Genomic DNA, 54,268 nt, shown 5'->3' with positions numbered 1-54,268 from the left:
TCGAAAGAAAAATAAATAAATAAATAAATAAGTCATGGCAATGAAAAGTACAGCACAGAGGATATAGTCAATAATATTGTAATAACTGTGCGGTGACAGATGATAACTACACTTACTATGGTGAGCATTTTGTAATGTATATAATTGTTGAATTACTATGTTATACTACCTAATAACTTGTATCTGAAACTAATATAACATTGCATAGTAACTATACTTCAATTTAAACAATTTTAAATGTTAAATCAAGACTATATAACATTTGTAATAAATATATGTGCTTATGAAGTCATAAAATATATTAAGCAAAAATTGACAGAATTGGAGAAATAGACAGTACTGTCATAATATTGGGAGTATACCCACATTCAATAATGGATAGACAACCAGACTGAAGAAAATAAGGAAATAGAGAACTTGAAAAGCACTATAAACCAGTCAGACCTGACATAAGCAGAAGACCACACAATAACAGCACAATACACACTTTTCTCAGCTGCTCATGGAGTTCTCCTGCACAGATCATATGTTAGGCCGCAAAACCAGTCTCACTAAACTTTAAAATATTGAAATCGTTCAGAACATCTTTTCCAATCACAATGGAATGAAACTTGAAATGTATAACAGAAGGAAAATTGGAAAACTCATAAATATGTGGAAATCAAAAACAGACTCTTAAACAACTGGTTAAAAAAGAAATCACAAGGGAAATTAGAAAATAACTTGAGATGAATGAAAATGAAAACCCAACATAACAAAACTTAAGAGATGCAGTGAAAACAGTGCTCAGAGAGAAAATTGTAGCTGTGATTGTCCCCATTAAAAGAGAAAAAGGATCTCAAATCAATACCCTACCTGGATACTTTAAAGAATTATAAAAGGAAAAGCAAACTAAATCCGAAGCCAGGAAAAGGAAGTAAATAATAACAATTAGAGTTAGGATAAGTGATATAGATAGAGTGGAAAAACAATAGAGAAAATCAATGAAACCAAAAGCTGTTTCTTTGAAAAGTATCAACAAAACTGGCAAACCTTTGGCTGGGATAACAGAGAAAAAAAGAAAGCAGACACAAATAAAGTCAGAAATGAAACTGGGCACATTACTACTGACCTTAAAGAAATAAAAAGAATTATAAGAGAATACTATGAGCAATTGTATGCCAACAAACTAGATAACCTGGAAGAAAGAACAAATTCCTTAAAACATACAAATTACTCAAACTGACTCAAGAAGAAACAGAAGACTGCAACAACCTATAAAAAGTAAAGAGATGGAATCAGTCATCAAAACCTACCAATAAATAAAACAACTGACCCATATGACTTCACTAGGTGAATTCTACCAAACATTTAAATAATTTTAAAAAGAGTTAACACCAGTCCTTCTCAAACTCTTCCAAAAAGCTGAAGGGGTGGGGAACAATTCCTGTCTCATTCCATGAGGCCAGCCTTACTTTGATAGCAAAGCCAGACAAAGATATCACAAGAAAAGAACATTACAGACTGATGTCCCTTGTGAATATACAGGCAAAAATCCTCCACATAATATTAGTAAATTAACTCCAACAGCATTTTAAAGGATTATTAACCATGATTGAGAGTTATCCCTGTAATGCAAAGTGGTTCTGAAGGGCCCCCACCAGTAAGATGGCGAACTTCCGGCTTCTCTTTGGGGGGGGAGTCCTCGGTTCCCGCTGGCGCCACCTGAAGCCCAATCACCTCTCGCCCCCCTCCCAATCCCAGCACCTAGCCAACAGCCACCAGCCCCGTAGAAGTAACACCACAATCACCCCATGCCCCTTCCTATATAACCCAGCACCTTTCCCTAATAAAGCGGAATTCTCCGGTGAATTGCTGCTGTGTGTCGCTCCTTTCCTTTCATTGGTGCCGAAACCCGGGAGACGGGACACCCCAACTGGGCCCCATCTTCCCCTGACACCAGCAGCAGCTTGCCCTCGTCCTCTTTTTCCGGCGCTGGCTCCTCACACTTACCACTCCTCTCTGGCCTTTAGGTAAGTTTTCCCCCCGGAGTGGGCCACTCTTCCCCGAGCTATCGCAGTGCCATTGACCACAATCGTCCGGCAAGGCCCTGACACTCGGGGACGAGGAGGGAACTCTCCCCGCCTCAGGCCTTCACGGCTGCGGCGGACGCTCAGGCCCCGCCCTCCAACAGCCATAAACCCCGCCTCAGGCCTTCACAGCTGCTGCAGACCCTCAGGCCCCCCCCCAACAGCCATAAACGAGGTGACTCCTTTGTGGATGAGACCGCTCCCTTCCCCCCCCTCCTCCTTCTGTTCCGTCCGCCGAAAATTCCTAGTACTAGGTTCCTCGTGACTCCGGCACTCTGCCTTCTTGGAGAAGTCTGGGTGACGACCCACGCTTCCTAAGAAATTCCGACTTGTGTATGAGTTTCCACAGACCACCAAGGATCATCGGGGATGCCCTTTGTCTCCTTGCAGCCTGCTCCCAGTCCGAGGATCTCCGTTTGTCTTCCCCTGTTTGTCTCCTTCTCTGTCCTTTAGCCATGGGAGCCTCCTCATCCCTCCCTGAAAGTTCACCTCTTGAATGCCTGCTTAAGCATCTGGCCACCCTCTCCCTGACACCTGATATAAAACCAAAACTTCTCCGTAAATATTGCTCCCAAGATTGGCCGACATACCCCCTGGATGATAACAACCAAGAGTTCCGCAGGGGGAACTCTTGATCCTAACATCACTCCCGATCTCTTTAACTACTGCCAGCACCTGAAAAAATGGAAGGAGATTCCCTAAATCGAAGCTTTTTGCCTCCTAGCTCAAAATCCCAGCCTCTGCACCACCTTCTCCCCATCCCAAGTTCTCCTAGCCTGCAAGCCATCCCCCTCCCCTCCCCACACTCCCAGTCCCTCTTCAATTACCTTTGACCCAGCTGACGAGCCTCTGCCATACAGGCTTCCCCCTTCGGCCCCTCCCCCTCCTACAACCCCTCCACCCTCCACCCCTGCCACTGCCTCCACCCCCGCAGAAGCCTCCCATCCTCTCCCTTCCCCCTCCTCTCCTCCCTCCACCACCATCTCCCCCACCTCACCCCCTCCACCTCCGTCCCCCTCCCCTCCTCCCCTCCCGCAGATCGAGCCTGAGCCTTTCAGCCCCCTTCTAACTAAGTTCCAGGAGCCTCCTCCATCATTGCCCCCTCAGACTCGGTCCCGATGGCCTCCCAAAATTATCACATCTTTGCCCCCATCACCTGTTTCCCCCCCACAGACTGAGCCAGAACCCTTCAGTCCCCCTCAGACTCAGTCCCGAGGGCCTCACAAAATTATCGCCCCCCTCCGGGAGGTAGCAGAATCCGAAGGCATCATGCGCATTCACGTCCCTTTCTCCTTAGGAGATTTAGCCCAACTAGAGAAACGCCTAGGTTCCTTTTCCACTGATCCCACGACATACATCAGGGAGTTTCAATGGACCCTCCAGTCTTACAGCCTCACGCATCATGACATTTTCATGCTCCTGGCAAATACTCTCCTCCCTGAAGAGTGTAGACGAGTTTGGGACTTCGCCCAAATGCACGCTACCAAAACCCACAGGACTGACCCCACCTATCCCCCTGGCCCCACTGCTGTCCCCGAACAAGACCCACACTGGGATTATAACACCGCTGTGGATCTCCGCTCTGGAGATATTTTTGCCTCCTGCTTAATAGCAGGTCTGAAAAAGGCAGCTCGTAAAGTAGTCAATTTTCAAAAGCTCCAAGACATAATTCAAAAGAGAGATGAAACCCCCTCCGAGTTCTTAGACAGACTCACTCAAGCCCTATTACAGTATACCAGCCTGGACCCAGAAACACCTGAAGGAAGACAGGACCTTATGACATACTTCCTAGCTCAAAGCTACCCCGACATTAAAGCTAAACTCAAAAAGTTGGAACAGGGCCCACAGACTGAGATCCTAACAGTGGCCTTTAAAGTCTTCCATAGCCGGGAGGAGGAGAAAGAACACCGTAAACAAAAGGCTGATCAGGCCAATTTCCAAATGTTGGCCCAGGTGATAAAACCACAACCTGGGCACCCCTATACAAACAAGCCCCCCCAAGGAGCTTGTTTCAAGTGTGGAAAAGAGGGACATTGGTCAAGGGCGTGCTCCTCCCCCAGATCTCCTACCACCCCATGCCCCAGATGCCACAAAATGGGCCACTGGGGGTCTGATTGCCCAACCACCCGAAGGGGAGGCTGGACGAACAACCCCCATCCTAAGCCCGCCGTAGTGGGGCTGGCAGAAGAATATTGACGGGGCCCGGGGGCTTCTCGCCCGACCATTTCCATCACCAAACAGGAGCCCAGGGTTACTTTAACAGTAGATGGTCACCCCATCTCCTTCCTCCTAGATACAGGAGCCACCTTCTCAGTCTTGCGAGAATACCGGGGCCCTACCATGCCTGCTATTACTCCTATAGTCGGGGTAGGAGGTAAACAGATTTTCCCATTTAACCCCCCCCCCTTTTAATGCACAATCCTAGACAATCCCATACCTTTCTCCCACTCCTTCCTGGTTATGCCCCAGTGTCCCATCCCTTTACTAGGACGGGACATCCTTTCCCTCCTCCACGTTTCCATAACTATATCCACTCCCACAGCCCCCAGTACTCCCTTTCTGATGGCCCTCATAGCCGACGACCCCCCCTACCCAATGAAAGCTCCGGTTCCGCCCTCATACACCCTGTAAACCCCAAAGTTTGGACATTACAAGCCCCTCCGTGGCCCTATGTCCCCCTGCCTCTATCAAATTACGTGACCCCTCTCAGTATATCTGTCAGGCCCAATACCCCCTAACCACTTCAGCCCTCATAGGCCTCCAACCCATCATCCAAGATCTCTTAAACAAAAATTACCTCAGACCCACTCACTCCCCATTTAATACCCCCATATTAGCTGTTAAAAAAACCAACGGATCTTTCCGCCTCATCCAAGACCTTCGCCTCATCAACATGGCCGTTGTCCCTATCCATCCCTTAGTTCCAAATCCATACACCCTTTTATCGCAGATCCCTGCCTCGGCATCCCACTTCTCAGTCCTAGATCTCAAGGATGCATTTTTTTCTATCCCTCTGGACCCCTCTTCCCAAGATTTTTTCACCTTCACCTGGACGGACCCATGCATGAGACACTCTGAACAACTCACTTGGACAGTTTTGCCACAAGGCTTCCGAGATAGTCCCCATATTTTTGGACAGGTCCTAGCTCAGGACCTCAAACAGTTTCATCATGATCACTCCGAGTCCACCTTATTACAATACATGGACGATCTTCTACTCTGCAGTCCCTCATGGGAACAGTCTCAACTTGACACTTCCTCCCTACTTAACCTTCTAGCTTCCAGAAGTTACTGGGTATCCCCCGTCAAAGCTCAAATCTCTTCCCCTCCTGTCACTTACCTCAGATTCCTTCTGTCTCAACAAAGAAAGTCCATTACCTTAGACAGAAAACGGCTCCTCTCTGACCTGCCCATTCCCAAAACCAAGACAGAAATCCTTTCCTTTCTAGGCCTGGCTGGGTATTTTAGAGCGTGGATCCCTAACCTCTCCCTGTTAGCAAGACCCCTATATGACCTCAGCAAGGGCCCCCCTGAAGAACCATTATCCTCCTCACCCTGACACGCCTTCATTAAGCTCCGTCAAGCCCTTGTGGAAGCCCCAGCTCTCCATCTCCCTGATTTGTCAAAGCCCTTCTCATTATACATTCATGAGAGGTCCAGTCAAGCTCTAGGAGTCCTAGGCCAATATTATGGCCCATCCTTTGCCCCAGTAGCTTATCTCTCCAAGCAATTAGACCCCACAGTTCAGGGATGGGCCCCCTGCCTACAGGCATTAGCCGCTGGACAGCTCTTGCAGAAGGAAGCTCATAAACTGACATTCAGGGCGCCCCTTACCATTCTGTCCCCACATCACCTAAAAGATCTCTTTACCTACAAAAGTTTACAGACTCACCCTCCCTCCAGACTCCTGACCTTACTGTCCTCTTTCCTCCAAAATCCTGTTCGTCCCCTTTGCCATCCATACCCGAATCATGACTTTTTCCTCCTTTACTGCTCTCTCGCTTTTTTTCCTCATTCCTATTGTCTTCCCCGCCACCGCAGCCTCCTTTGTATAGCGATTCAAAGTCAGACAGACTTACACACAGCATCAAACAAGTTACTGCCCTCATTGCCACACCAGACTGCCCTCTGAAAAGCTGCTCTGAGCCTTTGTACCTCCACTTTCCTCCCTCCACCGAAGTGTTCACTAGCAGCTCCCCTTATTCTCCCCACCTCTGCTTCCTCTATGACCAAAGACAAGCCTATTGCAGGCGATGGCCAGACACCTACAGGAGATGTCCCTACTGGTCTTGCGCCATTCGCTACATGGGTGACTTCCAGTACCCACAGTATTATTCCTCCAACCGTTTCATGAAATATCCCAACGGCTCATTCTCCTTATCAATCCCAGATCCCTGGGACTCTCGATGGGCTGCCGGAGTCACAGCCTCAGTTTACTACAGGGGGTCCTCGACCCCCCCACGATACCCTTCATATCTCTTGAGAGTATGTTCCCTCTCATTCCCAGATCTCTCAAGTTGCATCAGATAGCAGACATTCCGAAAAAGTCATTATCCAAACTCTTGACGGCGCCTCTTCATCTTCTTCTCCCCGCCCCTCTTCCCATTTCTCCTACTCTTCATTACAGCTCATTCAGGACACCACCATCTTTCTCAACCACACCCTTAACACAGCCGATTGTTTCTTGTGCGCATCACTACAGCGCCCACTGCTGGCCGCCTTGCCCCTTAATATTTCCAACTACTCCTTCCATGCAGAAAGACAACCCCTCTGCCCCCTGGCAGACATACCCCTATGGGAACCAGAATACGCAGATAATCTCACCATCCACCACTGTGTAGGCCCGACTCCACCCCCCTCCAGCGCACTTCACTGCCTCCCAACTCCAGCACACCCTGCATTCTCATCACCCTAATCCCACAGCTTACACTTTACAGCATGGCGGAATTCCTTGAGCTCCAACCTCCCTTGCCCTCGCGCACAAAAAGGGCTGCTTTCCTTCCCATCATGGTAGGTATCTCTTTGACCACCTCAGCCATTGAGGCAGGATTTTCGGGAGAAGCCTTGGGTCACTCTCTATAGGCAGTTAGAGATCTCAACGCCAAACTTGAGGGAGCCCTGACATCCACTGCCGATTCCCTAGCCTCTCTCCAAAGACAGGTCACTTCGCTAGCTAAGGTCACCCTTCAAAACCGGCGGGCCCTAGATCTGCTTACCACCGAGAAGGGCGGCACCTGCGTCTTCCTCTGGGAAGAGTGCTGCTATTACATCAACGAATCCGGCATTGTAGAAACTGACATTACCAAACTCACCGACCTTGCCTCCAGCCTCCACTCTGCTTCCAATTCCAACCCATTCTCTTCAATACTAACAAACCCCCTCCTCACCTGGCTCTGGCCCATTGCAGGCCCCATAATAGTCATTCTTCTCGCCTGTCTCTTCTTACCCTGTATACTAAAGTTCATCAAATCCCAAGTCGGAAAAATCTCTAATCAACCTTTCAACCAGCTTTTACTCAGGAACTACCAGCTTCTGGCCACAGATGATCCCTCACCCTCACGTGACCTCCTCACCACATGCTGAGATGGACCCCTCTCTCCGCTGGAAACTGTTCCTGGAAACAATGGCCGCAGACGCCTGGCTCCTGACACCCATATCCTCTTGGCACCATTGGAATCAACAGGTCCTCAACTTATGGTTACAGGGAACCTTCATTGATTTCCAACCTGAAGAAGTCCACATCTACTCATCCTTACTGTGGGGAGTCCTATCAACCCTTTCCTCCCAATCCTCAAGCCCTCACTCCCTTCTCCGCCCCTGTTCAGCAGGAAGCAGCCAGAGAGAAAGCAACGTCCACAAACCCATAGAGGAGAAAGGGGGGAATGAAGGGCCCCCACCAGTAAGATGGCAAACTTCCGGCTTCGGGGAGGGGGTCCTCGGTTCCCGCCAGCACCACCTGAAGCCCAATCACCTCTCGCCCCCCTCCCAATCCCAGCACCGAGCCAACAGCCACCAGCCCCGTAGAAGTAACACCACAATCACCCCATGCCCCTTCCTATATAACCCAGCACCTTTCCCTAATAAAGCAGAATTCTCCGGTGAATTGCTGCTGTGTGTCGCTCCTTTCCTTTCAGGTTCAATCTAAGAAAAATAAATCAGTGTAATATATCATATTAATATAATAAAAGAAAAAACTACATGATCATCCCAACTGATGCAAAAAAGGCATTAAACAGCATCAATTACTCCTCATGATAAAAACATTCAACAAACTAGGAAGAGAAGGAAACTACCTCAATGTAATAATAGTCACATATTAAAAACTCACTGCCAGCTTCATACTTAATGGTGAAAAACTAAAAGCTTTTTCTCTAAAATCAAGACTACAAGGATGTGTGCTTTCAACACTTCTATTCAATGTTCTATAGGAAGTTCTAGCCAGAGGAATTATGCAAGAAAAAGAAATAAAAGGCATCCAAATTGAAAAGGAGAATGTAAAATTATCTCTGTTTACACATGACATGATCTTATACGTACAAGACCCTAAAGATTCTACAAAATACTGTTGGAACTAATAAAAAATTGAGTAATGCTGAAGGATACAAAATCAGCACACAAAAATCAGTTGTATTTTTGTACACTAACAATGAACAATCCAAAAAGGAAACTAAGAGAACAATTCTATTTATACTAGCATCAAAAAGAATAAAATACTTAGGAGTAAACTTAGCCAAGGAAACCAAAGATTTGTATATGGCAAACTATGAAACCTTATGGAAAGAAATTAAAGAAGACACAGATAAAGGGAAAGACACCCTCTGTTCATGGATTGGCAGACGATATTGTTAAGACATCAGTGCTACCCAAAGTGATCTACAGAGTCAATGCAATCCCTACCAAAACCCCAATGATGTTTTTTGCAGAAATAGATAAATCTATTCAAAAATTTGTATGGAATCTCAAGGCATCCCAAATACTCAAAACAATCTTGAAAAGGAAGAATAAATTTAGAAGGCTCACATGTCCTGATTTTAAAACTTACTACAAAGGTACAGTAACCAAAACAACATAAAAACATGCTGGCATAAGGATGACATAACTGGCATACAGACAGACATATAGACCAATGGAAGGGTCAAATGATGCTTGACAAGGATGCCAACACCTTTCAATGGGAGAGGGAAATCTCTGTAGCCTAGGAGCTGGGAAAACTGGATGTCCAGATGCAACAGAACGACGTTAGATCTTACCTTATACCATATACAGCAGTTAACTCAAAATGGATCAAAAACTTAAACAGAAAAAGCACTGTAAAACTCTTAGGAGAATAAAAGGGGAGAAGCCTCATGACTTGGGTTTGGCAATTATTTTTTGGATATAACACTGAAAGCACAGGCAACAAAAGAAAAAAATAGAGTGGACTTCATCAGAATTAAAACCTTTGTTGTATCAAAGGACAATATCAAGAGAGTAAAAAGACAACCAACCCACAGAACAAGAGAAAATATTTGCAAATCATATATCTGATAGGGGATTAATATCCAGAATATATGTAGAACTCCTACAACTGAGCAACAATAACAAAAAAACAAACAACCCAATTAAAAAATAGGCAAAAGATTTGAATAGAAATTCCTCCAAAGAAGACACAATTGGCTGATTAACACATCACTAATTATTAATCATTAGGGAAATGAAAATCAAAGCCACAATGATATATCACTTCACAGCCATTAGGATAGGTATTATTAAAAATAAGACAAATGCCTGAAAATGAACTAAGATACGATATGAAAAAGAACTTCCAACATCAGCACTCTCTGGAAGACTCATGCAAGAAGATGATCATCAAAAAACCCCAACAAAGATCCACGCACTGCTACAGGTGTAGATGCACTCATCCCACCAGTTCCTGGACTTGCCATGGGAATGAAGAAGGAGATATCTAAGCTGGCCTGTGCATACAGTAAAACAACAAATTTGACTGGATCTACACTGTTGGAACTCAACCAAGAATTAGGAGAAGTGCAAGTTGCAGCATTCCATAATCTTACAACTACAGACTATTTACTGTTAAAAGAACATATGGGATGTGAACAGTCCCCAGGAATGGGTTGTTTTAAATTGTCTGATTTCTCTCAGACTGTTCAAGTTCAGTTGGACAATATCCACCATATCATAGATAAGTTTTCACAAATGCCTAAGGTGCCTAACTGGTTTTCTTGGTTTCACTGGAGATGGCTGGTAATTATAGGTATGCTTTGGTTATGTAACTGTATTCCTATTATGTTAATGTGTGTATGCAATTTAATTAGTACTTTAAAACCTATACATGCTGAAGTTACTCTACAAGAAGATATGTCAAAGAAATAATCAATCTTCCCATGTTTTCTTCTGCCTGCAACTTCTATAGCTTTTCTTCTTCCTTCCTAATTACAACCCTTAAATAGAATTCGTGCCTCTTATCGAATTTACCGTGTATCACAATTCTTCCAAGTGGTAAAGATACCTCAAGACAAATGCTGGGCATAGAAGCCACAGGACATAAATATGCAAAGAAGTAAAAAACTAACCCTTTTAAACAATGTGGCTTCTCTCTCACTTACCAACTTTACATTTCCCTGTATGTTCCTGGAAGATGACTGGTTAGCCAGAGACGGGTAAGATTCCTCAAGGGAGGAACAACCTAAGACAGGCACAGTCGCAGGGGGGCCATCAGGTGAGAATTTGGGGATCAACAGAGGTGAGGCTTAGAAACCCCCCCCTCCGTTCTGAGAAATCTGCTGCATCTGTGGATGTTTTATTGCCCTTGTCTAGCTCGGATTAACACATAGTTTACAGGCACACACCTGATCATCTACATTTGCTCTCTTACAGCACTAAACTATGTTTTCTACCTTAATCTTGCATCTACCTACCACTTCAGCATTTTATTAAAAATAATAATAATAAAGAGAGAAATGTGGTATCCACATATAAATCAAGTATAAAAATCAAATGAATATTCATATTTGAACTGTTTATAGTTCATAATGCATGATCAAAACCGAAAGTTTCTGTGAAGACTGCCCTTGTACTGTTCACCATGTAACTTATTCACTATGTAAGAATTTGTTCGTTATGCTTCAGAAGATTGGAGACTGACGAAAATTAGGCCTGGGGTGGATTAATGATTACACATTGAACATTGAGTCCCCTATACAGAATTTTATTGTTGTTAACAACCATTTGATCAATAAATAGGAGAGATGCCCTCACAAGAAACAAAAAAGTACACACTTCCAATTGTAAAATAAATAAGTAACCAGGATGTAATGTATAGCATAAGGAATATAGTCAAAATATTGTAACAACTTGGTATGGTGATAGCTGGTACCTAGAATTATCATGTATATAAATGTTGAATCACTGTGTTGTACACCTGAAACTAATGTAATACTGTGTGTCAACTACCCTTCAATAAAAAATAATTATAAAAAAAAATAAGACAAATGGAAAATAACAAATGTTGAGAAGGATATGGAAAAATCAGAACCCTTGTGCATTGTTGGTGGGAATGTAAAATGGTGCAGCCATTGGTGAGAAAAGTATAGCAGTTCCTCAAAAGAGTAAAAATAGAATCACCATGCCACGTGATCCAGCAATTCGCTTTAGGGTATATACCCAAAGGAATTGAAAACAGGGGCTGAGACATATATTTGCACTCTCATGTTCATAGCAGCATTATTTACAATAGTCAAGCAGTGGAAGCAACCCAAATGCCCACTGAAGGATGAATGGAGAAACAAAGTGTGGTATACATATACAATGGAATATTGCTCAGCCTCAAAAAGGAAAGGAACTTTGATATATGCTGCAGTATGGATGGACCTTGAGTACATTATGAAATAAGTGAAATTAGTGAGATAAGCTGGACATAAAAGGACAAATATTGTACAATTCCATTTTCTGAGGTATCTAGAATTGTCAAATTCATAGAGACAGACAGAAGCATAATGGTTACCAAGAAGTGGGGAGAAGGGGAGGCATGGATATCCACTGTTTAATGGACGCACAGTTGGTTGGGGAAAATGAACAAGTTCTAGAGATGGATCGTGATGCACAATAATGTGCATGACCTCAATGCCACTTAAATGTACACTTAAATAGTTAAAACAGTACATAAAAATAGTTAAAATGTATATTTTGTTGATTTTATTACATTAAAACAGAACTCCTTACAAATGGCCAACAGATATATGAAAATGCTGAATGAACATCACTAACCATCAGAGAAATGGAAATCAAAACCACAATGAGCTATCACCTCATACTTGTTAGAATGGCTATTATCAAAAAGACAAGTAATAAGTGTTGGTGAGGATACACAGAAAAGGGAACCCTCATGCACCGTTGATGGGAATGTAAATCAGTGCAGCCTCTATGGAAGAACTTTGGAGGTTTCTTAAAAAATTAAAAATTAGAACTACTGCATGATTGAACATGTTGACTTTTGGGCATTTATTCCCCCAAAAAACAAAAACACTAATTAAAAAAGGTAACACCTCTACACTCATTGCAGCATTATTTACAATAGCCAAGATATGGAAACAAGCTAAGTGTCTATCGACAGATGAATGAAGAAAGAAAATGTAGTGTGTGTGTGTGTGTGTGTGTGTGTGTGTATATGATGGAATATTATTCAGCCATAAAAAATGAAATATTGCCATTTGTGACAATGTGTATGGATCTTGAGGGCATTATGCTAAGTGAAATAAGTCAGAAAAAGACAAATACAGTATAATCTCACTTATATGTGGAATCTAAACAAAACAAAAAAATTAACTCACAAATACAGAGAGTGGGTTGATGGCTGCCAGGGTGGGGAGCAGAGGGCGGGTGAAATGGGTGAGAGGAGTCAAATGGTACAATAAATACGTTTGTCTATAAAACACATAAGCTATGGGGATATGATCTACAGCATGGTGACTCTAGTTAATAATACTGTATTGCATATTTGGAAGTTGCTAAGAGAGTAAAACTCAAATTACCACAAGAAAAAAGACTTGTTACTATGTACGGGGGTGGATGCTAACTAGATTTATTGTCATGATCATTTTCCAATATATACAAATATTGAATCATTGTGTTCAACCCCAGAAACTGATGTACTGTTGTTAGTTATACCTCAGTAAATAGAAAAATAACTCCTACAACTCAAGAACAAGACAACCCAATTAAAAAATGAGCAAAGGACTTGAATAGACTTTTCTCCAGAGGACCAGCACATTTAAAGATCCTCAACATTGAGATTGTGTAGAATTGGTGTTATCTCCTCTTGAACTGTTTGGTAGAATTCCAGTGAAACTTCCTTTTCAGAAGATTTTAAACATATTTAATTTCTTCAGTAGTCACAGAGCTCTGTAGATTATCTATTTCATTTTGGGTGAATTTTGGTAGTTTGTAAATTTGGGGGAATTGAACCATTTCATTAAGGTTTTTGAATTTATGTGTGTAGAGTTGTTTGTGTTGTTCCTTTAATATTCACTTCTAATATGAGATTTATGATAGCCCCTCTTTCATTCCTGATGTCAGTAATTGGTCATTTTGTGTCCTTTCCCTTTGGTGATCAGTCACACTAGAGGTACCATTCATTGATCTGTTCAAAGAACCAGTTTCCATTTTTATTGATTTTTCTCTATTGTTTTCCTGTTTTCAATTTCACTGATTTCTGCATTTATCTTTACTTCCTTCTTCTGCTTGCCTGGGGTCTATTTTGCTCTTCTTTTCTCGTTGCTGACAATGGTAGCTTAGACTTTTCTCTTCCCTCAATGTAAGCATTCAGTGCTATAAATTGCTCTTTCAGCACTCTTCTGCCATATCCCACACATTTTGATATGCTGTATCTTCATTTGCATTCAGTTCAATATATTTTTTTCATTTGAGACTTCATCTTTGACCCACTGATTATTTACTAACACAATCATTGTTTAATTTCTAATTGTTTGGATATTTTCCTATTATGTATCTGTTACTGATATCAAGACTAATTTCATCATGACTGAGGACATACTTTGTATAATTTCAATTCATATTTGTTAAGACTTTTATAATGATCAGTTACATGGTGTTCTTGGTGATCGTCATGTGCATTTGAAAACAATATATATTATATTTTGGTTGGTATGTGCTATAAATGTTACTTGGACCCAGTTGGCTAATGGATTGTTAATGGTTCAATTCTGTATCCTCGGTGATTTTCTGCTGACTAGTTCTAACAATTACAGAAAGAGGAATACTGAAGTCTCCAATATTGTATGGATTTGGGTATTTTCTCCTTTCAGTTCTGTGAATTTTTGTTTCTTGCATTTTGTAGCTCTGTTCTTACATATTAGGACTGTTAAGACTTCTTGGTGAATTGATTCATTTATCATTATGTAATGCCCTCTTTATTTATAGTTATTTTCTTTGTTGTAAAGTCTACCTTTTCTGATGGTGAAATAGTCATCTTAACTTTCTCACGATTCGTGTTTGCATGATATATCTTTTTTCCACTCTATTACCTTTAATCTAATTATATCATTATATTTGAAGTGAATTTATTATAGTCAGGGTGATTTTTAAATATTGGTTCTGAAAGTTCCTGTCTCTTAGTTGATATGTTTTGATGATTTTCATTTGATTTAATTATTGATATGTTTAGACAGGTCTATGACTTAATTTTTTAAAAATGTTTGTTTTTTATTCATCTGCTATCTTCTGTTAGGATATATGAATGTTTTTTAGGATTCCATTTTAATTCATGTATTATTATTATTATACCTCTTTATATAGTTTCTTTTTGGTTTCTCTGAGGATCACAATATACATACTTAATTTTTCACATTGACTTAGAATAAATATACACCACCTCAACGGAATGTCGAAACTTCACCACTTTACAGGTCCCTTACACTCTCACAATTTTGTTGTAGTAATTTTTTATATATCTACATACTTTTAAAAATCCCTTTGGATAATGTTACCTATTTTTTCCTCAACCATCAAATAAATTTTAAAGAACACGAGAGTAGTCTATTATATCTATTATAACCTTTTGTTCTTCCTTCACTCCTGATTTCCAAGTTTCCTTCTGTTGTCAATTCTTTCTTCTGCTTGAAAAGCTGCTTTTAGCATTTCTTTTAGAGCAGATCTGCTGGTAATAAATTCCGTTAGTTCTATTTTTCAGAGAATATCTTGATTTTACCTTCATTCCCAAAGATATTTTCCCTGGATGTAGAATTCTGGATAGCCAGTTTTGGGTTTTGTTTTTCTTTCAACATGCAAAAACTATTATTCTACTCCCTTCTGGGCTAATGGTTTCTAATGAAAAATCTGCTGTCATTTGAATTGTATCCCTTTAAGTAATGTATCTTTTTCTCTAGCTGTTTTCAAGATTTTTTTACTTTAGTTTTCAAATTATGATGGTTCTCAGCATAATTTTTTTTGGAATTATTCTATTTTGGGTTCATTAAGTTCCTTGATTCTGTAGGCTTATTATGTCTTTCACCAGATTTGGGGAGTTTTCAAACCATTTCTTCAAAAATTTTTCTGTACTATATGCTTTCTCTTCTACAGAAAGTTCAGTAACAAATGTTAGACCTTTCGGTTTGTTCCACATGTCCCTGGCTCTGTTCATTTTTTTTAAATCCTTTTTTTCTCTCTGTTCCAATTGTGTAATTTCTATTGTTCTACCTTTAAGTTTACTGACTCTTTTCCTGTCACCTCCATTCCACTACTAAGATCATCCAGTAAATTTTTAAATTGCAGTTACTGTATTTTTCAGTTTTATTTTCTATTTGGTCCTTCATTATATCTTCCATTTCTTTGCTGAAATGTCTATCTTTCCGTTTGTTTCAATAGCATTTGCCCTTACTTTTTAGGGCATTTTTAATAGTAGCTGTTTTACAGTCTTTGTCAGATAAGTCTGACATCTGTGTCATGTCAGTCTGGCCATCTATTGATCGTCCCTTCTCAGACAAACTGAGACGTTCTCGGCTCTTGGTATGCTGAGTAATACATGTTCACTGCTACAAGTTCATTTGATTGTATCCTGGACATTTTGAGTATTCTGTCACAGGGCTCTGGGTTCTATTTAAATCCTATGAGAGCGCTGATGTTTTTGTTTGAATAGGAATTGGCTTAGTTGGCTTCAGGCTGCAAGTTTCAACCAATCTTCGGTGGGTTGTGGTTTCAGTGTCAGCTCAGTTTTCAAGGTCTTTACAGTGCTGTTCAGGTCTGTCCCCCAGATACGCCGTCCAGTGGCTGCCGCGGCACCTGGCTGGTGTCCGCTTCATAGTTTACCGTGTTCTGCTTGGAGGCAGATCCACACGGGTTGTAAATACCTTTGCGAACTTCTGGTTCTTTCCAGTTCCTTGCAGTTCCTTTCTGTGGTTCTATGGCCAGAAAAGTGTGACTATATTTTCCCCATTTGGCCACATACTCCCTATAAGTCCCTGGACCCATGTCGGGAGACATAAAATGAGGACAGAGAGGGAGGGAAAAAGCTCCCCCTTCCTGGGAATCACAGCCCCTCTGATCGGAGACAAAGGTTCTCCTCTCTGGGAATTTAAGGCTCCGGAAGGCCTCCATCACCACTGCTACTGCTGCCGCACTATCACCAACACAAAATTGCCTAGGGAAAGAGGCAAGGAAGGCAGAGAGAGGAGAAACAGGAAAACGGGGTCTTCCCATATCTGCTCTGAATGTTACGAGGCTCCTTTCCCGCTCCCGTAGCCGGAACTAGCGGGCTTCTTCTGAAGCTCAGGCTGAGAGGCACGTTTCAGGCTATACTGAGTCTAAACTGGGGGCCACTTGAGGGAAAATGAGTGATGCACCACTGTTTAGTAGTACTTGGAATTAGGACCTTCTTCCCCAGTATGCCCATTATCATTTACTTCTCAGAGTCTCCGGCTGGACCCGCGTGTATCTGTCCAGGCTTTATACCTGCACTGATGGGAGAGACAGGGTGGGGTTTGTCCAGCCCATCTGACCTGGCACGCTTCATTCTGCTGGCTGTCCCTACTTAGTTCCTTTGGTCGGCCCTCACGGAGGCGTCCACGAAGTCTCCTGGCTGAATCAGCCCACGGCCGAGAGCTTCTCTGTTCCCATTACACCGTCTACACATATTAGTTGGCTTTGCGCTGTAATGAAGAGCCTTCCCTTCTCCTTAGTCAATCTGGATTTGTGGATTCCTATGTTATTCAATGGGTTGTGGTCTGTTACCATTTTTATTTTGGTGCCCCAATTGCCCCGGATTCCATCAGCAGGAGCCCCTTGCAGCTGGCTCCTATATCCTTTTGACACGTCACTGTTTTTTTTTGAACAATTTGTTACTTTCCAGTTGCCCTAGCCTGGAATCAGCCATTTCCTCAAAGATTGCTAATTTCTTTTGGTGTTTAGAAGCCAAGATCTGGGGGGCCTGGTGAGCTTGTTGCTAATGGAATGACAATGCTTCTAGGCCCTCTGGGTGGACAGAGCTAGGGAGAAAATACACCTGCGAGCATGTGCACATATGTAGTTCACTCCGACGGCTCGAATCCCTCAGGGTTCCTTTAGCCTTCCCCCTCTTCATATTCGTAATTCTTTTCTCCAAAAGTGAGAAAACCTGGCTCCCTCATCCTCAATATATTTGCTCGATCCCCTTGTATGTCACTGATTTTCCGACCACACCAGCTGTGTCCTTGGCTCCCAGCCATGTTGCCGTCTCCAAAGGAAGGGAAGGGAGAGCAAGGGAGGAGACGGGAGAGAAGGAGGGTCTCGGGCCCCTGGGAAGCCGGTGTCTGTGCTCCCTGCCCCCACTCCCCCGCCTCAGCGGGCCCCGACCGCTGCTTGTCCGGCCTCTCTGGGGCACACAGCCCTCAGCGGCGCCTGCCTCAGCCTATTCACTCCTTCTGGCTTCCAGGAGGGTTTCTTTCTTTTCCTTCTGTTTTATGATTTTTTAAATTACAAAAATAGTTCATGCTCATTTTTACAAATTCAAATAATGCAAAGCACGGAATGCAAGTCATGAAAGTCCGCAGCTATGCCACTTCCAAGAGGGAACCAGACTAAGATAGTTGTATGAATTTCCTTGCATTTTTCTCTAAGTTTGAGCATAAAAAATCTATCACAATCTTTTAAACAGACACATCAGAATGCATTAGAAGAATGTACCGTACTTTACCCTTTTACCTACAGTTGTTTTTAAGGGTAACTTTCATTTGCGCCAGATGCCCTCCACAGCCACTGTCCCCCTGGGGACCCTGTTCCGAGGCTTGTGACTGTGCTTGGCAAGGGGAGGTTGGCAGGGTTTGGAGGGGTAAGAAGAGTGAGTTCCAGGTGTTTATTCCCTTCCTCCTTCCCTGCAGGGCTGCACCTGGCTGGACACAACCCTCACAGCTCCTGCAGCGGGGCGCTCTGCACACAGCTGCTCTCATCCCTCCAGGTCTTATTGCCCCGCTCTCTCGGGCTCCAGCCCTGCCCTGTGCCTTGTGATTTCCCTACACCTTTCCACGCTTCAGTAAATAGTGCCTTTAGGAAGCTCAGATGATCTTATTTGTATGCGCCATCTGTTTGCACAGGGTGCAAGCATAGTACGGTCTCGTGGACAGCTTGGAAGGACTCACACCCCATCCCAAGTGATTCTACCCGCCGGGTCCCTAAAATGTGAATGCAATTCCACCCCGCCTCCACACTGTGAGACAATCGATGGCTTGTCATGGCTGAAGAACAGACAACAAGCCCTCAAACACAGTACCAGAGGCCGCTGGCTGGCCAGGTCCACACACTCCACATCCTCTACTCCAGCCACACCAGGGGCAGCAGGCCCCATACTCTCCCACCTTTGCTGACTCTGTATTTACTTTCTAAGTGACCAGCTCTTGAGAGGTAAGATTTCAGTAAAGCATGTGTAAGACTAATTGCCAGCACAGAGAGAATTCTATTTTCCAGCAGATTTCTTCTATTTTGACTCAGTCACATGGGTAGCCCTGGAGCTCTCTCTCCCTCTTACACACACACACACACACACATGCACGCATGCACGCATGCATGCACCACTGCTGTACTGAGGTTTCCAGGTGAGGGCAGAGGAGGGGAAGCTCAGTTCTGACCAGAAGGCCTGGGCCGGGCGGCGCCCTGGCCGTGACGCTGAGCTGGCTGCTTCCCTGCTGCCCTGAGCCCGCCTCTTCCTCTGCCCAGTGATCAGGAAGACCTTCCGGGCTGCGGTTCTAACTGACTGAGCCGCAGGCAGCCACGCACACCCAGAGCCTGCTACGTGGTGGACCCTAAGCGCTAACTCCCTCCCCAGCTCTTGGGTTCACCCAGGTTCCCTGTGTCTCTGGCCCAGGGGTCACCCCTCAGCTGATCAGGGTCTAACCACCATTGTACCTTGGCCACTGGTCTGCTGACCACTACTGACCACACCGCACACACAGCCACCTTAGAGCCAGCCCCCGGCCCTACTGCCTGGGACCGGAAGCCTGCCCTGCCAGCCTTCACCTGCCCTCCACACCCTACCGGGGTTACCCAGACTCTGGCCTGAGCCTTTTTTACTTTTTATCAAGTTGTAATTACATGCAGTGAACTGTATTGACTTTACATGTCTGGCCTAATGAGTTTGGGCAAAAGTATTCATCAATGTCACCAAGACCCACATCCATTATCCCAGAACATCCCTGGTGCCCTTTACTAGCCGATCCCAGAGGCGACCAGCTCTTCTGGCCTGTATGACCACAGATTAGTATTTCCAGATCCTGAGCATCCTTCTTGCAGATGGAGTCCCCCAGCGTACGCCCCATGCCTCTCTGCTGTCTCGCCTGGTGCCCCTGCAGTGACCAGAGCCCCATACAGGCTGGAAGGAGGGAGGTCCAGGAGCTGCCAGGGGACCCAAGCCACAGGTGCCCAGGCCGCGCTGAGATGGGGCAGCAAGGGACGTAGTGCCTGAACCACAAGAGGACAGGTGGGCAAGCTCTTCCTCCCTGAGCTGGTGCAGGCTTGACTCTCTCCACTCAGAATGCTGTCCGTTCTTGCCAGTGTGAGGCCGCCTGACCCTTTGGTGCATGATTAAGGGTTTCTCCCTCGGTCCCATCCCTTGTTCTGCCTGGATGTGTGAGTTTGTGTGCCTGCCTCAGGTCTCCTCTACAGGCTCAGTGCGCACAGACGTTTGTTAAATGTGTGGATAGGAGAGGCGTCTCCTGGAACTCGTCCACCTGGGACTCCGCACTGACCCCCACCCCCAGCTCTAGGCTCCCTGGCTTCCCCTCAGGGATGCTGCCACTCTGTGCCCTGAGGCCCCTTGGCCCTCTGGCATCCCTCCTGTTCTCCAACAGCAGCCAGAGGGGGCTCTGGAATGGATCAGTCTGGCCAATCTCTGGCCCAGACTCATCCAGCAACTGCTAGGGGCACTCAGAATGTCACGGGCCACCGGGCATCATCCTCTGGCCAGGGCCTCCCTCCCAGCCACCTGGCCGTCGTCCCCAGTCCTGAGAATCCCCAACCTCCAGGTCTCCCGGGGCCTGCCTCCCTCAGATGGGAAGGTGTCACTGAACAGTGAGGCTTCCCGGCCTCTGTCCACCTGCTCGGCTCTCTCAGGCTTCTGGCTCCTCCTGGAGAAGCGGCCTTCATCTGCCAGCTCTCCACCCCGAAGTCTGGACCAGCAGGCTCTGCAAACATTTGTGAAGAAATGAGTCATTCTGGTGCCTTGAAATAACGTTAAGGGCTTCTTTTTAGTTCTTCTGATTTTAAAAGTGAAACATTCTTTTCAAAACTTGGAAAACGCAAAATACAGAAACAGTAATACAAAACCAAAATAGAAATCCCACAACCCAGAGGTAATTACGATTTCAACTGTAGTGTGACACCTCCTAGACTTCCCTATGGGAGAGTAGAATACATACATTTCTTTGTGTATCTGTGCATTTTTGTATAATTGGACATGTGTTCATACACTTTGTTATTTTGCTTTTGTCATTCAGCATCATTTATCTTAAGTTTTCCTCGTAAGTTTTATATTTTTCTAATTATTTAAATTTCCTTTTGCTTTTTTTCTATTTAAACCTCTTAAAATTATTTAGGAAGAGCATTTTCAAATGCTGAGCAAGATTCTACGCCATGAATGCCTCCAGCTGCCGGAGATCTAGGTTGTGCTCCCTTTTTGGCTAGGGCTGCCCTGCCGGTAACTACATCATTCATTGCCCATTCCTCTCGGTACGCGCAGGGACCAGATAGATGTCCTGGTGTTTGCCTATTGTTCCAGCTCAATCATTAACCAAGTCCTCCCTCACTCTCAAAGGTGTTGCTTTAGGGCAATAGATTACATGGACCTCCTTAAGAGAGCACGGAGTCCCCTGGAGACGGTGAGGGGCGGGCAGGGTGGGGGAGGTGGGTGGAGGCAGCCCTGGGCTCTGTTGTGGGGACCTGGGTGGCTGACATGACATGACCCTTCATCCCTGATCGTCTCAAGCGGAGTTTGCGGGAAGGAGAGTGAGTTTTGGACAGCTGGGTCAGAAGCATCCGGGGACGTGATCCAGGAGGCAGCTGGGACTCAATCCTCGCCCACGAGAGGCGTGGGGGGCAGGCTGGCAGTCCCTGCTCTTGCTCTCCGTGGGTGTCTCAGCAGCTCGGGGGGAGTATGCAGCAACCCCAAGCATGTCACCGAGGCCTGTGATAGGACACCGCTGAGCTGGGGAGGAGGGGGAGAGTCACCTCTGAAAACTCATCACGATCTTGCCCCTAAACTTTCCCCCCACACAAGCCTCCGATGGTCAACGTGACATTCGGCATCATTGTAAACTGCACCTCGGTCCAGAACAACATGGGGCACATGTCGACCACCTTGGCCGGGGCACTAGCTTGCTGGGATTTGCTTTGCAACCGCAAACCTGTCTGGGCACCTCTGTGGCCTATCAGTGAGCCAGTGATGGGCCCACGACCCTTCAGAGGAAAGACCTGGCACTCAGACACAGGAGAGATGCTTTGAGGTCAGGTCTGCAGGATGCACCAAAAACTCTGGAGGTGGGCGAAAATAACCCCACCAATTTCACATTTAATTCAGTCCTCCCCACGGCCCCAGGTGGGGGCTACCATCATTCCCATTTGCATGTGAGAAAAGACTCAGAGAGATGACAGTCCCTTGCCAAAAGTCACAGAGGTTGGCAGAGGCCAAGATTGAACCAGGTCCGTGCTTTCTGCCCCTCTGCCTGGCACACAACCTGCTTCCAGAGGGAAGCTCCCTTACCTGTCTGCCGTCATCGTTGGTACAGATCAGCCCGGTGAATTACCTGCATACAGTAGAGGAGACAGACACACCCCAATACCAAATCAGGGGCAGGCCCTGGGCTGAGGTGCGGAGACGAAAAGAATGCGGCCCCTGACCTGGAGGGTTATGATCTAATGGCAGAACTACAAAGCAGCCTGTCTCTATTGCTCAGATGAGATAAACGAGGCCCAGGAGGGGAGTGACCTACCCAAGCCTATGATGTCATTTAGGGGTAAGAACAGAATGAGGTCCAGATCTGTCCACTGTTCCTTAAAAAGAAAAAAGTAAACCAGTGGTCAATATACATGTATGTTGCTCACCCTCTCAGGTAACCAAGAAAATGCCAACAAACCAAGGAGATGCCACTTCACACTCACTACACTGACACAATTTTAAAGTCTGATGGAACCAAGTGTTGGTGAGGATGTGGCACAGCAGATGCTCCACGCACTGCCATCACACAGCACAATCCCTCCATGTGGCCCTTGGGTGGGTGGACTCGGTGGCAGGGCCGCCTCCTGGCCGTGCACCTGTGCGGTCACCTGGGCCCACACCTGGCTTAATGCTCTGCCCTCATGAAGTTCCAAATAATTTATCTAGGGGCCCAAGTTTTGATTTGCATAGGATCCTGCAAATTCTGTAGCCAGGCCTGCCCAGTGGTTTTGGTTTCACTCCTTGGCACAGGCCCCAGGGTGAGCAATGCCTGTGGGTACCAGGAGCCCATCAAGAATGTTCATAGCAGTTGTTTCTGCAAAAAGCCAGATACCCACATGGCATGGATGAATCTGAGAAACCGAATGCTGAATGATGAAAACATGAAGAAGAATCCATACAGCAAAGTCCCATTTTCATAAAAAGACAAGCAAAACAAAATAGTGGTGTCTAGAGAAATACACCAGTGTGGTGAATCTATGAAGAAATCGTCCATAAAGGAGATGCGGACTGGTGGGGGGCTCCCAAAGGCGCATGCAGACAGCCCTGATGACACTGGCAAGACTCTGTTTTGAGGCCGGTTGGTGGGTCTGTAGTTCTTACACTTTAGATCTGATGTGCGGCATCGATTCTCAGTGGGTTTATGTCAAATATTTTGTATTACAAAATGAAAGAACCTGCCCAGGCCTGCTGCCCTGTCAGGGGTCAGGCACGGGGAGATGATGGCATGTGGCAGCCTGTGTTTGTCACCCTGACTGAGGCCTGAGGCTGAGGAGAGGCTGCCCTCAAAGGGGGACGTTCCCTGGCTAGGACCCAGCCTCCTGGATGCCAGCAGCAGCTCCTGAGAACCAGCTTCGTGAAGCGGGGCCTCAGTTCGGGGAGCACACGATGATGCAGATGTTAAATGTACCAAATCACATTTCTGTTTCCGCCAGTGAAATATGTACATGTGGTTCTGCCTCTAAAATCTACAGCTCTTACATTTGACCTGTTTCACCTTTAGCACCTTTGTATTTGGTCTTTCTGGGCAAAAAGGAGGCTTTCCAGAGGTTTTATTCTTTAAGCTGCATTCTAAACACCTTATTTTGTTTCACATCCAAAATCAAATCGTTTTTCCTCTTCTCTATTTCCCAAGTTTTGTCATGTTGTCATATTTACTTTTATAATTTAAAGACAGGAGGGGGAGAAAATGGGAGAGGAAAGTGGTCTCCCTTGCAACAGCGATGGCCGGTGGAGACCACGGTCTGAGGGCCCCCGCGGCCCCGTGGCGCGTCTGGAGCCGGCACCTGCCTGGGCCCCTCTGCCTGGGTAAAAGCCATCCCCAGGGCTGCTGAGGAGGCCGCGCCCACTCCTTGGCCCTGGTGTCCAGGTGCTGGGGACTCCGCCCGAGTCCACAGAAGCAAACCCAAAGAGGTGTGGTCTGTGCATCAGCTTAGCTGAGGCCCTGTCCTTGACCTTCAGAACCTCTCTCTGCCCCAGACCAGCCTGATGAGGGTGGGAGGGTCATGCAGGACCAGAAGGGGGCAGCTAGGAGTCCCAGGACCCTCTGTGGGGAACTCTGGGGGCAGGATAGTCATTGGCCCTCCCAGGCTGAAGCCCCCACGTGGTGAGTGTGAGACCCAGTCCCCACCACCCTGCTCCCATCCCGCCCCCAGGCAGCTCCTGTGCCCTCGGACACCCATGTCAGACTCGGCCTCTGGGTGCAGGTTTGCCCCCCTGCTGGCAGACAGCCTGACTCACGTCCCCAGCCCCCACCCCCACCTTGGCCTGGTCTAGCAGGTGAATGACTCTCAGCTACCCGAGGCCGCGCAGGCCACCCCCTCCCCCAGCTGCCCCAGAGAGGGAGTTCTCCGTGACAGAGGGGGGTGGGGGACGTGTGTGGAGTCGCCATCTGGCTGCAGAGAGATCCAGACACAGAGGCAATTCATTAGTGAACAATCGACAGCGTATACTTAAGTCGAGGTTCTGCTAGGCAGATTCTGTGGGAGCTTCAGAGGCGGCCAGGGGATGGGGAAGGGGGAAGACAGATGGGTGAGTGGGTGGGGCTGAGGGTGCCCACGGCCTGGTTGGGAGCCCAAGCCCCCCTTGCCGGTACAACGAAGTAGATAAAGCTGCTTCCCATGCAGTGTGGCAGAGGGGGCACTGAACGCTCACATGGGTGATTTGGGAAGGATGGGCAATTGGGACAGTAAAGCACCAATGTGGGCAAAGGGTGCCCCCAGGCGAAGACAGCAGGCAACGTCTCAGCGTCCAGGGTGGGATGGGACGGGGAGGGATGCAGGGCCCCAGCCAGCCTGAAAGCCCAAGCCCCGTCCCCTGTTCTGGGGAGTTCGGGCAGCGTTTGTGGCTGTGGCTCAGCTGTCTGCAAGGAGGCATCTGTGACGTTTTCCATTTTCCCTTGAAGTCTGATTGTGCCAGGAGCGCCAGACCTCCCTCTCCCGTCTGAGTGCTGTGCTGGGGCACTTCAGGCCCCTGTGAGCTTCCTAGTGTCAGGGGGCCCACCAGCCCCTGCACAGCTCACAGGGAGCACCCCTCCTGCTGCTGTTGTGGGCGGGCCCACCCCCAGGGGCGAGAACCAGGCAGGGCTGGCTGGCCACGAGGGGCCAGGGGCGGGCAGGGCTCCGTCCAGAATTCTTCTCCTTGCTTTGTAGATAGGTAGATGGTCCCCCAGCACCACAGCAGCTCCCAGACATACCCTGGACACCCAGTGGGATGGGGCTCAGAGGTGAGAGAGGCAGGACTCAGGGACAAGGTTTCAGGACTCGAGGTTTATTGACACTTGAGCACAGCAGCCCCTGGGAGACCGCCTTTCTGGCCCCCTCACCCTGGGACTGGCCCTCTGGACAGGGGCAACAGCCATCCAGTCTTGGATCGAGGCCTCCCCCCGAATAGAACAGCACTCCCAGGAGCCCCATTGAGGTGTGTACAGATAAACCCTTGGCAAGGCTGGCATGGCACGGGAATGGCAAAGCTTGGCAGATCTGGCAAAGCTGTGAAGCTTCAGTGACAAGCACAGCCTCCCGGGGCTGCTTATTTTGGGCGGTGGGCAGAATCAAACCAAAAACAGCTTTTTTGCATGGGCCTGCCTGGTTTCTACTTCGCCTGTGTGGGGCCAGGCCTGGGAATACTGCTGAGCAGTGAGAGGCCCACTCAGAACTCGCACCGCAGGGAAGGGGCCGGGCCTCCACCGTGAGCTGGCCAGGATGGCAGGGGAGGACGGGCTGTGGCCAAAGGCAGGGTTCGCCCAAGCTGACCCAGGACACCAAGAGTGCCGTGCTTCTCCCGTGGGAAGCTGCACCCTACTGCTCTCCCCTCTAAAACAATTTCCTGGTCCTGCTGAGGAAGGGCTGGGTCAGGGAGGCAAGTGCCCCTGGACTTCAGCAGGGTGGGCGCTTGACTAGGATGCCCTGGAGAGCCAGCTGAGCCCTGCCCCTCCCGGGTCTCCCGCCTGCCACCTGCAGAGGGAGCCCGGATGTGCCCGTTCCCGCCCCTGCTGGCTCAGGATCAGCCCTACCTGTACAAGCAGAGCTTGACTGCACCGGCTTTTGTATTCCATATAAGGAGCTGGCATCTGTAGCACGATTCTTTTCCAACCCACTTAATTTTAAGAATAGACATTAATAATACTTAATCACCCCTTCCCGCTAGCAGAGGGGGAGGGTTCCCTCAGAGCTGGAAGCATCTCACCAGGGTGCACCAGCTCGCCTTGTGCGGCTGCTGCACAGACTCAGCAGTAACCCTGTGTCCTATGAAGGGGAGACTGAGGCCCACGGAAGCACCATGACTTGCTCAGCTCACACAGCGAGACTCGGGACTGTGGCCCGACAGGGAAATGGGCCTGGACTCACAGAGGCTGAAGATGCCCAGTGGCATCTGAGCAGCTGGGTTCTTGGAGGCAGAGGCGTTGGGCCAAGCCCAGAGAGCTCTCCTGGTAGAGCCCCAGGCCGGAGCTCGAATCAGACCACCAAGGGGAGTGACCCAGCACTCCCCGGGGTGAAGCTCCATGCTCAGCAGCAACCATGGAATAAGATTAGCAAAGAAAAGCAAAGCAGACGCCTATACATCTCCACCTCCCTCCCCCACTAAGGCCATGCCAGCGGCAGCAGGGCTAGTGGTGAAGGGTGGGGCCGCACGCGCCTCTTGCCCAGCCCGGCGCTGAGAGGGGCTGAAGAGGGGGCTTCTGGTTAGGCCGGGTAATACAAGGTCATTCTTGGCTTCCACCAATGTTCTCTGAATTGCTGTGACCATGCTTAAAATGCTTTTTATCCTGAGCCTTTGAGCAAGGCATAGATTGCATCATCTTGGCTTCTTCATCTCAGTCGTGGGAGGGGGGTAACGCTGAGTGTGCAGGTGGTGTCCCCCCTCCCTGCTGGACAGCCCACACTCACTTCAGGGGGGCCAGCTCGCTCTCACCATCTGCCCTTCCCTGGGCTGAGGACAGAGGTGCCCACTGCCCGCCTCCTCTCCAGCAGGGCTGCCCTTAGTACAGCTGGGATCAGGGGGCTCCATGCTGCGGGTGGCCTCTGAACCCCTCCACAGGCCCTCCTGGTCTTGGGGACCTGGTGCTAGGCTTCCTCCCACGGTCCAACACCTGGCGACATTGTCCCTAAGCTCCAGCTAAACAAGCCATTGCCCTTCTCAGTGCTGCCCACCACTGCGGGCCTGGGTCCTCCCACCTGACCCCTGACCTCCAGACCCTTCACCCAGCCTTGCCACTTTCAACTCTGCACACATGTCCCATCTGTCCCACTAATGTGAGCAACTGAGTCCCTGAAGTCTCCTGACTTTTGAGCTTTGCCTCCCAGGTGTGCTAGAGAAAGTGGAGCTCTCAGAGGGGGCTGGGCTGTGGGCACAGCATGGCAGCAGAGGTCACCAGCCATGGTAGGAGAAACGAGGGACTTCAGGGGCTGCTGGGCAGACTCCCCAAGGCATCTCCACTGCCTCCAGTAGAGCCAGAGACCCACAGGCTGCCTCCAGACCTTCCAGAGCCTCTTAAGCAAGCTGCCCAATGAAACTGATTCGACGACCAACACACGAGACACCTGGAACATTCTAGTCAAACAGCAAGGGCCTGCTTGGTCCCTCAGCCTGCAGTCCAGCCGGAGATGCGGGTGGCAGGGCCAAGGTGTGCAGGGAGGCGAGCGGGGCCACAGCCGCCCCGCACACCCAGGTCACGCTGTTAAGGGGCTGCTCTGCTGTCAGCGGCGCATCACAAAAGGCAGAAGGGGCTCCCCCAGGAAGAATCTGAGCCGAAATCATGTCGCCGTAACAAAATCAACCCTCCTTCTATAAAAGCTTCTACATACCTACGAGACCCCCTTGCAGGCCTGCCGGCGCGGGCCTTCCCTAGAGCTGTTTAAGGCACTTGAATGGTTTGTCAACACCACCTGGAAAAGTTTTTTCTTTCCATCCTAATTTAGGAAAAAAATTCAGTAATACTGCAAAAGAAGTTTCCCCTAAAAAAAAAATCAATACTTAAGTTTTCTAAGGAATAAAATAAATGCTAAGCTCTGCTTAAGTTATATGACACAACATGTCACCTTGGCACTGACAAAACAAAGACAAAACCTGAAATACTGCTTCGGAGTTAGACTTTTCCCTGGAAAAAAATAGACCAAAAAGAGGACACATGCGCCATCTGAGCTTTCTCTCCCCTGGATGGTCAAGGGGCGAGAAGGGGCCGGGAGGCTGGGGGCCGCGTGTCGCCCGCAGGCAGGTGACCCCTGCAGACCTTCCCTGGCACGCCCTCTCCTGCCAGTGAGACCACTCTCCCGACTTTAGGCAGTAGGCTTGGCCAGCCAGGACCACCAGGCCCATGTGCAGGCCTGAAGCCTCCCAGCTGCGGCAGCCAGAGGGCGGGTGAGAAACTAGTCTTGGACGCCCGGACATCCCTGAAAATGTCCGTGGCTCCTGGGTCTGCCAAGGGTCCCACATGCAGTGTCCTGCTGCCCCGCATGTGCACCTGGTGTCTGGTCCGGCTGCAGCCAGTACCCGTGGCCTCCAGTCCCACCTCTGCCCATGGGACTGGGAGCAAGAGCCAGTCCACTTCCCAGTTGTCTTCTCTTTGGTGAGGTCTCTTCCCTAGGTTTCTTTCGGAGCCCGGCTGCCCGCCGGCCTGCCACAAGCAGGGCAGGACGCCTACTGCCCAGTGCAGGTCCATGACTACCAGCATGGGCCAATGCAAGCCACAAGAGGGACTCGGGGACCTGGGAAAGCACTGTGTGGGTCACCCCCACCTGCCGGCTGCCACCTGTCAGGTCCTAAGGCATCTGGAGGGCGTCACAGGGTGGGGGTAGGGGGCCTAGGCCTCTTAGCTTCTCTCTGGCGTGTTGGTCTCCAGCTCTGAGAGGCCAGAGGGCAGGTCCCCTGCCCCCTGGGCCCCGCCCTCCAGCAGGTCTCGGGGGTCCCTGAGGAAGACCACCACGACTGTGATATTGTCGCGGGAGCCCCGCTCCCGGGCTGCAGCCACCAGCTCCTCAGCAACATGGAGCCCACTGCCCTGCCTGACCAGACAGCTCCAGACAAGGCCGGCCACTTCCTGGTGGGGGACAACATCGAAGAAGCCATCACAAGCGAGCAGCAGGTAATCCTCGGAGCCCGTCAGCTCCCGGGAGGCCGAGTCCGCCTCCCCAGACACATAGGGCTTCTGGAAGACGTCCCCTGGGCACAAAAGAGAAGTGCCTCCGGTCAGCAGGCTGCCCGGCCCACTGCTCCGTCCCTCCTGCCAGGCCTGGGCCTCCCTGCAGCCTCCCCTCCCCTGATGCCCACGCTCACAGGGAAGGGCACATGGTGGGTAGACTGCTTCACGGATGCCAGGTGCTGTGAAGACAGCAAGAGAGGGCGGAGGGACAGGTTTATTTTGGCGTCCCTGGCGGCAGGACTGGAACCCACGGGCCAGGCTGCAGTTCCGCACGCGGCTTCCTCCCTTCTGTGCAGCCGGGGTGGGGGTGACTGAGGTTCGGGGAATCAGACATGGGCCGGGCTTGCTCCTCCTCCTCACACCCGCTTCTCTAATCTCCCTGCTGGGGAGAATGGCGCCAGGCCCCTCGCTCCTTTTGCCCAAATCTGTGGGTTCCCTTCGATCCCCAGATCCAGGCTATTTAGCAAGTCCTGTCGGCTTTACCTTTGAAGGGCACCCCAGCCCCACTTCCCTCTCCTCGCCTTACCCAGATCCCAGGGGCCTCTGCGGGCCCCTCCCTCTGATCTTGGCTGGCCTTGGGCAGACACATCGCCCCCTTACAGGGAATCACCTGGCATGTCCCCCCCACCCCCGGAACTGAGCCGGCCCTCAGTCTCCACTCGGAGGCCCACCCGAGGCCTCCCCATCCCGGTGTGTCCAGAGACACAGCGGCAGAAGCAGCTTGGAGGGGGGCTGTAGAGAAGGTGCCACATTTGGCAAGAAGGACAGAATGTTTCAGGAGGCCGGAGGGACAGATGTCCCATGGTCAGCAGGAAGGGACTGATATGAGTACTTGGACAGGATGCCAAGGAGACGGGATGGGGGTGGGGTGCTGTTTTTCTTATATTTAGAAGAGAAAATAACCATCAGCATGAGCTGGGGGGATGAGTCTCAGCAACAGAACATTTAAAATGTATCTCAGCACGTGCAGTAGCAGCCAAGGGTTTCCTAGTAGATTTTTCCAAGGGACTGTTTTAACTAAGAGATAATGACATGTAACTTACAGAGCAGTTAATTGTGCAAGATGGAAATTTCCAAGGCGTCTGCACCTGCACTCCCCGCACTCCCCGGAGCCCCTTTTCACGATCTGATTACACAACCCCACAGACCAGGCACTTTGTCAGTGCGTAGCACCACCATCTTGCACAGCGGAGTGAGCCCGTGGACCTGTCAGGAGGACTGGGACCTGGGCACCTTCCCCCACCGCACCTCACCTCCTTACCAATGGCTCTGGAGACGGCCAGGGTCCCATTGACCCTCCAGCAGTCCATGTGGGACACGAAGCCACCCAGCGCCTCGATGCGCTCTTTCTCGTCCTGTGGGAGACACAGAGCGGGGCCTGGGTGAAGCCAACAGGTGGGTACCCAGCAAGGCTGCCACACATCACGCCGCCCAAATGAAGTACTAGTAAGACAGTGAGAAATATGAGCAATCTACACATTCTGCAGCTGCAGGAATGGCTAAATAGGTCATGGTGCAAACCGAAGGGCCACTGTGGCCACTGACCCACAGCCGCACCCCTCAGCTGCCTCACCTGTCACAGGGGTTACAGTCCCTTCCCTTCAAGCTGCTGGGACAAGGCCAAGCGTGTGTTAGGTGTGGACGCTCGGTAGGGCTGAATCAGGCCTTGGACGAGCCCCGTGTCCTGGTCCCGATCCTCTCACCCCCACCCGGGGGGCTGTCCAGCTTCCCAAAGGAGCCCCAGGCCTCAGAGGACAGGGCAGAGGCCCACACCAGCCACGAGTCCTTAAAACCAGTTTGGTCCAGTAATTCTCCCAAAGGAGAGGTTCCTAGATGTGACCCAGCTGCCTGAGGGCAGCAACAATGTGTCCGTGGATGGAGTGAACCCCACGTGTCCCAGGGGGAGCACACCCTCGCGCCATGGAGAAGGGGGCCAACTCTCCCTAGTTACCCTATTTATCCTGTCAGGCCCATAGGACTAGCGGGGAGCCAGGTTTAAGCCTCCTGACCCCACAGGACACAGGCATGGTTCTGTCCTTCCTCGCAGCCCCTCTTGACCCCTGGGCACCAGGGCTTGGCCCCTGCTTTGGGGGGGTCTCCCCACTGGCCACTTCCTCATGGCCTCGCTCCTCTGTGCACTGCCAGGCCAGCTTCTCCAGGCTGGGCTGGCACCGAGGTCAGCACCGTGCCCAGGACAGCTCCCTTTCTGCCTTCCCCGCCGGGCTGCACCCCCCAACTTCTGATGGGCCTTGCTCCGTCTCCTGTCACAGCCTCCCTTCCCTGCATGCCCTTGGCTCTGTGAGCACGTAGCCCCCAGGGCTGTGTCCCCAGCCCTGCCCATCTTCAGAGGGCACCTACCAGCCCTGCGGACCCTGCTCTCATGGGGAACACCCCACTTCGCCCTCCCCCACCCCGGTAACCTGGCTAGTGGCATCGCCTTCCTCTTGGATGCCCATGGCCCTCTTGCATCCCCAAAGCCTGGACTCTTCCTTTTCTGTCCTTGATGCTGTAGGCGGGGCATCCCTACAGCAGGCCTGGTGACTGCAGTGGCCTCTTTAGTGACCCAGCCCTCAGCCTTCTCTCTGGTCTGATCATTCCCCAAGCTTCCAGTGACTCTTACAAAGTTCCCCAGCAGGTGTCCCTTTCCCAGTGGCTGGTCCTGGCTCAATGTGCCCTTTCCTCCCAGACTGCACCTCGGCCCGCTGGGGTCACACCTGCCTTTGGGATTCCACTGAGCCCCTCAGATTCAGCTCCCTCCTTAGCACATCCTGGCACCTTGCCCACGTCCTGCAGCTCTCACCTGCCAGCAGCCCAAGAGAAGCTGCCAGGCTCACTACCATAGCAAAGCATCCCATGTGGAGTAGGTGCCAACTGTTTGTTGGCTTGAATCCAGCAGCACAAGTGACACGGGGTCCCCACGTGTTTCCTGGAGCCGGTACTGGCAGCTGCCAGACCCCCACTGCCCTCACCAATTATAACCAGCGTCCTGCTCTCATGACCAATGTGGTGATGCCTGTTTTTGTGGGGAACCTTTGACCCAGTCTTTGATCACTTATGTGTGTGGGTAACAGGCTGAGGTCAGGTTCACAGGGCTCCTCCAGCTGGAAGCGGCTGGCAAGGGTTGGGGGGAGCTGGGATGTGGTCTCTGAAGCCATGTGGGGTACAGATAAACAACTGATGAGAAAACAGACACTCTGGCATGCTTCTCCGTGCAGCAGTCTCCCACACCCATGTGCACCAGGCCATGAAATCCTTACCTCCTGGGAACCCCGCTTCACAGACATGGACCCCAGGCTTGGAAGTAGTAGAGCCAGGACTGAGTATGGCTGGCTGGCTGTGCCCCCTGCCACGGTGTCATGCTGCGGGGCTCAGGCAGGGTTTGGAAAGCGCTGCCTGGGAAAGGGCCCTGCTGGGCTTCATAGGAGCACTAAACACTGAGCCTGTGTGCAGGTGGGCAGAAGCAGGCCTGGCACCCCAAGCAGAGGTTTGCATCTAGTCTCAACTGGGGCTGCACTTCACCTGACTGCACGTCTGGGGGACAAGGACCCACCAGGGAGCAGGCACCAAGTGTCCCCGTACCACGGTGGCAGTGGAGTGACAGAGGGTGCCTGCCATTTCCTGGCTGTGTGTGCTGGGCAAGTTCCCTAACCTCTCTGAGCCTCAGTTCTCCCATCTATACTATGGAGAGAGCAGATGTAGGAGATTAGCACAGTCTGGAAGCTGCAGAGAGCCCTGAGACTGCTGTCATTTCCGGCTGGTGTACTGACCATGGCCTGATACTCCCTGCAGTACTTTGCTAGTCCAGGAGTCACAAGAGAAAAGAAAGCTCCTTTCAGTTACATACACACTAACCAGGGATAAGACAAAAGCCAAAAAACAAAGACAAAGGGGGGTCGCTATTTGCAAATTAGCTGTGCAGACAAGGAGCTGACCTCCCTCATGTATAAAAGATGCTAGCAAATCAGTAAGAAATCCAGAAACAGCTTAGGAGAAAAATGGGCCAAGAACAGGAATGGCGCGTTCTCAGGAAAGGTACCGCCAGTGATCCGCAGCGTTTGTGATGATAGTCCTCTGTGAGACACACTGAGCCGCTGCCTCCTTGCCCCACAGGCTGGCATTCGCGGTTTGGTGGACCGTGGGGAAGGGCCCCTGCGGATGCGCAGCCCGAGCACAGCCTGGCCCTGCCTGACGGGGCAGTTCGGCCAGTCTGCCAAGACAGTGACCTTGCATTGCCCAGCAGCTATCCTGCCCCAGCCATCGGCTCCAGAGGTACACTTAACTCTAAACAATTCAGTGCTGACAAAGGTACTTATCCCCGTGTGGATATGAGTACCGGAAGACCGGAAAATCCTCATGTCCATTGACAAGAGATCAGGAACCACAGAAATGCATGCAGCCCTATGCTGGGGAAGGACTTTATGCGCTGACGTACCGGAAAATCCTCATGTCCATTGACAAGAGATCGGGAACCACAGAAATGCATGCAGCCCTATGCTGGGGAAGGTCTTTATGCGCTGACGTGGACTGCCCATGAGGCAGGGCAGGCTGAGTATTGGGCATTCCCTGGTGTGCAAACTCGCTGGACCCCCAGGAGACAGACAGACCGGATGCTTTTGTGAACTGTAGTCCAGGTAGGAGTGTCAAACTCGTGTCCAGGCGAGGCTCCCTAGGCTCAGACAGGGGGGTGATCTCAAGGTCCCAGCACAGTCTCTACCCAATGAAGCCCCAAGCCAGGATCCTTCCCACCCCAGCTCAGCGTCACCTCCTCCCTGAAGCCCTCCTCCTCCACAGCCCAGGTAGCTGGCCGCACCTTGCCTTGCTGCACTTAACTGAGCTCACCCTGAGGCTCTGGGCTCTGTGTGGCTGCCACAGGAAGGGCTCACTTGGGCTCTTGGCTGCTTAGTGGGCCCCTGGTCACTCGAGTCAGGAGGGGAGCCTTTCCGCTGGAGGAGCGTTAAGAGTTTCTGGGAAGACAACCCGGGGCCCCTTTCACTTCCTCACCCACTTGCCAACTGCTTCCCTGCGTGGACCAGCATGAGGGGGGCTAGGGTGCCCCAGGCACGGGCAGACGGAGCCCCTTACCTGTCGCTCGGGTTTGTGCGGCTCCATCAGCTTCACCACCTGTCCCTGCTGCACCAGGATGACCTGGGAGTCCCCGAGCCAGGCAACGTGCAGGGTCTGTCCTGTGATGAGCGCACAGACACCCGTAGTGCCACTCTGCAGCCGCTGCAGGGAGAGAGGCCCGTGAGGGTGAGGGAGGGCTAGGCGCCCACACGTCAGGAACACACCTGGGCAGCCGGAAGACTCTAGGAATGGTGCTCGGCCAGATACGAGGCCTGGACAGCTGAAGTGTGCCAGGGCACCACGAGGCTTCAAGGAGCACACTGCCTGAGAGGAGGGCGTCTCCTGTGTGCCCCCGATTACAGCCCTCAATCATCTGGACTATCAAGAAGCAGGCGAGCAGCTGTGGGGGGCAGGTAGGCAGGTGGGAGGGCCAACAAAGGACAGGAAGGAACTTCTGGGGGTGATGAATATGTTTTGTGGTAGTGGCCACACAGGTGTGGACCAATGTCCAAACTTATCAACCTGTACACTTTAAATACGTGCCACTTATTATGTGTCATCTATAGTTCAATAGAGCTATTTTAGAATAAAGATGAACTGTATTAAGCACCTGCTTCAGAGAATCCTCCTGTGCGCTGAGAAGCAGCCTGGAGCTTTGGGCCTTCCTCACCTCCTAGGGGTGACTGGCCAGGAGGCCGGGGTGTGTGGCTCCATCTCCCAGTTTCAGATGCTGTATAGTTTGTCGTTAAGATGCTAAGTCCAGCTCTGCTGATTTCCACTGAGGTCTGTGCTCAGAGTGTCTGATGACAGACACTCCCTCCCAGATCTTATGAGCCGAGTCAACCAGGGCAGGCCTTTTAAGCTCCCTAGGCCACAGTTTCCCAATGTCTAAAGTGGCCACAATCTTAGTAGCAACCCCACAAGGCAGCTGGGAGGACCTGCTGCAGGTCTGCAGGTGAGCTCCCGGTGGGGTAAGTTCACAGAGGAGGTGCTGGATACCCTTTTTCTTCTTCCCTATGCGGCAAGACCCCCAAGGAAAGAACATCCCCAGCGGATGCCGGCAGCCTGCCGAGACCCTGTCCGGGGAGCAAGGGGAGATGGGGCTGTGTACACACTGTGTGTTGTGCTTTCTGTGTTTATTATCTTTGATAAACTGGAGATATGGGCCTCATGGAGAGAACGCCACGCCCAGGGCTGGCTGATTCCCACAGGCAGCAGACGTGCCCCTGGGAGCGCACCTTCCGTGCACTGGCTCGTGTGCAGCCTGTGTCCTTGACCACCTCCTTCATCTCTCTCGCCAGGCTGTTTCCCCTGGCCTGGATGCCTGGCGCCCACCTCGAGCCCAGAGCCGGCTGAGGGTCTTCAGACCGTCCAGCCTACACTTGCTGTGGCTCCGCAGTGCTGCCTCGCCTGTTCTTCCTGAGGAGGCCATGGCAAAGGCGCAGGACTGTGCTGCCCTTCCTCCCCCTGCCTCCCGACGGACCTGGTGCTTCCCCGTGTGAGCTGCGCGGCGTGACATCTCCTCTTGGGAATTTTATGTGATAAACTCCTCTCTCAAGGCAGATGTCCCTGTGTTGGTCCCCCTACCATATCTCATCAAAATGAAATCCTGGGCACATCATAAAGCGGCTGCCCTTCCTGGTGAGGCTCGTCCACCCTCTGTGGTGGGGCAGGGCCAGGCATTCAGGAGCAGGGGCAAGCTCTTGGATGCTTCTGCTCAAATGAACCACAAGCCCCACTTTCCTGCAAGCAGAAGACGCATGGCTGCCAGCAGAGTTTCGTGAGGACTTTGTAACTCCACTGACCACTTTTATTTCCTTCCCTCTGCAGGGCATGGGCCTCTCTGAGGGTAATGGCTACCGGCTGCATGAGGCCCATCTGCCGGTTCTCACCTCTCGCTTGGCTTTCCAGAGGAACATCTCGTCGGCACGCCGGAAGGCTTCTCTGAGGGCTCTGGCGGGGTCTGTGAGCAGCTCTGGCTGGCGGGCGGCATTGACGTGCACATGCACAGCAGCATACCTGGCGGCATCTACCCCTCCGTGACCGTCAAAAACAGCAAAGTAGGCGCGGTCCACGGGGTCCTTGGGGGGTGCAGTGGGAATTACAGCCCTGCTGGCCTTGCGCCCGACCGGGGCTGTGGCCTGGCCAGAGGCTCTTGCCTCAGGGTTGCCCTGGTGCTGACTAGGACAGGGTCTGGAAGAATCAGCATGGCCAACACCGTCAGGCAGGTCACCCTGGCCTAAGCACTTATGAGCTAGGAGATCCTCCTAGGCTGTCCTGACTGGGGACACCGGCTTCACAAGCTACCCCGGGGCGGGGAGGTGGAGCACTGGGAGGGGAGCACTCACAGACAGGCCGAAGAGCTGATTGAAGGTGGGAAGGCACACGTGCCGATCCTCCATCTTGCGGCGCATGTTCCGGATGGCGTGGATGGAGACCAGCCATTGCCGCTGCAGAACCTGGGCGGCTGAGGGCACGTGCTCCCGCCACTGGCTGCACACTTCCCAGAGCTGGTGGAAGAAGCTGCAGGCCAGGCTGCTGGCATCCAGCACTGATGGGCACAACAAGGATTGTTAAGGACACACCAACACAGGCCAGCTGTGGTTCCGCTCACTCTCCCTGCCCCACTTCCTGTGGCCCCTGCTGCTCTCCAGACACCCCACACCACAGGCCTGCACAGACCCCACAGCCTGTCACCCGGGGCATTCCGAGCACAGCAGCCTCACAAATCCCCTGTGACAGCCTGTGTCATCACCACTGAGAAACATCCGCTGTGGCCATACGCACCGGAAGCCTGTCCAATGGTAGAGCGAGTCTGCTCAAATGGCCAGAAATGCAAAGATAATTTCAGGACAAAGCAGAGTTATGTATAATCGTGCATTCATTAGAAACAATCTAGATCCAATGACAGAGTAAATTCTGGTCTGTTCTCTTAATGAATTAAGCAGCTATTAAAAATGATTTTTGCAACTAACCTGCAACTGCCGAGGGCCTAGGCAGTTGCAAGCCTGGGCACCTATCCCAGAGAAGTTGAGACCATGTTCACATATAAACCTATGCCCAAATGTTCACAGCAGATTTATCTGTAATAGCTGAAAACTAGAATCAACTCAGATGCCCCTCAACACACAAATTAAACAAACTTTGGTACATCATGCCAAGCAGTACTAGTCAGCAGAAGGAAGGTGCTACTGATATACAAAGAAACTGGCTGAATTCTCTAGAGAGAGAACTACACTTGAGTGAAAAAGCCATTCCCCCAAATCAGAGACTATGATTCCATTTATATGCACTTAAAAAAAAAGCTGAAATACAGTTGTGTTTCAACATGTAACTTCCAGGTGTACAGCACAGTGACTTGATGACATCACTACATGGCCACCATGGTCAGGGCAGCTGCCCTCCATCAACATACAAAGACGTTACAGTAATACTGACTCTATTCCCTGTGTCTGCTTTCATCCCTGTGACCAATTTATTTTCTGATTGGGTGTCTGTACCTCTTTATCTCTGTCACTTATTTCACCCACCCCTCCTCCCCCATGTGTATGCATTCTTGAAGTAACAAAATTGTAGGAACAGAGATTAGCGGTTGCCAGGGATTAGGGATGTGTTACAGTGGCCACAGAGGTTAACAGGAGGGACCCTCGCAGATGAAACTGTTCTGTGTCTTGACTATGTCAACATCCCAGTTGTACTAATTTATTATAGGTTTGCAAGATGTCAGCATTGGGGGAAACTGGGCAAAGGATGCATGGGTCCCTCTGTTAGTTTTTACAACTGCATGTGAGGTTATGGTTATCTGAAAACAACGTTTAGTTAAAAAACTAAAGGGTAGACCTGAAACGAATATAATATTGTCTATCAACTATATGTCACTAAAAAAATAAATAAAAGTAAAGTGCAATTAAGAAGCAGAGCAACAGGGTCCAATGGAAGTGGACGGCACATGGAAGAGAGGAGTGGGTAGTGGGGAAAAGGGCTATTATATCGTAGCTAAATGTTAGTCAAGGAAGACAGAGAGGCTTAGAAGGGGCTACCAGCAGCCCTGGGCTTCTGGGATGGGCCGTCCAGGCCTGTGTCTAGCCAATCGTCCTGAGCAGTGGAGCACAGTGCTTCTAAATGTCCCTCCATCTTCCCCAACACAGTAACCTGAAATCCCCCACACGAATACTTTCTAGAAGGGAAAAGTATCTTCCATAGAGAAATAATTGCTATGGAAAAGGATTCCTTTTAAGACTATTTGGGATTTTTGAAGGCAACTTTGCTTTATATCAAATGAAGAGAATATGAAAAAAATTAAAAGAGTAAAGCAAAAATGGACTTTTATGAAGTTTGCAAGCATGTACAATGTTTCTGTCATGATATTAAGGAAAAACATGGCTTCCACCTTGAATGCTCTCTCCCCCTCTCTCCCTGTCTGTCTCCCTGAGGGAAGCCAGCTGTCATGACGAGAAGACAGCCGGTGCAGAGTCCCTGTGGTGAGGAACTGAGGCCTCCTGCCAGCAGCAGTGAGCACCCTCGCAGTGGAACCTCCACCCACTGGCCTCTGTCTGAACACAATCTCAGGACGGACACTGTGGGAGAAGCACCTGCTCAGCTGCTCCCAAGTCCCAGACCCACGGAAGTTCTGAGATCATGAGGGTGTATTGTTTTTAAGCCGTTTAATCTGGTGGCAACTTGTTACATACAGCAACAGGTGATAACCCCCACAACATGAATTTTAAAAGAAAAACCCAAATCCTGCTCAAACTTGGCTTCTAAAGGGAAGATTAGCAATTAACAGGTCCAAAGGAAACCTCAGGTGCCTGCCTCACAGACTCACGTCTGTTTAGATGCACAGACCCCTCCTGGGACCCCTGCTGGCCCAGGTGCAAGTGGCAGATACAGATGAATCAGGGCCAGGCATGTGGGAGGGACTCAAGGGAAGGCGGCTGAAAACGGGACAGACTCCAGGCATGTTGCCTGCTACACACAGTCGTGGGTCGGTGAAGAGCTCCTGCTCGGGCTGCAGAAGGGCTGAGGCCAGGGAAGGCTTGGAGGTCTGTGAGCGCAGGAGGCCAGGGAAGGCATGTGGAGGACCCCACACATGAAGTTGGGGCGTCTTAAATTGGCCGCGCTACCATACCAAGGACGTGGGGACTATTCGCATCTGGCAAGGGGCGCGGGGTCGGCCTGAGTGGCTGCGGGTGAGGAAGGGCTCACTTTAGGGAAGGCAGGTCCCCCCTGTGCCTGACCCTGTGGATCTCCTGCCAGCAGGAAGCGCCACCCCCCCACCCCCCGCCAGCCAGTCCACATGGCCCTGCCTCGCCCACCCTCCTCCAACGCTCCGCAGACGCTGTGCGCAGGTGACCGCCCTGCTGCTCGGCCCTTCCCTCCCTCTGGAAACCCCGGGCTGTGTTTTCATGGGCCTGAAACACCCAGGCAGGCGCAGGGTGCTGTTTGCTCTCTCGCCTTAGATTGTGCTACGATTTTCCTCCACGTGTTCACACTTGAATCTTGGCCCAAGCCAAGGGCAGTTACCAAAGAGAACGATAAGCAGCGGGAGTACGCCCGGCCTAGACTGCTCACGCAGGGGGGCACTGGCGCCCCGCAAGGCGCTGCTAACCGGCGCGGGGCCGCGCTCCGGCCACAGGGTCTTAACCGCACCTCTGTCCGCGGGAGGCGATTCCTTATCAGCCGCCTGACACCAATTTTCTAAGACTGGCTTGGAGACGGCCGACTACGTTCTGCTCCCGTGACGGGGGCGGTCTGAGCAAGGCCGCGAGCCAGGCCGGCTGGGAGGGCAGGGGCAGAACGGGGCTTCTCTCGGCGTGGGCCGCTCCCTCCCTCTCCCGCCTGGGAGCCCCCGGGCTCTGCGGGCGCGGCCGCCGCGCTCTCCCTTCCCGCCAGCAGGGGGCGCTGGCTCCCCGCGCGCCCTTGGGGGCGGGGCCGGAGCTGCCTCCTTGCAGCGGCTGGGTGGGGCCTGCCGGTCACCGCCAGGATGGAACGCGAGCGGGGAGCCGGGAAAAGGCAGGGGACGCAGAGGGGAAGGGCCCGCACCGACTGCCCCGACAGGCTGCCTGTGTTTTTATTTTTATCTTTCCCTACCTGTTCCTTGCTTTCCCCTTCACGCTCACACTAAGGCTTTGTTTAGACGTAGATAATAATTCTGTGCTGTGATGGAGGAGGCCAATGTGCAATATATAAACGGACCAGCTCAACACATGCCAGGACCCCCGACCCTTATCTGCGATTTCAGTTACCTGAGTTCAACCTCCATCCCAAAGCAGAGGGTCCTCCTTCTGGCAGATTGTCAGGAGGTCAATGGTAGCTTGAGGCCGCGTCGGAGTGCCTACCCATTGCCCTCCTCACCTCCTAAGTAGGCCATTTTCCCAGCTCACACTCTCACAAGAGGGAAAAGGGTGGGTGCGAGGCGAGATAAGGTGTTTTGAGAGAGACCACATGCAGGGGACCTGTAGTACAGCATACTGTTATAACTGTTCTGTTTTATTATTAGTTACTGTTAATCCCTTAGTGTGCCTAATTCCTAAATTAAACTGTCATAGGTGTGTATGTACAGGAGACAACAGCATGTATTGTATTCAGTCCTATCCACTGTTTCACTGGGCTTTGGGGCGTGTGCCCTGCGGGTAAGGGGACTGCAGTAGCAGGAAAGTGAACGGAAGACATGCAAAACAAGAGCCCTGCCTTTCTATGAGGAGGCTCACTCCCCATTTCTGGGTTTCTGGCCCTGTGGTGCAGCTTTCGGCCACCCCCTGACCACTGTGCCAGGAGCAGGCAGGCGGGTAGACCGACCTCCATCTGGCTTCCCCACGTTCTCACAGACACCACTGGATCTGCGCCTGACGGGGTCCCAACTTGGGCTCAGGCAACGACTGAGCTCTGGCGTTTTCTACCAGTGGGACCCCGAGGTCACCCCCCAGGAAACCTGCTTGCACATCACCCTCCAGACGTCCTTGTCACCGTGGTGCAATGTCAGCTGAGACAGACAAGCAGACGGGGCAACTGTGAATTAGCACCTGGGTTTCCTCCTGTGTGAAACGGGACCAGCCTCATTCTTCTCCTCGGCTGTCACTACCCCCTCCCATGGCTCCATGCTGCTGTGAATGCATTCTCTGCCTCTTGATTCTGCCACCCTGTTGTGAGCATGTGTGCCTGGCGCTGCCCCTTCAAGGCCCTCAGCCATGTGGTGCCCACAACTGGCCTTCCAGCAGGGAAACAGGAAAGGAAGTGGGGCCCATGTGAGCCCTGATGTCTCCCAAACTTGGCTCGCCTGTGGCCTGTCCCCTAACGGGCTGGCAAGTCTGCTGCCTGCTTAGCCCAGGCAGAGAACTCACAGATCACAGGGGCCTTCTCTTCTGTATCGTTGTCGTCCTCTTCCTCCTGCCTGGGCAACTTCCTGAATTCACAAAGGTCTGTCCGGAGCAGCTGGGAAACCGCCTCATGCACCAGACATGAGGCAAGTGGTAGTGGAGCATTCCTGGGGAGAGGAACAAGAAGTGAGGTGCGGCCGGCTCCTTGGCAGAAGCCAGGACCCCCGTGCCTGCCCAAATGCTCCAGATGGAGCCCTCGGGCTGCTTTCTGCTTAGGCAGGCCCTTCTGGAGGCAGAGCTGACTGCCTGCACCCCAATATATGCCTACAGTAAGCAGGTCAGCCGCTGGTCCTCAGGCAGCTGGACAGGACATTCACTCAACGCCATTTACTTGGGCCTGTGCTACACCAAGCGTGACCTGGGGCTGGTGGGGAGGGGGTGCACAGATGTGTTGAGTTGTGTCCACTGGCCCTGCAGCCAGTTTAAACTGCTCAATGTCCAGCCAGGTAACAGCTCCTGGTCACCAACACCATCTGGGGACCCTTGGGGGCTGGGGAGTGTTATGGGTTGAATTGTGTCCACCCAAATTCATATATTGAAGTTCTGACCTCCAGAGCCTCCAAATGTGACCTTATTTGGAAACAGGGTTGCTGCAAATGCAATTAGTTATAATGAGGTCATACTGGATAAGGTGGGCCCCCAATCCAGTAACACTGGCACCCTTATCCAAAGGGGAAATTCAGACACAGACATACAGGGAGAATGCCAGGGGACACTGTTATCAAGAAAGACACAGGCCCAACATGGGTCACTTCTGCCAGGCCAAGTCGCCAAACCAGGGCTTCATACCTAAGCTAACTGAACTGCAGTTTCAACCTCTCCCAGAAGTGTAATCAGTCAGGTATTTTCTGGTCAGCATAGGTAAGATAACATCCTTGCCTCCTCACACACATAGATGGCATCACAATGTCTGCAACATGATTTTTTGGGACACTAACTAAATGTATCCATGCCACACTGCTTTAAATATTGATAAACGTAGCCTCCTTTCTGCACATACCTCCTGCTGTAGAGAAAGTATCTGAGGTGCCTCCAAAGGAAGGGGCTTTCGTGCAGTTTATTGATCACACCGACAGGCACTCTCAGGCCCTGGGCCTAACAAAGACTAGGAATAAACTATCTTTCTTAAATACAACAGTTGTGTTGACTTCAGTCAGACAAGACAAAGGCAGAGACTGGAGTGCTGAGCCTATAAGCCACAGACTGCCAGCAAACGCCAGAAGCAGGTGCTGGGCAGGACACCCAGTGGGTTCTGCGTCTGCAGGGAGTCAGGTTCTGCTGAGGTCAAGGCCTAGGATCGGTGGGCAGTGGGGGATGCAACCTGGAGGAGTGTGCCCAGGAGGAGGGTGGTGGGACAGAGAGCAGCCAGAGAAGTGGGGTGATTCCCAAAGCAGATTCTGGGATGCAGGATGTGGCTGTCTGCTTTGAAGGTCAGACAGGTTGCCCAGAGAGAGCAGAGGGCTGGCAGGGCAGGGGTGGGAAGCAAGTAGAGGGGGGCAAATGGAAACTGGAGCCCAGAGGGCTGAGTGGCAGCTCCTGGGATGTCCTGGGTATGAGAGACTGAAGCTGGGGGAAGGAAAGACTATTGGAAATTCTCTGACATGCACATCTGTCCGTGGACACCAGGGCCTGTCCAGGCCCCTGCTGAGGGACCGGCTCCCATGCCGCATCATGGAAAGCCCTCCCTGGCTACCCTAAGCATAAGGGGTTGATTCTCCTGGTGACCCTACAGCCTTTAGGACAAGCCCTGACCCTGGAATCTGCTTCCCTGCCAGCTGGAGCCCCTCACAGGCTAGAGGACTTGTGTTTACTCCCAGGTGCCTATCCCTGAGGCCTGGGGCCAGTGCCCAGGGCAATCAATGATTCTGTGCTGGGCAGACATGCCAACTTTTCTGAAGGCAAGGATCTCTCAACAGCCAGGGGCGTGGGTTCCGTCCCTCCAGGGACTGGGTACCTATGGTGTCTACAGATGGCCTGAGGAATCTAATGGGAGGAATTTGTGATTTTTTTTTAAATGAAAGGGTGACTCAGGGGAGAAGCCTCTGGAACTGCCTTTGAAAAACAACCAGCTAAGACATGAGAAATGAGTTCCTCTGCCGTTTGGGGATTTCCTGCCAACCGCCGGCTTTCCTTTTCTACGGCAGGGAGAGGGGCGCCTGCCCTCCTTGCTCCATGAGGTCGTGCTGTGGCTTCCTGCAGGCCCTCTGACGCTGCAGGGGCCAAGGAGGCAGCTTCCGGCCTGGGGACCCAGACAATGCCTGGCCTTGGGCCACAGGTCCCACTTCCTGGACACCTTCTGCCTCATCCAGGAGCCACCCGATGTGCCCTCGAGGCACTCAGGCCCTGCACGGGTCCCGCAGTGAACAAGAAGGGTGTGCAAGGCCCGGGTATTTAGAAACACTAGCCCTGCCCACTGCCCACCTCGCAGTTTCTAAGGAGTTCACATTCTAGCAGCAGAGATGAAAATGCATAAACAAGTGTGTGCTGCTCAGGGACTGAGATGTAACGCAGAGCCACTGATGACAAGGGGGAAGACAGGGTGTGAACTGCCTCGCCTTTGAACTCAGTTGGACCTGACTTTTGGGCAGTCTCATTCAAGATACCATTTCCAATATGAAAAACCTCCACGGACCAGTCTGCTCGGCCAGGTACACCCACGGGCCCAGGTGAAGGCCGCAGGGATGGCAACTCGCCTGGAGCCTGCCCAGAGTGAGCGTGTGGGGTGCTCATGACGCTCAGAGGCAGTTCAGACAACATGTGACCATGTGTGTGAATGTCCACATCTATGCAGGAAAGAAACACTAGAAAAGGACAAGAATAACGGAAAATACATCCATTAAGACTGGGAAAATATAAGACTTGAAAACATTACGCTTTAAGGTGCTTTAAAGGTGGATTCACAGGGGCCGAAGGGCCATGGGAGCTCTGCAGAGGCCCGCACCACCTGCTCCAGCTTTGGGCTGAGGGGCCGCGGCCCCTGGTCTCTGCCCCACCGCTAGTGCTCTCAGGCCTGCTGTCATCTGATACACTGACGGGCGCCCACTCAACACCTGTGCGCAGGGCCTGCTGCCACCTTCCCGCCCATGGCTGGGCCCCCACTTCAACCACAGACAAGTCCTGGTTTTCCCCACATGTAGCTTGAGACACCTTACTCCGTCATGATTAGATCTCTCACCCGCAAGGCCCTGCATGGGGCAGACCCCTCCAACTGACCTCTGACCTCTCCAGCTCAGGGCCCTCCCTGGGGAGGAGGGTGGTCACCTCCCCTACGGCTGCCAGCCTGTCTTCTTCCTCACCCTCCCATTCCACTGCTGTAGAGCAAAACCAGCCCCACTGGCCCGGTGCCCTCCCCTCTGGGCATCTCCTTCGCCTGCTCCACCGCCTCCCCCCACCCAGGGGACTGACTGCTCAGGCTGGTGCCCACCAAGGCCCGGCCCCCCAACTTCCCTTCTCCCCTCTGAGTGTAGCCACTGCCGCTGACCAGCTCCCTCTCCTCCCCTCGTGCTCCCAGACCTGAGGAAGGAGGCAGGGCTCTGGGGAACCTCCCCTCCCCTCCCCACCTGCACCCCACCAGCACCCGGGCCCCCTCTGCTCCACTGATCCGCTTTATATCACCTGCGTGAAGTACTTCCTCAGACCAAAACAAAACAAGCCAGCAACGCCCTCTGTACACACCACCAGCCCCTGGGGACACCGGCATGGGCACTGCCTTCTGCGCTCCCTGGGGCTGTGGGGAACGCTGGGTGGACGTGGTCCCGGAGCTGGCCCAGGACCTGTGGCCTTGCTGCGCTGTGACACGGCTCCCTCGCTGCACGGGGTGAGTGAGAGTCATTGACTTTGCTGGGGCCTCGTGGTTCTAGCAAGAAAGCCCTCAGAGGTGTGGGGAGCCACAGAGGGGGCATACCCGGGACACTAAAATGCCAGGGTGCTGAGGCCGGGGTGGTCCCAACTTTAGGGGTGATGCTGTGACTTGGGCCCGTTGGCGGGGACCCTGGGGAGGGAAGAGGTTCACCTGGATGCCAAGTGGCCTGCTGGCCCAACAGCCACGAGCCGCCCATATGGCTGCTGGCAGGCATGATACTATTTCCCTCAAAATCTGCTCAGTTGATTGTGTCCCCTCTCTGTGTGTGAGCTTCTTCACCTGTGAAATGCAGATGGCACCACCACCTCTTGGGTCATGCTGGCAAGGGGCGGTGTGGCCTGTGTGCTGGGCACATGGCCCGGCCCTGTACCCCCCTGAGCACGAGGCCTTGGGCCATGATGTTTTACCCCACCTGGCCTGTCTCCCTGTCTGTGAGGTGGGACAGAAACAGGACCTACCACTTAGCACCTGTCATGGGTTGAATCATGTCCCACAATGAGATACGTGGAAGTCCTAACCCACAGTGGCTCAGAATGTGCCCCTCATGGAAGGAGGGTCTTCGCAGGCGTAAGGCGAGTTTGTACAGGAGCAGGGTGGGCCCCTAATCCAACAGGACTGGCATCCTTCCAAGGAGCGGAGACACAGACAGGGAGAAATGCCCCACGATGACACAGACATATGGTGGGGGGAGGGGGGTGCCACGTGACGATCCAGGCCAGACTGGAGTGATGTGCTTACAGGCCAAGTGGATTCTAAGAGGAAGGCCTGGGCCAGTTCTTCTCGACAGCCTTTGTTTGCGAGCACGGCCCTGCCAACACCTTGATCTCCGGCTTCTGGCCTCCAGAACATGAGACGGTGCGTTTCTGTTCTAAGCCGCCTAGTCTACGGTACTGTGACGGCCATCCCGGGAAGTGAATGCAGTGCTGTCCCCGGGATTCCCACACAGCGCAGGATGTGTGGGGTGAACAGCAGCTGCGGTCAAGGCTGGCACGTGCCCATCCCAGGTGCCCTGTTCCCATCCCGTGCAGCCCCGCCCGTGGGTGCAAGGCCTACCTGCTGCCCAGGAAGCCCATCGCCAGCTCGACCAGCTCGCCCTCCACCTCCTCCGGGCTCAGCGCTGCCCCGGGGACCTTCCACGGCAGAGGGCTCTCCGGGTGTGGGGGTGCTGGGAAGTCGTGGAGGAAAGCATTCAGGAAGCCCAGGGTCTCCTCTGCCATCTGGCTGCTCTGCTGTGGGGCTCCACAGGCCATGCCCAGAGCATCCCGGGGGCCCAGGTAGTCTTCACTCTGGGGAGAGGTGTGGGAGTCAGCAACTCACAGGACGATGGGCGCCCTGCTCTCGGTGTAGCTGCGCCCCGCGAGTGCACAGTGCCTCACTTTCTCTTCCTCATTGAAGCAGCACATGGCAGGTGCCACACCAAGCCCAGCGCCTCAAGGCAGAAGGGCAGGGCCACCCGGCCTCACACATAGTTTAGGGGCCCTACTAAATGGGAATACGATCCTGGCCAGTGTCCTGACACAGGTGTGAGAGGGGACACTGGGGAGCCTGAGGAGTGGCTTCAGGAGACAGTTGGGAGCAGGGGCTGCATGGGTGTGTGGAAGGAGAAGTGAGAAGGAAGGAAGGGGTTTTTGGTGCAAGGTGGTTGGTCTGGCAAAAGGTGGTCAGGAGAGGGACACCAGGGTCAGGCCCCTGAGGCAGATAAACATGGCAGGTGAGGGACTCGACCTGACCCTGGGACCTGGGCAGCCAGGAGGAGAGGCAGTGATCCCATCAGGCCTGTGAGCCTAGTAGTGGTGACGAGGGGGAAGAGGGACGCCTGCCAGGGAAGGAAAGAAGGGCCTGGGTGGTGGCAGGGCCAGTGTGCAGGGGAGGGCCAGCCCTGGGCTGTTTCAAGATGGACCAGTCGGGGAGCTTGGAGGCCCAAAGGCTGTGGAGCACCCCAGAGCGTGGGCAGGATAGAAGCAGAGGGTTAACCCAGGACAGACGGGGCATCTGGGACACGTCCGCTCCAGTCGGAGCAGTCCTGGGCCTGCTGAGCCCCGGCTGGAGGAAAGGCCGTAGAGCCCACCAGCCTGGGCACTCTACCCCATCTCCCGGGCTCTTCCTCCCCGCATCCTTAGGAAGGCTGGGCCTCACCAGCTGCCAGGCCCTGTGCACTGCCCAGGAATTCACACGCATGTCCCCTGGGAGCCAGGACAAGCCCCCAGTTCACAGATGGGAATACTGAGGCTGAGAGAGAAGCAGCCCTTTGCCCGAGAATCCATGATGGGGTCCAGGAGGAATTCTGTCACAAGCTTGTCACTACCCCACCTCCTCCTCCACACGAGGGCCTCATCCACCTCTGGCCCCACCCTCCTGCAAGGTGGACCCCCAGTTCACTTACCCCAGCTCAGAACCCAGGTGCACTGGCAGCCCGCCCACTCCCCTCCCCTGCCCCATTTCTCTGCCTCCTGGGTTCACATGCTAGCAAAGGGCTGTCTGCCAGGCTCCCAGAAGGCTGCCTGGACTCCTGCCTCCCACTCTCACTCCCCCAGACCCAAATGGACTGCGTGTCATCCTTCCAGGTCCCTCACTGCTCCACCCTTCCCCACTTGCTATCCAGGCCCCACTGTCCACCGCACACACCCAGGGTGTCGCCTCCCTGCCGCCGCCCTCAGCACAGGCAGGCCCTTCCTCTCCGGATGGGACCTGCTCCCTCTCAGGGTTTCTCAGGGCTTCTGGGCCAGGACAGTCTTCAGAACAAATCCCCCAAGTTTATCCCCCAGGGAAATATACAACACCCTCTGACAGGATTCCTTAAGGGTCTAAGCAGCACCCCAAGTTCTAGGAGGGGAATTTAGGGATCAATTTCCTAGCCCTTCCCAGAGGGCAGGACCACAGGAGAGAATCTTTTGGAAGCTCTATGCCTGCAAACCTTGCCAAAGGGCAGCTGTGGACAGGGGTTTGGAGTTGGAGGATGGAGGGCGTTGCAAATGAGAAGAGGTGCAAGAGCTCACTGCCTGCCGAAGGGCGCAGCCGGGTGCAGGGCCGGCCCTGTTGAGAGACACTAACTTAGTACATATTTCTGGAAGAATAAGGCAAAACACAGGAAGAGCATGGCAGTGAAGTGGAGAGGGCATGCTACTCTGATCAGCAGACGATTTGGAGGGAAAACGGGGGGACATTTTAGAAAACACAAAACCTTTCTCTTTCAGAGGCAGGAATCGAAAGTTAATTTTTTTTTAAGTAGACAGAAATAATATAGAAATAGGGGCATTTCTGATGGAAGGTTATGGGGACAGCCTTAAACTGTTATCCTTTATATTTGCTCATAAGTAGAAGTAAATATATTGCAGCCTGGGGTTACAGAAGGCAAACAGGTAAAAAGATGAAGAATGTAAACTAACTATGGAAAAGTCAGGATGAGAGCAGGACAGAAAACTACATTATAACCTCAAGGATAAGACTGTGAAGTGGGGGAATCAGAAAAGCCCATGGGGGTGGTGAGGGTCAACCAGGGGGAAGGCTGGCAGGCCTGGGCAGCCACGGTGGCCAAGCTGCAGAGCACGAGAATCAAGCCAGGGAAAAACAACAAGATGGGTGAATTGCCCAGCAGGCTCGGGCACCCCGGGCAGAGAAACAGGCCCACCCGCCTCCTCCGCGCAGGAACAGCTCTGGCCTGATGATGCTCGGGGGAGAGAAATGCAAGTTATGCAGAGCTGCCCCCGGACAACAGCTAGCGCCCACAGGCCGAAAAATGCTGCCGGCTCAGTAAGATTATTAGTCCAGAAACAAATAGTCTATAGGCACTGAAATGGGAGGCTCAGAGTAGCTCATGTAAATGCCTGATTAGGATCAAACTGATAGAGCGGTCATCTCACTGACCCCCCCAGAACGCTCGGGAGGGCCCCAGTTTGAGAAATCCTGGCCCACAGTGTAAAGCAAAGAATCCAAGACACTTAACCTTTGCCCTCACTTGCTGGTGGCATCTGCTGACATTCTGGAATGCAGTGCCCTGTCTCTACTTCCAGCCTTGGGGTGCTGCTCCTTGGCCCTGAAGGCCCCCCTTGTCTGCCCGTTTCCCTGGGCCTTGCCCTGGCCCACCCCCGAGCCCAGGGTCCAGCATGGGCCTGGACAGCAGCCTATGACATGAGGGCTGAGTGGGGCCTGGGAGCGCAGGGGGGTGGGCAGCACAGGTGGCAGTGCTTGTGTGCACGCCTGGCCTGCATCTGCCAGGGAGCCGGCTGGCACACTCTCAGGGTCTGAGCCAGCTGCCCTCTGAGCCACCCTGCCTGCGGAGAACTGACCGGGCTTGTTTCCGAATCACCGAGTGGAAGCGGGTGAGGGGGCACCAGGAGGCAGCTTTCCTTCCCCGGGGCCCATCTGGGGAAGAGGACAGGGCGATCGCTGTCCTTGCCTTCCTTTTCCAACAAACTGATCACACAAGCTGTGACGGATGCCACACAAATATGAGCAAACAGTCCCAGCCCTGGGAGCCCAGGGCCTAGAGATAAAGGCACAAAGACCATTGGAGGAGAGATTCCTACCTCAAATGGGGCCTCGGAGGCAGCCCCCCGGAGTACTGGGAAGGCCTGGGGACGGTGCTGGGGCCCTGACCCCTTGTGAGACCAACAGAAGGGGACAGTCTCAGGAATGACGCAGTGGTCAGCTGGCCGGCAGTAAGACAAGGCAATCCAGCGTGAGGCAGAGCCAGGCCTGATGCAGGTTGCCAAGCTGGGTACCCTGGTGAGGGTTCCTGTGGGGCAGGGCTCGCATATGAGGCTGTGTGAGTCGCCGAGGATCCAGGGCGGGGGAGTGGGGGGGGCGCATGGGAGGAATGCAGAGCCACCAGCCCCCACTGCAGCCTGCCTCGGCTAGTCTGGCCAAATGCGGCCCTGCGGCTGGATGCTCCCAGCTCTGGGACCGTGCCGGACAACGTCTGCCAGGGCCCACGGCTGTCGCCGCTCTGAGGGAACCTACTGTACCCTCTTCTCACCTCCCAACACCTGTTACTTCCTCCTCTTTCCAGGTGACGGCTGCCGCAGAAGGGCCACGTAACCTCCCAACAGTTCCTCGGCAGGGTTCACACTAGCGAGTCCCACTGTGGGGCCCGGCTCCCGGCCACGGCAGAAACCCCTCACCGGTCGCCAGCCTCGGGTTCAGCCTCTCCCATGGCCCTGTCTCCCGTTTCTGCGCCCCCTGCCCTGGTGCAGCCCCTCAGCTCCGGTTCCCAGCCTTGCCTCAAGGCGCTCCCCTTTGCCCTCGGACCTCCCTGATCCAAGCTCTGCTTGGACTGTCACACCTTTGGGGTCCAGCTGGCTTCCGTGGTGCTACAGCTTCTGCTTGCACCTGACTTTTAAAAAGTCCATTTTTCTCTTTCCATTTAAAATATTTACATTCCTCTAATTTACCAGTTTTGACTCAATGAAGTTCAATTACTGTACATTTGTACAACTCATGACTTTGGTGGTACTGACAAAATACTTGTTGAGTCCTGCTTAGCTTCAGAACCCGAGTGAAGGAAAAAACAGCAACCCTCAGAACAGGAAACTGCATTCACTGCAACAAAAGTATTGTATTCATCATTAAACATTTTACTCCAAATGGAGAATCTTCTTTATTCATAAATAATCCCTGGGAAGAGGTTGATGTAAACCCTTCCAGATGTTTTCCAATATATATTTCTTTCCTTTTAAATAATGTATGGTAAAATATACATTAAGTTTAACTTATCATTTTACCCACTTTTAAGTGTACAGTTCTGTGACATTAAGCATGTTCACATGGTTGTGCAACCACCACTTTTTATAGGCTCAACTTTTTCACTAGATTATGAGCTCCCTGAGGCCAGGGAGCCCACCCCTGTCTGTCCTCTTGGACACAGCAGGGCCCTTGGTGCCTGGCAGCTGGAAAGTGTGACGGCAAGAGGGAGCGTGCTGGCTTCCTTCCACCGCCACCAGTGGGTGGTGTGGGCTGAGATATGCAGCCTGAGAGCTGACACACTGTGCGGAGCACAGTGGGCAACAGAGAAAATATTTTACAGGCAGGCTTGGCTTCAGGCGGTATCTCAAAAGAATTCTACAAATGAACTTGTGCGGAGGTTTTCAGCCTTCAAAGTGGTATTTGTTCTGTTTACCTCTCACAACTATGCTGAGAAGCACATGGTATTAGGTCACATTGCAGATGAAGAAAAAGCTCAGAGAGGGTGAACAACCCGCCTAAGGCCACACAAGTAGGAAATGGCAAAGTTGGACTCAAACCGGGTCCTCCGATGCCTTTGTCACTTTCACCTGGGTTGCAGGAGGAAGAGTGAAATTTAGACATAGGCAAGATATGGGCATAAAGGCCAGAAGTGAGCTGGAGACCTCAGAGTGCCAGCCTCACATTCTATCTCCCATGGTGGGGGTACCGTTCAGCCCTCAGAACTTGCCCCAGGGTACGCCATGAGGACATGTGTCACTCAGGATATGTGTCACTTCCAGCTCGGTGGAAGGCTGTGGGGGAGAGGTCAATCACTATCCAACCAGACCCACTACATGTTAGGCCCTGTGTGGAAATCCTTACAGTCAGGGGCACAGAGAGGTTAAGTGGCCTGCCTGAGGCTACACAGCTGTGCGGGTGCAGCCCATCCCCGTCTCCCCGCTTCAGCTAAAACACCTTAAGTACGCTTGGGAGAGGGCCATGGGGTGGGGGCCCAAAGATGCAGGGGCTGACGGGGTAGGGTCAGGGCCCCTAGGAGGTGGGGGTGGTCAGGGGCTGGAGCCCAAGCAAATGGGGGTGCGTCACCCCTCAGCACCTTATTTTGCTTTACGGCCCTCAGCCCCCACCTGGCCTTGGCTCAGTCACCCCTGCCGGCCCGACTGCCCCCTAGTTCTGCACCCTTAGCTCCCCAGCCCCCGGGCTCCCCGCCTCGGGTTCTTCAGGTCCCCGGCTGCTCCCCCCACTCGTCAGCCCCCCACACGCCCCCCGAACCCTGGGTCTCCTCACCTCGGCCTCCCTAGGCCCCCTGTGGTTCCTCAGGGCCCCGTTTCACCCCTGTACACCTCGGGCCCCCACCTGAGCCTCACCCCGGCGTCGTCAGCCCTCCGGGCCCGCGCCCCGAGCCTGCCCGCCCCAGGTCCCCGCGGCCTCACCTGCCGCTCCGCCACTCCGCGCCCCGCGAGCCGCTCCGGGCCGGCCCCGCCCACTTCCCGTCCGCGGCTCCGCGGGTGCTGCGCAGGCGCAGTCAGCCCCGGGCGGGCGGGGCCGGACCCCTGCTGCCCCCTGGCGGTGGCCTCCCGGCTCTTTCATTTTAGGTGGCGAAGAGCTGCGCTCCCCGCCGCGGGTCGAGGCCCGCCCATCCTGAGGTCTGGGTCCGCGCCGCTCACTGTGTGAAGTGGCTTCACTTCTCCAGGCTTGGGCTTGGCGCACATGCCGGAAAGCAATCTCTCTACCTCACAGCGCCCGGAAATTAAACAACGTGTGCTGTCATCTGGTTCAGGTGCAAAGCAGGATGCAGCCCAGGGCCCACCGTGCATCAGGCAAGAGGCACAGTGCCCACCATGCTTTTAGCAGCTGTGTAAGTTACCTATTGTTGCTAGGACATTACCACAAACTTACACAGTTTATTAGTCACAGTTTGGAGGTCAGAGAAGTCTGCAAGGTCCCGTGGGCTAAGTTCAAGGTATCAGCAGGATGCATTCTTCCTGGGAACTCTCGGTGGAAATGCACGGGACCTTCAGGTCCGCACACGAGCCCGAGGGAGTTAAGATCTCTGATGCCTCACTGCCAGCAGGGGTTTAGCGAAGCCGGGAACCTAACTAGCAGTTGGCTGATGTGAAAGGAAACCACCTGGGGAGGGGGTGGGTCTAGAAGGCAGGGGGTGTGCGGGCAGAGAGGCAGGGTGAGAGGGATGTGCCGGCTCACCCCATTCTCCTACACACGCTCCTAGATCCCACAACCCCTTGCTAGCGTGGTGTCCCTGAGCAAGGCTTGAGATCACATCTTATAACCTGTGACTTTGGACATGTTCCTTAGCTCACCTGAGCTCAGTTTCTTTACCATAAATATGGGACAATAGCAATCAACCTATCTCATAGGGTTGCTGGGATTTTGCATGGTTTCTCAAAGTGTCCCCAGGACCACTTGCATCAGAATGACTGTGGGGTGAAGTTTGAGAACCACAGTGCTGGTGTAGTGGTGCATGGGACAGGACGTCCCTCACTGTAAAGTGGAGTGCCCATGAAAGCTGATATACCTGAGAGCTTCCTCAGCTGGGGCCCACATTAGACTCTTTGGAACAGATTCTACTAGAGGCTGGTGGCTTAGAGAAGATGGCAAGGAGAGGCATTGCCACTTGGCATGGAGCTTGCCCATCGCCAGTGCAGGGCCAGCGACGTGCCTGTGAGATTACCTGTGCCCTATGGCCTGTCACCCCCCGTTACCCCAATCTACATCCCATCATGCCTCAGCTCCTGGCTCTTGGCTTTCACCTCTGTGAAAAGGTTCTCAACATCACCCATCCCACCCAGCCAATGAATTTTGAGTTTCTCTGCTTCTGACAAGGCTGCATCCTGGGCCAGGTGAGCAGAGCCCGGGGCTCCCGAGGTG

General features: G+C 52.0%; 1 protein-coding gene across 3 annotated transcripts; it reads right to left on the bottom strand.

Moving 5' to 3' along the window:
• Nucleotides 1-25,506: 25,506 nt before the first annotated feature.
• On the bottom strand, nucleotides 25,507-52,919 carry PPM1F (protein phosphatase, Mg2+/Mn2+ dependent 1F). 3 transcript variants are annotated; one of them, XM_036993365.2, is made up of 9 exons: nucleotides 52,813-52,919; nucleotides 46,754-46,986; nucleotides 41,803-41,945; nucleotides 36,811-37,013; nucleotides 36,355-36,543; nucleotides 34,481-34,624; nucleotides 30,660-30,753; nucleotides 29,533-29,577; nucleotides 25,507-29,418 (listed from the first exon to the last, which is right to left on the bottom strand). In XM_036993365.2, the coding sequence occupies exons 2-9, from the start codon at nucleotides 46,948-46,950 to the stop codon at nucleotides 29,069-29,071; spliced, it is 1,365 nt and encodes a 454-aa protein (XP_036849260.2). In that variant the 5' UTR covers nucleotides 46,951-46,986; nucleotides 52,813-52,919; the 3' UTR covers nucleotides 25,507-29,068. The 3 variants fall into 3 exon arrangements, with proteins under 3 accessions (XP_036849260.2, XP_017502019.2, XP_036849262.2); XM_017646530.3 differs by lacking the exon at nucleotides 52,813-52,919 and adding an exon at nucleotides 50,227-50,246; XM_036993367.2 differs by lacking the exon at nucleotides 29,533-29,577.
• Nucleotides 52,920-54,268: the final 1,349 nt, after the last annotated feature.

Source organism: Manis javanica, chromosome 15, assembly GCF_040802235.1.
Source record: "Manis javanica isolate MJ-LG chromosome 15, MJ_LKY, whole genome shotgun sequence".
Classification (NCBI taxonomy): Eukaryota; Metazoa; Chordata; class Mammalia; order Pholidota; family Manidae; genus Manis; species Manis javanica.
This window is presented reverse-complemented; position numbering and strand designations above follow the sequence as displayed.

Bases quoted from the DNA above. Each gene is read 5' to 3' on its own strand.
- PPM1F (XM_036993365.2), bottom strand. From the start codon at position 46,950: ATGGCCTGTGGAGCCCCACAGCAGAGCAGCCAGATGGCAGAGGAGACC. The intron at 37,014-41,802 runs GTGAGTTCTCTG...TGTGCCCATCAG, and splicing joins AGAGAAGGCCCCTGTGATCT to TGCTGGATGCCAGCAGCCTG. The intron at 36,544-36,810 runs GTGAGTGCTCCC...GCACCCCCCAAG, and splicing joins ATCAGCTCTTCGGCCTGTCT to GACCCCGTGGACCGCGCCTA.